At 29.3% G+C, this 64,461-nt stretch overlaps 3 protein-coding genes across 5 annotated transcripts; all 3 read right to left on the bottom strand.

Moving 5' to 3' along the window:
- Positions 1 to 42,620: 42,620 nt before the first annotated feature.
- On the bottom strand, positions 42,621 to 47,627 carry LOC123220216 (protein FAR1-RELATED SEQUENCE 5-like). The gene is made up of 3 exons (XM_044642289.1): positions 47,442 to 47,627; positions 45,629 to 46,065; positions 42,621 to 43,016 (listed from the first exon to the last, which is right to left on the bottom strand). Coding segments are annotated over exons 1-3 (636 nt in total). The 5' UTR covers positions 47,443 to 47,627; the 3' UTR covers positions 42,621 to 42,818.
- A 2,013-nt stretch (positions 47,628 to 49,640) lies between these two features.
- Positions 49,641 to 53,014, bottom strand: LOC123220259 (protein FAR1-RELATED SEQUENCE 5-like). Its single transcript, XM_044642357.1, has 3 exons — positions 52,526 to 53,014; positions 50,611 to 50,848; positions 49,641 to 49,997 (listed from the first exon to the last, which is right to left on the bottom strand). Exons 1-2 carry the CDS (start codon positions 52,931 to 52,933, stop codon positions 50,663 to 50,665), a joined length of 594 nt encoding a protein of 197 aa, XP_044498292.1. The 5' UTR covers positions 52,934 to 53,014; the 3' UTR covers positions 49,641 to 49,997; positions 50,611 to 50,662.
- A 7,480-nt stretch (positions 53,015 to 60,494) lies between these two features.
- LOC123220274 (protein FAR1-RELATED SEQUENCE 5-like) lies at positions 60,495 to 63,311 on the bottom strand. Of its 3 annotated transcripts, none has more exons than XM_044642381.1 (3): positions 63,161 to 63,311; positions 62,007 to 62,431; positions 60,495 to 60,921 (listed from the first exon to the last, which is right to left on the bottom strand). In XM_044642381.1, coding segments are annotated over exons 1-3 (630 nt in total). In that variant the 5' UTR covers positions 63,162 to 63,311; the 3' UTR covers positions 60,495 to 60,717. The 3 variants fall into 3 exon arrangements, with proteins under 3 accessions (XP_044498316.1, XP_044498318.1, XP_044498317.1); XM_044642383.1 differs by having other exon boundaries at positions 63,141 to 63,283; XM_044642382.1 differs by having other exon boundaries at positions 63,207 to 63,262.
- Positions 63,312 to 64,461: the final 1,150 nt, after the last annotated feature.

Genomic DNA, 64,461 nt, shown 5'->3' with positions numbered 1-64,461 from the left:
TGAGATGTATGTTGGCTGATTTTGGTTTAAGTAAAGGGTTTTGGGCTGAGGCTGTTTCAACAACCTGTTATTTAATAAATAGATCACCATCTTCTGCTATTAAGTTTAAAATACCTATGGAAATATGGTCTAGTAAACCACCTAGACTGAATCACTTGAAACCATTTGTTTGCCTTGCTTATATACATATAAACCAAGGAAAACTCAACCCTATAACACTAAAGGTTGTTTTTTTAGGAGATCTTATAGGTTCAAAAGGCTATAAAACTTGGTTGATTGATGAATTTAAATGCATTGCTAGTAGAGATGTTGTGTTCAATGAATCTTTGTTTTATGAAGATTTTTTGATTCTAGTCATAAATTGTCTAAATAGGTCCACATTGAGGTGAAACATTCTAACTTGCATGAAAACAACGTTGAAAGGTCAAGTGATGAACTTGGTTTGGGCTAAGATCAAATTCATACTCCAAAGTATGAAGATAGGGGTTTGAACCAACAATCCATAAAGTCAGGGTTACTTTGATTTAGATGATGATAAAACTGAATCATCTGAATATCAATTGGCTAGAGATAGAGTTAAAAGGTGCATTAGGTTGCCTTCTAGGTATGCACAAGCTGATTCAATTGCATATGCATTACATATAGCGGATGTAATAGAATTAAATGAACCTTTGAATTATAAACAAGCCTGTAAGAGTAAAAACAAAGTTGAATGGATTAATGCCATGCAAAATGAAATGAACTCTTTACATAAGAATGAAACCTAAACTTTAGTGAAAAGACCTGTTAATCAAAAAGTAATAGGATGTAAGTGGGTTTTATAGAGTTAAGCATGTTGTACCTGGTGGTGAACCAACGAGATTTAAAGCAAGGGTTATGACTAAAGGTTTTTCCCAATTAGAAGGAATAGACTATCATGAAATATTTTCACCAGTTGTAAAACATGTTTCTATTAGATTAATGCTCTCTGTTGTAGTTCTATATAATCTTGAACTAGAGTAGCTTGATGTCACTATTGCATTTCTCCATTGTAATTTGGAAGAAACAATATATATGGAGTAGCTTGAGGGGTTTATTAAGCCAGGTATTGAAGATATGATATGTTTACTAAAAAAATCTTTCTATAGCTTAAAGCAATCTCCTAGACAATGGTATAAGAGATTTGATGATTATTTGTTATCTCTTGGCTTTATAGGATGTAGTTTTAATCACTGTGTGTACTTTCTAAAATTTGATATTAGAAATTATGTGTATCTATTAATCTATGTGGATGACATGCTTATTATTTCAAAAGAAAAGAATGAGTTAATTAACTTAAAACAACTATTGAAAATTGAGTTTGAAATGAAAGACTTAAGGCCTGCCAAAAGAATTCCTAGAATTGATATAAAAAGGGATAGAGATAAGGGTAATTTGTCTTTATCACAATCTGGTTACATAAAGAAAGTTTTGGATTTATATGGTATGCTGAATGTTAAGCCTGTTAATACACCTATGGGTGCACATTTCAAATTAAAGTCTACCTCACATGATATATCTGATGTTGAAACTGAATATATGCAAAATATTCCTTATGCTAATGTTGTGAGGAGCTTAATGTATGCAATGATAAGATCCATGCCTAATATTGCCTATGCAATCAGTTTGGTAAGCAAATTTAAGGGAAAACCAATAAAGGATCATTAGAATGCCACAAAATGGTTATTTAGATATTTAAAAGGGTCATGTAATCTTGGTTTAAATTTATGTATTAATGGTCTTGACAATTTTCTTGTGAAAGGTTATTGTGATTCAGATTATGCAGCAGTTTCAGACAAGAGGAGATCACTAACATGATACATTTTCATATTTGAAGGCAATGTAGTAAGCTAGAGAAATTGCTTACAACATATTGTGATACTTTTTACAATAGAGGTAGAATATATGACTCTTACTGAGGTTGTGAAGGAAGCATTATGGCTCAAAGGAATAACAAAAGAACTTGTGTTATGTGATAATGTTCCAATGGTATTTTGTGACTCTCAGAGTGCAATACACTTGTCAAAGAATAGTGTTTTCCATGAGAGGATAAAACACATAGATGTAAGACTTCATTTTATCAGGGATATACTGAGTAAAGGTGAAGTGATCTTGGAGAAGATTGCAATTGGACAAAATCCAACTAATGTCCTAACTAAACCTGTATCTATCAACAAGTTTGAGTAAGCCTTGAATTTGTTGAATGTCAGTTGTGTCTAGATATAGGATGCAAAAGTGTTTCTTGCTAGTTCAATTCACTGGTCAGTTTTCAACAAGATGAAGTTTGTTATTTTGTGTCTTAAACTGATAAGGGTATTGTGGTAATTAACTATGTAAGGGTTGTGATGTCTTTAGTTTAGAATGTAGGGAATTTAAGTAAACCTATGGGTCAACAACCTTATTAGAAAGATTTAAAGGGGAATTAAAATAAATTACATCTCCCTTTAGTTTTAGACGCATTACATTCTCTTTGGAGGCTTCTTAAGGTTTTTTGATTTGCTTTGATTGCGTCAGTTCTGAGTTTCCCAATCCAATGAGAAGGTCATGTCTTCCTTTGCTCTTTTTTATTTCGGTTATTGTTGTAATTTTGCATTGTTAATCTTATGAACTTTTGTTGTATTATTGAAACTGAATTCTTATTAGTGGATTGGACTATAGGAAACACCTCTACCTTAGATGTAGGATTTTGTTTACGAAATCTGAACCAAGTATTTGATTGTGTTACTTACTTCTATTAATATTTTAATAATCGACAAATCTTGGGCAAATATTATAACATGTGTCAACTTGTTTTCTAGCTCTTTTAGCTCCGCCTTTACTCTAACAAGTTTCCTAGCAAAGTCCCACACGAAATCATTTAGTATTCCCTTTTATTCTCCTTATCCTACTTTCTATTGTTACGAGGTAATTTTTTCCGAATAAAGTTAAGAAAAATATGCTTCCATGTGATGTAATCAAATCCTACACCTTTGCATTTTGTCATTTCTTTTCATCTATTTTTCTCCTCGTTACCCATTCTTATATCAATTGTTGAATTGATTGGTCACTGAAAGTTACTAATTCATTGTTTTCAAGAAAATTATAATTAACAGTTTGTTTTAACTTTTTTTAGTACGAACTGAAAATATTTTATTTATAATTTTTTAAAGGCCAAAAGAATTGTTCTCACCCAAGGTTTGATGTAACCCCAAAATTCTATCCTTTAACTTTCAAAAATTTAAACACTCATTCATAAGTTAATTTCTATTAAAAATATCAGTTAGGATTAGGGGTAAAATCACTATTTAATAAAAAATTTTATAAATTAAAGTTTTATTATTTTTTCTCCCTAGGTTTAAAAATCTATCATTTTCCCCTCCACCTAAGGTTTGAAAAATAAACATTTTCCTTTAGAGTTTGTTATTGCTTCTCCGATGGCCAACCACCATATCGACACTCTTCCTTATCCTGGATGATGACGAATCATCAACCAATCAAAGGTAGGCTGACGATTCCTCTACTCGAAGATGAAATAGATATGTGCATTGCATAGATCTGTTTCTTCCAATCGATATGTGCGTTGATCGATGCATGATTGGAAGAAGAAATAAAGTCTTCTTTTGGCCGATTTGTGCATCGATCGAAAGAAACAAATCTGTGCGACGCATAGATCTATTTCTTCTTCAAGTCAACAAATCGTCGACCATCATCCAGGAGAGGGGAAAGAGCTGGTATGGTGGTTGGTCGGCGTTGGTTATTGGAGGAGGAGTAGTAAGACAAAACAACAAACCCTAGGGAGAAATGTTTATTTTTCAAATCTTAGGTAGGAGGAAAATGATAGATGTTTGACCCTAAGGAGAAAATGTAATAAAACTTTAATCTTATAAAATTTTTTGTTAAATAATGATTTTACCCTTAACCCTAATTGATATTTTAAACAAAAATTAACTCATGTGTGTGTGTTTGGGTTTTTGATAGTGGGAGGGTGAATCTTTGGGATTACATCAAACCTTAGGTGGAAACAAGTCTTTTAGCCTTTTTCAAAATTTAATAATATTTTAATAATGTGGCTTGAAATTATACTCGTTAACATAGATATTTATAACCCACCAAGATCTCAAATTATACTTTTTCTTCAAATTTATTTCCACAAAACACATCTAAATAAAACAATATCCAACTAAACTATGTTGTTTTGTTTTTTGTAGGAAGAAATTTTTAAGTTGAAAATTTCAGTTTTCTTTATTATTTAGTTTGGTAAAAAATTTATTTGGATGAGTATTATCTTCAACTACGTTTTTCACGAAATGTTAGTGATCTTGTAAGAAAATTTTTTAGGCCGTATTTGCAATCCTTAGTTTATCATATACTGAAAAGGAAGGATGCCTAATTAACTGTTTCCAACCTGAGGTATGATAAAATTAATAATTAAAAAGAGAAATTGTTATTTAAATTTGAAAAAAGAGAAATCATTTTTCCATCTATTTATCGAAATTAATTGTTAGTTTTAATAATTAAAAATATTTAAGTTATTGTTAATTGAACTTTTATTTTGTTCTCAAGGTTTGAAAAATTACAACATCTCTGCTAAACTGAACTGCAAACAATATTACCAAACATATATATCATATTTTAAAACTTAAAAAGGGCAAATGAATATTCCCTTATCTTGTTTCAAATAATATTATATTCACCCCATATATATTAAAAACTATTTATAATATCAATAGTTTGTGATATGACTTTTATACCTATAATTTGTTGCAATTTGTTCAATTCCTAAAGAGTTTAACTGTGATTTTTAAAACTATTAAGAGACATATTAAAAGTTTAAAAATTTTAAAAATACCCTTAAACTTTTTTTGAATTTCTTAAACTAATGATTTCCCCCTAAACATATAATTATACATATTCACATCTCAATCTATATTAGTGCTATTAAATATTTTATTATTTTTAATTTAAATGAATATAAATTAGTTATACAGAAAATTATTTAATAAAATTTCAAGAGTAAAATGTTATTTAACTTAATAACTTCTTTTGTCTTTCCAATAATTTTATAAAAATTTTTTTACAAATTTAATTGACTAGTGGAAAAAACAGTTTCTTTTATTTTTAATATAAAGGTGAAAATATATCATTTCATCAACTCTTGGGTGGGAAATAGTCATTTGACTTTTTAAAAAAACTAACAATTTCGTCTCAAATTTAATATACAGGTGTTGAAAGATTATTTTACTATATTTAGCGTCGATATCAAAGACATAGATACCTTAATTCAACTTTTCATATCATATATTTTACTAGATTTAACATCTTTATTGATATTAAAGACATAACAACCCTAATTTAACTTTTCATATCATATCATACAAATAAACACAGACACCCACATACAATATTGTTAGTTTAGGGTTTCTTATTCTATTGACTCTTTGTGGGAGTTTTTTCATTGTTCTCTGACAATATTGCTTCATTATCCCTAATTCATGATTATTGATTCTCACGGCATTTCACATACTTGAAAGGAATAACATGCATATCAATTACATTTCTAAGTTTTAGCTCTTCCCAAATCTTGACATATAAATCCTACTCATGAAAAAAGTCGAAATGTTGAGTCAACAAAATTAAATAATTTGAATCAATCGATACTCTGTGGTGCTTAATACTAAAAAAAAATTAATTTCTTCCAATATCCCACTAAACTAACATGACATATTATAAATTTCGGATTTTGTCTTATTATAATTTTCACTTTTACAATGCAATAATATATTTCTTTATAGGATTATAAGAAATGTAACAAAATTCTTGTTTTACATAAAATTGGTATGTATAAATACTTAAAACGTGCATGGTGCAATGAGTTTTAGCTTCAATGACATTTTACATTATATTAGTGATAGTAAGAAAAATATTTTGGCCATATTTGCATTCCTTGGATTGTCATAAACTAATAATGAAAGTTACATTTTTTAAGTTGTAACGAATTCCTTCTCAAACTGGTGCTGAAAGATTAGTTAATTTGACTTAAACATTAATATGAATAAATCTCTTTAATCATGTTTGAATTGGAATTTATTATATAATGTACATGCTTGTAACTCCACCTCTTTGTCCTATATATGAAGAATCACATGAAGGTAAGGGATAAGAAGAAAAAAGTACATATAGCTTCTAACATTGTAACCTTGTTATCTCCCTAATCAATCACTAACACAATAGTGAATGCAAACACTTAAATTATCGATCGAACCATGAAAAAAATGATTATTTGAATATTCAACAATTCTGTTGATGAATATATATTAATTCAAACAACTAATTAAAAGAAATATTACCCATTACTGGTAGAATGGAACAATTAATTAAAATATAAAATTTTAAGTGTAGAGTTAGAAGGCTCTGATATGATTCCACACTTCCGTAAATGGATTTACATATTAATATCTTATGATACTCCCATATTGAAGTGATAACTCTTAACCATGGATTGTTAGACTAGTTTCACCAAGGTGTATCAACTTGATAATTAAACTCCACTAAGTGGGGTTCCTCGTCACCCACAACTGCCCGAATATGTATTATAATCTTAGCTTAGTTTTTCTACTATGTATTATATATATTGTATGCTTTTTTAATTTTTGAATATATTTATTCTTTTAAACAAGTTTCATACCTTCATAGGCAACTAATTTTTTATTATTAGATGAGGTAAAATAAAAACTCTCCGGTCCTTCAATATTATCATATTACCCTATAAGACATCAACATATGATATATTATTAGAAAAAGCACAAGTATACAAGCCAGTAAAAATAAATTTCTATGTTGTAAGTTGTAAAAGAAAAAAGGAAAAACTGTAGGCATTAACTAAAAAGTATAAAATGGGGGATAACTTTGTAACCATATATGAATTATATTTTATATATATTTTTTGAAGGCTGACATGCTATTATATGATTGAGTGAATTTGAATTATAAATAAAATAATATTAAATAACATAATAATACATTAACAGTTGTAACCGTGATTGCAATTATATTTCATTAATGATAACCAATTTAACAGTAATACTTTGTCACTCAACCATATATAATTCTTCCTTAGTAAGTAATTGTGTCATTCTTCAATAACATCAAAGTCTTTGATCTGTCTTCTTTCGTAGCCAAAGGGTTTAGGGTTTCATGCTTTCTTCACTCTCAGAGAAGTTCCTTTCACCTCTCTTGCAATATTGCTTCGTTTCTGTTTATCCATGATCACATGCATATCATTTAAATATGCAAATGCGGTTATAGGAGCAAGGCTGGTCAAACCGTCTAAAGATACATAAACAACTTGAAAAGAAGTTAAAGACTCATTTTGGATCCCACTTAAATGAAACAGAGGATTTTGTTAGCAACAGAAGTAGTGGGATATTAAAAAAATTTAATTTCTTCCAATATCCCAATAAACTAACCTGCCATATGATAGATTTTGGCTTTTGTCCAAAAAATCAATGAATTAAAAATTGGCTAAATGAATATTTCCCACCAAAGGTTTGATTAAATGAAAAATTTCACCTATTAAGTTTCAAAAAATCAAATTTCTACTCATCATTTATTTCTGTTAGTGGATCTGTTTGCTTTTTTAAAATTAAATGACTTTATTGTCATTTTATTGAAATTACAAAAATGTTATTATGTCAAATTACTATTATATTCTTATTAGTTTTTATATTTTAAACTCCTAAAAATATTAAAACTCTAATTAACTTTAAAATGTTGTATTTCGATCAATTCTTTAAGCGTGTAGCTATTATTTTTTAAACTATTAAGCAGCACATTAAATTTATTAAATTTTCAAAAGCACCCCTAAAAATTTTAAATTTTCAAAAACCCTAACATTTAATTAACGCTTCTAATATTTGCAAAGTTAGAATTTGTCCCCTCAAACTTTTGAAAAGGGAAAATAAAAAAATAAGGGGAAAACAAAACTTAGAAAAATCAATGCAAAATGACTTTCTTATCTTTTCACTTAATGAAATTCACTAATGGAGATGAATGACAGGTGGGAATTTGGCTTTCTAAAACTTAAAGGGTGAGAATTGTCATTTTAACAAATATTGAGTGAGAAATAGCCTTTTGGCCTTTAGAATTTAACATTTGCAATGCAAGGGTTTTGTTAGAGGATTATAAGAAATTGTAATGAAATTCTTGCATTACATAAAATAGGAATGTATGAATAGTTGAAACATGCAAAATGCATTTGAGTCTTAGCTTCAATTACATTTTACATGAAATATTAGTGATAGTAAGAAAAATATTTTGGTCGTATATGCATTCCTTAGTTTATCATACACTAATAAGGATACTTTTTTTTAAGAAAATAACAAATTCATCCTCAAACTTAATATATATAGCTGTTGAAACATTATTTTATTTGATTTAGAATCTTTGATATCAAATGTTGGTATGAAAGTTTGCACTAATGAAAAGTACACTAAATTTGGGTGGACTTGTTTGAAGAATGTGAAAGGAAGAATATAAATAGTTGATTTTACATGGTTCAGTCATAAAATTCAATAGTCTATATTTATGATAATGCTATTATCTGAGTAACATGGGATTACAGAGAAATCAAATTGAAACAATGTGAAGGTACTACATTGTGCTTAGATAATTGAGTATGCTAGCAAGTCAAGTGTCATCCCCTTTCCTTTTGTTGGAAATTCATATTAGTGAGAGTTAGGGTTACATATGTATCTGTCTAATGTAGTGCAATGGTTACGAGAATAATTGTATTTCAATTGTGATTGAGGAAATTGAGGAGGATAATTCACTAAAAATAGGAAATAATTATTTAATGTCTAATTGATTACGATAGTCATGGAGGATTTGGTACTTATTTATTGTTTTGTGGCTTCCAATAAATAAATGTTTTGCTTGATGCTTGTTCTACGGGTTGTAAACTAGTGCACTGTTTATTCTTTTTTGTTGATCGCTAGCTGCTACTAAGAGTGCGATTATTGTTTAAAGGTAAAGCTTGAGCTCAAGTTCATAGAGCTATTGAGTTCTCAGCTTGAGCTCCAACTCTGGGCACGATCAACTGACTCAAGCTTAGCTAAAATTTAAACTCCTAAATTTTTACACAATAATTTGAATTTCATAATTTATATATTTATCAATTATCTCTCATACTTACAGTCAGAGAGTTAGATTTTAAGTGGTAAATTAATATTTTATTTGAGATGAGTTATGAGTTTGCGAATTCAACAAGCCTACCACCAGTAAGCTTGATGAGTCAAACTTAAATGATTTGAGCTCAAGCTTAGCTCGATATTAATCAAGTTGAGTATAGCTCAACACAAACCGAGCAACTAGCTATTCACGAGTGGGTTGGCTTGATTCTAGGTATATCAAAAGCCAAATAATGGTGAAGAGCAGAGAGTGAATGCACCTTCTAATGGAAAAGAGTATTGTACATGCTTTCATAGTTTTTTTTTTTTTTTTTTTATACTTGTTGCTTCAGCTTCCTTCTTGTTTGATGTTGCTTTAAGAGGTAGGTGAAGTTTTAAATGATGGTGATAAAAAATTAAAAAAAAAACTATGTATAAACACTTTTGAGTATATAATTATATATACAGATAATGTGTTATCAAATGATTAAATAATTTTGAATTAATAATAAAATAACACTTAATCATATGATAACACATCATCTATAGCATGACAATAACACAGAGGTAAGTCTTTGACTTTTATAGGAATTGTAATTAAATATGTTAAAATTTAGGCCAAAGGACTATTTCCCACCCAAGTTTTAATACAAAGATAAACACACACTTGTGGGGTTTTAAAAACTCAAATATCTACCCATGAACTAACTTTTGTTAAAGGTAAGAGTAAAATCATCATTTTATTACTAAGCCCTAAAACCCTAAAAATTTATATCATTTCCCCTTTTGATTTGAAAAGTTAACAATTTTCTCCCATGATTAAGTTTTGAAAGAAAATCACTTTTCCCCCTTAAGGTTTCAAAATCGTCCTTCCATTTTTGGGCTACTAGCTCTGATCGAACCATCTTCTTTCTCTGCCTTCGACGATGAATGACAACACCTTACCGACATAATTTGTCGGAGATGAAGGAAGTCAGGACAATGAAAGCTTCATTTAGACGAAGAAGTCTTTGTCATCCAAAAGATGAATAATTTGATTCGTCTTGATGATGAGGTCTTCCTCGTCGTTTAGATTCAGAAGAAAATTAAGGATTGGAAGAAATTGAGGTTTTTATGCCAAAAAATTCTTAAGAGTGAGTTTAATAGAGAAAGAATAGTTGGTGTGAGAGATAGGAAGAGAAGGATTGGCCATGGAAGAAATTTCAGTTGTAATTTGATAAGATAAGGATTCAGTAGAGGAAGAAGAAGAAGGATAGGAATTTTGGCTTTTTTAGGGCTTTAATACGATATGAAAATTGGTATAATTTGTTATGATATTCTATTGAATTTGATTTACATATTTATGTAGATTACTATGTTAGAAATTTCCTGATGTGGGCTAACATTAATTATGGTTTTGGTTTAATAAAACCAAGTAATTGAATAGTCCAATGCCAATTTAAAGGTGGATTTAAGTGATCAATAAAGATAAGTCCAATACACTTAAAGGTTATGATCTCGGTGGGCAGCACAAGTGTGGGCCTTAAGGTTTATTGAACCTTAATGGGGGGTCAATTAACCTACTAGAAATTGGCTAGGTCCATATTCCAAAACCTAATGCAAAATAAATGCAGTATAGCTTACCCATTTAAAGTAGTCATTCAGAGAGGTTTCTAGAGTAGAAGACCAAGTCATATAGAGATATGATCTCAACAGATAATTTCAGATGATTTCAATAGGTTTTTTAATTTCAAATTATATGGAGATCCAGGTATTTTTAAAACTCTAAAGTTTAATCCAGTATTTTATAATCTATGTGTAGATCTTGGGATTGTAATTGAATGATTTATTTTATTCTGTTCTATGAAATAAATCTAACATGTGGTATCAGAGCAATACATATTAGATTATAAAATCTGAAATCCATTAATTCTAAATTAAGGTTTGAGTTTTTAGAATTGAAATTAAATTTTTTTTTTGTGTGCCTTTATAATTCTAGTTCTAAATTAGGGTGTTTTAAATGAAAATTAAGGTTTAATTTTTTAAATTAGAGATTGATTCAATTTCAATATAGATCAAACCCAAGGAATTTCAGTATAGATCAAACTCAATTTGAAACTAGGGATTCAAACCAATTAAATTAGATTACAAAAAAAAACCCTAAATCTAGTATTTTGAGAATTGAATTTCATTTAATTAAAAAAAAAACCATGAACAGTAGCTGGAACATATGCTTGTACATATTTTAATTGTTGTCACAAATTTCGGTGAAATTAGAGGCGTTAGAGCCACCATCGATGTGAGCCATGTTCTAGCACTACCTCCTCATCGATAGAAACCTTTATCGGCAAACAAAATCGATAAATTCAGACACACGATTCTCTTCTTTCAAGTTGTTCTGACGCGATTTCGAGGCAAAGACATCGATCCAAATGATGATGACACTATCTTTAGATATGTATTATGTTGGAATCAATAATTGTCAAAGAAATTTTTGGAATCATCATTGGAGAGATTGAATTTGACAATTTAGGGTTTATAGAAAACGCGGGTCATTGCCGGGTTAGAAAAACCCATGAATCTGACCCACTAGAGTAAACAGATATTGTCAACCAGATCAAAGTCAAATCGAGCCATAAAAGATCCAATCAATAGTCCACTCGAGTATGGTTTGACCCGTATCCCTACCCATTTAGCTACCTAACTCGACCTAGAGTGTGAGAGCACGTGTGATAGATGAGGCATGGTGTGTGGAATGCGCGTGCCTAAAGAATTGTATAAGTTAGGTGCATGCAAGCGTGTGATAAAGCTTGATTGCGCGTGAACGTGAGTGAGGGTGTCCTTGAGGAGCGTGAGGAGAGTGCTATTAGATTAAGACATGTGCAAGTGCATGTCCATTGTATCTAGCTTGTGAGAGTGCGTGAAACATATCTGGAGGTGCGTGACTCTAGTGGAAGCGTGTGAAAATCTTCTGAAGCCTGTAAAGTTGTTCTAGTGACCTATGAGGCATGTGGAGTGCTTTCGGATGGGCATGAGGTGCGTGAATGTTCTCTAAAGGCGTGTTCGGTGCATTGGCAATTCCTAAAGGTACATACAAGTTTATGATTTGCGCAAGTAACATGTAAGGTCTTTTGAATGCATGTCAGTGCATATAAATGACAAATTGATATTGCGTGGTCTCATGTAATTGTGCGTAATTTGTTCCTAACATGTATAAAGAATGATTTGGACATGTTTGTGTGTGTCAAAGTCCTTTGATAGGATGTAATAAAGTTTTAAAGTTTTTTTTTTGGATACGCAAAACACATGAAAGGTTTTATAGGGTGCATGTGAGTGTGTGAAAGTTAGTTAAGCACATTAGTGTGTGTAAAACCCTAAGGTAATGTGTGAAACCCAATAAGAACATGTGATCATAAATGATTTAAAAGTTTAAGGGTGCATGTTACAACATATGAAAGGCAAACAACAACCCTTGACTAGCAACTAAAAAAAAAAAACAAATAGCAGCACATGAATGGCTTGTGGTGGCATGTAAAGACATATTAGACACCTTATAAGTCTCCACTTGAGATGAATTGAATTTTTAAGTTAACTATTGTGGCATAAAGTACTCTCTTAAGGTAAAAATTATTGTTCAATGGGATAGATGCAATAATTTAAGGAAGATTGTCAAAGACAATAAAGCATTATGTCTAATGAAATCTTACTTAGGGTAATAATATTTAGTATCATTATAATATTTTGTGAGTTTTCATGATAATAGTTACTAAAGTGATAAATTATTGAGGCTTACAAAATTTTCCCTTCGGTAATGATACATTTTTTGGTTTTTAAAGCATAATGTTAATTTTGGAAATGTATTGGTCATGAAGAACTCAATATACCCAAAGGTGATTGGGCTTATTCAATTGACATGTGCTTTCCTATTAAACAGAGGAGGAATAATGGTCTAGAAAGTCTTATCTGTCCAAAGGTGATATTTCTTTCGAAAACCACATGTTCTAAAAGTCCTTTTATGACTTTAACCTTGTATTTGAGATCTTAATAGCATGTCATTTTTTTGCCCAAAGGTGATTTAATGATGATGCACCAAAAATCCCTATGAGATATGGCTTATACAGTTTTAAAGTTACTTTAATTATTGCCCAATATGAATTTGTTGCAATACTTAATTAAGATTGTTAGAGATAACTCAGTGTTATATCTCATAAAATCTTAATTTTGGTAGTATTATTTAGTCTCAGTAGAAGTTATTGTAAATTGTCAAAATGTTTAATCGACAAAACGATGCATTCATTGAAGCTTGCAAAATTTCTATATTTAGTGAAAGAGACATTCTTCAATTAACACATACAATTTCCTGCCCAAAGGTGGTTATTGTGTGTTAAAATTGATGATTGCATAAGGTATTTATGGAATTACATTGGTCGTGAAAATTTCAATTCACCCAAAGGTGGTTGCGATTTTCAATTGACATATGTTTATTTTCTAATGTGAAACAAAGCAGTAACCTAGGAGATTTATCTATCCAAAGGTGATAGATTTCCAAAAGACATTTATTCTTCTTATTTGTAACCTTATGCTCGAGGATCCTAATTGCATGTCGTATTCTCTGCCTAAAGGTGCTTATATGATATGCGCTTGGAACCTTCGTGGATAATAGCTTATAAGGTTTTCAAGCTATTTATTGCCAACAATATTGTTTATTTATTGCATCCATCTTTGTTAGACTTCATCATTGTGAACAATAATAATAAAGTCACAATTGAGATCCTAATTGACTCTAACTTTAAAGAGTTAGAGATAAAAATTGATTTTGCATTGCTAATTAAGGATATGTCTTTGGCCTGATGAGTTTATGAACCATCTAAGCTCAAGAAGAAAACTCGATTGAATAAAAGGATTTATAGGTTGAGTGGGAGAAATCCATCAAGTTAAAGTTGTTTGTCATAAGGAATCTCTTATTGATTATCTCGCTGGAGGTTTATCTTGAGGAATACTAAAATATCTCACAATATTTGAGATACTCTTTAATTAGTAAGACTCTGAGAAGGTATGATGGTCCCAAAAGAGTTAATGATTGATGGTTATGAGTTAGTTTTCAAAAGGTACCACAAAACTCGTTTTGACTTCAATCAAATTAAGATTAGTTATGGTTTAGAATCAGATATGAAATACTATTAATATGATTCATAAATGTTCTCGAATAAGGAAAGCTTAAAGTGAAGAAGCCTTAATGGTAGACTTGATTATTCAATTGCTACTGAATTGTAAAGGAAAGAGTAATGATAAATAGTAATAGTTTTAATTCCCCAAATAAGGTTACGGTTTTGGATGAAAAGTTAGTCAATAGATAAAAGCCAAGTAAGTGGGAGCCCACCTTTAAGTTGAAAACTATGTGAATATTAAGGTTAGTAACATGGGCATAAAGAAAATTTTACCAAATTTCTAAGTTCTGCGACTCTAAAATGACATAGCTATAAAACACAATTATAGTTTTAAAGCCATGATGAGAAGCAATAGTGATTGAGTATCCTTGGGGTAAAATAGACAAGAAACATAGTATGTTTTAAAAGAATTTCTGGTAAATCTATTTCAAAAATTTTCTTTGAATCCTTTAGGCCTAAAGAAAACCTAGTTTGAAGTGTTGGCTAAGTTAAAAATGGTTTGCTTAAAGTAGCCTTTATGATCTTATTGAAAAGAGATTAAAACTGATATTAGTTGTTACTACGTCATCATTCACTTAAGGTATTTTAAAAGATAGGATATTTATCACCCAAATCAAGATACTAAAGTGATTAACTCCAATATAGAAAAGTTTTTGGGCTTTGAGCTTTTTATAAGTGATACTCTTATTTTTTAAAGAAAGTGGAATGAATAAGTTTAATTCTTAAAATTTCTGAAGGTATGAAGGCGCTATGGCTATGAAATCTAAGATCACCTTAAAAGACGTTTTCCTAAATAATTGATAGCTAATCTTATAATAGATAAGTCAAATACAGTTGATGAAGGTATAGAAATTCCGATAAGATTGTCTATTATAAAAGGACAATTTGTCATTATCAAGAATTATTATACGTATCTTAATAACGGAGACCCTATGACATTGAAAGCTCATTTGAATTAGAGTTATAAAAGGTGAATGTCAAAGTTGTATTTCTAAATGAAAACCTTGGTAAAAGAGGTTGTATGATACAATCAGGTTTATCAAAAGCATAAAGGATGAAACCTTTAATATGGGTAGAAATAGATTTCTTGACAATGGTGTTTTAATAAAATACAGTTTTATAGCCTCATAAAAAATAAATTGAACCAATATAGAAATATGAAGATCAGTGGGAGCAAATTTATTTTTGGTATGGTTCAATGTTTGAAGCTTGATGAATATACAAGTAACTTTTGCATTTATGATTCTCAATTTACATCTCCTAAATCCAAGGTTGATTATTAGGTTGTGATTTAAGAGGTAATGAGATGTTTGCAAAAGATTAAATTTTGATGGTTATAAAGATGATCTAAAGTATATTTTAGGATATATTATTATACTCGCTGAATAGGACAAATTTAGAAAAGTACTAAGTAGTCGTGTGCAACAGTCTTACCATAAACATTCAATTTGTAGCTTACCAAGTGTGTGGTTAAAGGATTATTTGAATAAACTACTTAGTACTGACTCTATAGCAGTGTAATTAGATAAAAAATCACTAGTAGATTGAAACATACAAAATAAAATACATTATAGTTAGAAACCTCATAAAGAGAAAAATACATTAAACTAAAATATAAAATACAAAGTTGATAAAGTTTAAGCTCCTAACCAAAAGAATAAGACCTATAACTCATAAAGTCATGTTGAAATATAAGAGTGTTTAAGGTCTTTTGACAGTTACGGTTAGTTGGAGTTTTCATAATCATTGTTTTTATTGATATGTTTTGTTACTTATTATTTATTTATTGATCATGATCATATTGACATATTTATTTATTTATGAATGTATGCACATATATATGGTTAAGATACAATATGTGTCTCAAGATAAAGTTTCTCTTGAGTATGACAATTGTATGTGTATGTTTCATGAGTCTCGAGCAAGGCTGAAACATACAGACTTCGTTGAAAATAAAGAGATTTCTCTTGTTTCTTTTAAAACACAAGGGTAAAGAGAAATCATAAAGAGGATTGACAGAAATATAACACATGTTTGTGATCACATTATTGGATGCTATTTTTGCCACACTCCTAGATTTGATCCGTGTTGATTTGATTATTAGTAATTACGATCAAGGATAATCTTATGTTGATAAAGGACATAAGTAATATCTTGGTTCATTATTGATGATCATATTAATTGGATTGTTTATTAAGTGTAATTTATCTTTGGACTATTTTGTTTTTAAAATAGTGGCCACTTAAAGTTTAAAAAAAAAATTGTTAATTACCCAAGAGTCAAAATTATTTTTTTTCTTAAAATAAAATAAAAATAATTAATGTTGCCTAAGTGGGAGAATGTTAGAAATTTCTTGATGTGGGCTAACATTAATTATGGTTTTGGTTTAATAAAACTGGGTAATTAAATAGTCTAATGTCAGTTTAAAGGTAGGTTTAAGTTAAAAATAAAGATAAACCCAATACACTTAAAGGTTATGATCTAGGTGGACAGCATAAGTGTGGGTCTTAAGGTTTATTGAACCTTGATGGGGGGGTCAATTAACCTTCTATAAATTGGCTAGGTTCCTGCTCCAAAACCTAATGCAAAATAAATGCAGTATAGTTTACCCATTCAAAGCTGTTATTCAGAGAGGTTTCTAGAGTAGAAGACCAAGTCATATAGAAATATGATCTCGACAGATAATTTTAGGTGATTTTAATAGGTTTTTTAAATTCAAATTGTATGGAGATCCAGATATTTCTAAAACCCTAAAGTTTAATCTAGTATTTTATAATCTATACGTAGATCTTGAGATTATAATTGAATGATTTATTTTATTCTGTTCTATGAAATAAATCTAACATACTATTCATAGTTAACTATCCCAAGGTAATTACAGAAAAGAAAATATTAAATAATAATTACATATTGATTATACAATAATTAACATAGTCAACTATCCTAGAGAAATTATAGGAAATAAAATATCATAAAATAATTATAGATGGATTGTCTATAATTAGCATAATCAACTACAATTAATAAGAATATCTAAAATCATGGAAGTTGCTCTATGCACTAACAAAGATTATGTGTGATTATGTGGTTGATTGATTGGTTTTGAACTAAAAATAAAATAATACTTAATCACTTGATGACATATTATCTAGATATCCAATTGAATACTCAAAACTAATTGCATATAATATTGTTCATTATGAAAATATAAGTATTTTTTGCATATTATGTGTATATGTATATATTACATACCCCTTTTATTTAGGCTCCAATATTTATAACTGAAAAATAAATGCTATAACATTATTGAATATCTCTAATTTATGAAAATTATAATTCTAAATTCTCATATACTATATTATAATATTTTTAAGTTTTCTAAATCTTGAATGAGTTTGAAGTAATTTTTTATCATTAATTTATTGGTAATTCAACTGAATATTCTTGATATGTATTGAATTTTTTTTTTTTTAAATAGGAGTATACAAATTGATTTTATCTTATTTTTATCTATCATATTGGCATATCCTTCTACAACAAAGCTTTTTTATGTCTAAAAATATATATGCCCTATTTTTAAAGCTTTTCTGTATCTACAAATATATCCCTAAATTATGTTTAGATACATCTAACAATTAATAATTAATGAATAAATACCGAGTGATATTATTTGTACTTATAATGAATATCAAATATACATAAAATTGGTATGTATAAATAGTTAAAACATGCATAGTGCAATGAGTTTTAGCTTCAATGACATTTTACATTATATTAGTGATAGTAAGAAAAATATTTTGGCCATATTTGCATTCCTTGGATTGTCATAAACTAATAATGAAAGTTACATTTTTTAAGTTGTAATTCTCAAACTGGTGCTGAAAGATTAGTTAATTTGACTTAAACATTAATATGAATAAATCTCTTTAATCATGTTTGAATTGGAATTTATTATATAATGTACATGCTTGTAACTCCACCTCTCTGTCCTATATATGAAGAATCACATGAAGGTAAGGGATAAGAAGAAAAAAGTACATATAGCTTCTAACATTGTAACCTTGTTATCTCCCTAATCAATCAATAACACAATAGTGAATGCAAACACTTAAATTATCGATCGAACCATGAGAAAAAGGATTATTTGGATATTCAACAATTCCGTTGATGAATATATATTAATTCAAACAACTAATTAAAAGAAATATTACCCACTATGGGTAGAATAGAACAATTAGTTAAAATTTAGAATTTTAAGTGTAGAGTTAGAAAACTCTGATATGATTCTACACTTTTGTAAATGGACTTAAATATTAATATCTTATGTTACCTCCATATTGAAGTGATAACTTTTAACCATGGATTGTTAGACTAGTTTCACCAAGGTTTATCAACTTGATAATTAAACTCCACTAAGTGGGGTTCCTCGTCACCCACAACTGCCCAAATATGTATTATAATTTAGCTTAGTTTTTCTACTATGTATTATATATATTATATGCTTTTTAAATTTTTGAATATATTTATTCTTTTAAACAAGTTTCATACCTTCATAGGCAACTAATTTTTTATTATTAGATGAGATAAAATAAAAACTCTCCGGTCCTTCAATATTATCATATTACCCTATAAGACATCAACATATGATATATTATTAGAAAAAGCACAAGTATACAAGCCAGTAAAAATAAAATCTATGTTGTAAGTTGTAAAAGAAAAAAGGGAAAACTGTAGGCATTAACTAAAAAGTATAAAATGGGGGATAACTTTGTAACTATATATGAATTATATATATATATATTTTTTTGAATACTGACATATGATTGAGTAAATTTGAATTATAAATAAAATAATACTAAATAACATAATAATACATTAACAGTTGTAACCGTGATCTCAATTATATTTCATTAATGATAATCAATTTAAAAGTAATACTTTGTCACTCAACCATATATAATTCTTCCTTAGTAAGTCATTGTGTCATTCTTCCATAACATCAAAGTCTTTGATCTGTCTTCTTTCGTAGCCAAAGGGTTTAGGGTTTCCTGCTTTATTCACTCTCAGAGAAGTTCCTTTCACCTCTCTTGCAATATTGCTTCGTTTTTGTTTATCCATTATCACATGCATATCATTTAAATATGCAAATGCGGTTATAGGAGCAAGGCTGGTCAAACCGTCTAAAGATACATAAACAACTTGAAAAGAAGTTAAACACTCATTTTGGATCCCACTTAAATGAAACAGAGGATTTTGTTAGTAATAGAAGTAGTGGGATATTAAAAAATTTTAATTTCTTCCAATATCCCAATAAACTAACCTGCCATTTGATAGATTTTGGCTTTTGTCCAATAAATCTATGAATTAAAAATTCGCTAAATGAATATTTCCCACCCAAGGTTTGATTAAATGAAAAATTTTCACCTATTAAGTTTCAAAAAATCAAATTTCTACTCATCATTTATTTCTGTTAGCGGAACTGTTTGGTTTTTTAAAATTAAATGACTTTATTGTCATTTTATTGAAATTACAAAAATGTTATTATGTCAAATTACTATTATATTCTTATTAGTTTAAAATTTTATATTTTAAACTCCTAAAAATGTTAAAAGGCTAATTAACTTTAAAATGTTGTATTTTGATCAATTCTTTAAGCGTGTAGCTATTATTTTTTAAATTATTAAGCGGCACATTAAATTTATTAAATTTTCAAAAACACCCCTAAAAATTTTCAAATTTTCAAAAACCCTAACATTTAATTAACGCTTCTAATATTTGCAAAATTAGAATTTGTCCCCTCAAACTTTTGAAAAGGGAAAATAAAAAAATAAGGGGAAAACAAAACTTAGAAAAATCAATGCAAAATGACTTTCTTATCTTTTCACTTAATGAAATTCACTAACGGAGATGAATGACTTTGGCTTTCTAAAACTTAAAGGGTGAGAATTGTCATTTTAACAAATATTGAGTGAGAAATAGCCTTTTGGCCTTTAGAATTTAACATTTGCAATGCAAGGGTTTCGTTAGAGGATTATAAGAAAATGTAATGAAATTCTTGCACTACATAAAATAGGAATGTATGAATAGTTGAAACATGCAAAATGCATTTAAGTCTTAGCTTCAATTACATTTTGCATGAAATATTAGTGATAGTAAGAAAACTATTTTGGTCGTATATGCATTCCTTAGTTTATCATACACTAATAAGGATACTTTTGTTAAGAAAATAACAAATTCATCCTCAAACTTAATATATACAGCTGTTGAAACATTATTTTATTTGATTTAGAATCTTTGATATCAAATGTTGGTATGAAAGTTTGCACTAATGAAAAGTACACTAAATTTGGGTGGACTTGTTTGAAGAATGTGAAAGGAAGAATATAAATAGTTGATTTTATGTGGTTCAGTCATAAAATTCAATAGTCTATATTTATGATAATGCTATTATCTGAGTAACATGGGATTACAGAGAAATCAAATTGAAACAATGTGAAAGTACTACATTGTGCTTAGATAATTGAGTGTGCTATAAAGTCAAGTGTCATCCCCTTTCCTTTTGTTGGAAATTCATATTAGTGAGAGTTAGGGTTACATATGTATCTGTCTAATGTAGTGCAATGGTTACGAGAATAATTGTATTTTAATTGTGATTGAGGAAATTGAGGAGGATAATTCACTAAAAATAGGAAATAATTATTTAATGTCTGATGGACTACGATAGTCATGGAGGATTTGGTACTTATTTATTGTTTTGTGGCTTCCAATAAATAAATGTTTTGCTTGATGCTTGTTTTATGGGTTGTAAACTAATGCACTGTTTATTCTTATTTGTTGATTGCTAACTGCTACTAAGAGTGCGATTATTGTTTAAAAGTAAAACTTGAGCTCAAGTTCACATAGCTATTGAGTTCTCAGCTTGAGCTCCAACTCTAGGCACGATCAACTGACTCAAGCTTAGCTAAAATTTAAACTTCTAAATTTTTACACAATAATTTGAATTTCATAATTTATATATTTATCAATTATCTCTCATACTTAAAGTCAGAGAGTTAGATTTTAAGTGGTATATTAATATTTTATTTGAGATGAGTTATGAGTTTGGGAATTCAATAAGCCTACCTCCAGTAAGCTTGATGAGTCAAACTTAAATGATTTGAGCTCAAGCTTAGCTCGATATTAATCAAGTTGAGTATAGCTCAACACAAACCGAGCAACTAGCTACTCACGAGTGGGTTGGCTTGATTCTAGGTATATCAAAAGCCAAATAATGGTGAAGAGCGGAGAGTGAATGCACTTTCTAATGGAAAAAAGTATTGTACATGCTTTCATAGTTTTTTTTTTTTTACACTTGTTGCTTCAGCTTCCTTCTTGTTTGATGTTGCTTTAAGAGGTAGGTGAAGTTTTAAATGATGGTAATAAAAAATTTAAAAAAAAAAAACTATGTATAAACACTGTTGAGTATATAATTATATATACAGATAATGTGTTATCAAATGATTAAATAATTTTGAATTAATAATAAAATAATACTTAATCATATGATAACACATCATCTATAGCATGACAATAACACAGAGGTAAGTCTTTGAATTTTATAGGAATTGTAATTAAATATGTTAAAAATTAGGCCAAAGGACTATTTCCCACCCAAGTTTTAATACAAAGATAAACACACACTTGTGGGGTTTTAAAAACTCAAACATCTACCCATGAACAAACTTTTGTTAAAGGTAAGAGTAAAATCATCATTTTATTACTAAGCCCTAAAACCCTAAAAATTTATATCATTTCCCCTTTTGATTTGAAAAGTTAACAATTTTCTCCCATGATTAAGTTTTGAAAAAAAATCACTTTTCCCCCTTAAGGTTTCAAAATCGTCCTTCCATTTTTGGGCTACTAGTTCTGATCGAACCATCTTCTTTCTCTGCCTTCGACAATGAATGACAACACTTTACCGACATAATTTGTCAGAGATGAAGGAAGTCAAGACAACGAAAGCTTCATTTAGACAAAGAAGTCTTTGTCATCCAAAAGATGAATCATTTGATTCGTCTTGATGATGAGGTCTTCCTCGTCGTTTAGATTCAGACGAAAATTAAGGATTGGAAGAAATTGAGGTTTTTATGCCAAAAAAATTCTTAAAAGTGAGTTTAATAGAGAAAGAATAGTTGGTGTGAGAGATAGGAAGAGAAGGATTGGCCATGGAAGAAATTTCAGTTGTAATTTGATAAGATAAGGATTCAGTAGAGGAAGAAGAAGAAGGAGAGGAATTTTGGCTTTTTTAGGGCTTTAATATGATATGAAAATTGGTATAATTTTTTATGATATTCTATTGAATTTGATTTACATATTTATGTAGATTACTATGTTAGAAATTTCCTGATGTGGGCTAACATTAATTATGGTTTTGGATTAATAAAATCGGGTAATTGAATAGTACAATGCCAATTTAAAAGTGGGCTTAAGTAATCAATAAAGATAAATCCAATACACTTAAAGGTTATAATCTGGGTGGACAGTACAAGTGTGGGTCTTAAGGTTTATTGAACCTTGATGGGGGGTCAATTAACTTACTATAAATTGGCTAGGTCCATATTCCAAAACCTACTGCAAAATAAATGCAGTATAACTTAACTATTCAAAGCAATCATTCAGAGAGGTTTCTGGAGTAGAAGACTAAGTCACATAGAAATATAATCTCAACAGATAATTTCAGATGATTTCAATAGGTTTTTTAATTTCAAATTATATGGAGATCCAGGTATTTCTAAAACCCTAAAGTTTAATCCATTATTTTATAATCTATGCGTAGATCTTAAGATTGTAATTGAATGATTTATTTTATTCTGTTTTATGAAATAAATCTAACATGTGATATCAGAGCAATACATATTAGATTATAAAATCTGAAATCTATTAATTCTAAATTAAGGTTTGAGTTTTTAGAATTGAAATTAAATTTTTTTTTGTGTGCCTTTATAATTCTAGATCTAAATTAGGGTGTTTTAAAATGAAAATTAAGGCTTAATTTTTTTAAATTAGAGATTGATTCAATTTCAATATAGATCAAACCCAAGGAATTTCAGTATAGATCAAACTCAATTTGAAACTAGGGATTCAAACCAATTAAATTAGATTACAAAAAAAAAAAAAAACCCTAAATCTAGTATTTTGAGAATTGAATTTCATTTAATTAAAAAAAAACCATGAACAGTAGCTGGAACATATGCTTGTACATATTTTAATTGTCGTCACAAATTCCAGTGAAATTAGAGGCGTTAGAGCCACCACCGACGTGAACCATGTTCTAGCACTACCTCCTCGTCAATAGAAACCTCTATCGGCAAACAAAATCGAGAAATTCAGACACATGATTCTCTTCTTTCAAGTTATTCTGATGTGATTTCGAGGCAAAGACATCGATCCAGATAACGATGACACTGTCTTTAGATATGTATTCTGTTGGAATTAGTAATTATCAAAGAAATTTTTGGAATCATTGTCAGAGAGATTGAATTTGACGATTTAGGGTTTATAGAAAATGCAGGTTATTGACGGGTTAGAAAAACCCATGAATCCGACCCGCTAGAGTAAACAGATATTGTCAACCCGATCAAAGTCAAATCTGGCCATAAAAGATCCAATCAATCGTCCACCCGAGTATGGTTTGACCCGTATCCCAACCCATTTAGCTACCTGACTCGACCTGGATTGTGAGAGCATGCATGATAGATGAGGCATGGTAAGTGGAACGTGCGTGCCCAAAGAATTGTATAAGTTAGGTGCGTGCAAGCGCGTGATAAAGCTTGATTGTGCGTGAACGCGTGTGAGGGTGTCCTTGAGGAGCGTGAAGAGAGTGCTATTGGATTAAGACACGTGCAAGTGCATGTCTATTGTATCTAGCTTGTGAGAGTGCGTGAAACATATCTGGAGGTGCATGACTCTGGTGGAAGTGTGTGAAAATCTTCTGAAGCCTATAAAGTTGTTCTACTAACCTATGAGGCATGTGGAGTGCTTTCAGATGGGCATGAGGTGCATGAATGTTCTCTAAAGGCGTGTTCGGTGCATTGGCAATTCCTAAAGGTACATACAAGTTTATAATTTGTGCAAGTAACATCTTTTGAATGCATGTCAATGCATATAAATGACAAATTGATATTGCGTGGTCTCATGTAATTGTGTCATTTGGACATGTTTGTGTGTCAAAGTCCTTTGATAGGATGTAATAAAGTTTTAAAGTTTTTTTTTGGATACGCAATACATATGAAAGGTTTTATAAGGTGCATGTGAGTGTGTGAAAGTTAGTTAAACACATTAGTGTGTGTAAAACCCTAAGGTAACGTGTGAAACCCAATAAGAACGTGTGATCATAAATGATTTAAAAGTTTAAGGGTGCATGTTACAATATATGAAAGGCAAACAACAACCCTTGACTAGCATTAAAAAAAAAAAAAACAAATAGCAGCACATGAATAGCTTGTGGTGGCATGCAAAGACATATTAGACACCTTATAAGTCTCCACTTGAGATGAATTGAATTTTTAAGTTAACTATTGTGGCATAAAGTACTCTCTTAAGGTAAAAATTATTGTTCAATAGGATAGATGCAATAATTTAAGGAAGATTGTCAAAGACAATAAAACATTATGTCTAATGAAATCTTACTTAGGGCAATAATATTTAGTATCATTAGAATATTTTGTGAGTTTTCATGATAGTAGTTACTAAAGTGATAAATTATTGAGACTTACAAAATTTTCCCGTCGGTAATGATACATTTTTTGGTTTTTAAAACATAATGTTAATTTTGGAAATGCATTGGTCATGAAGAACTTAATACACCCAAAGGTGATTGGGCTTATTCAATTGACATGTGCTTTCCTATTAAACGGAGGAGGAACAATGGTCTAGAAAGTCTTATCTGTCCAAAGGTGATATTTCTTTTGAAAACCAAATATTCTGAAAGTCCTCTTATGACCTTAACCTTGTATTTGGGATCTTAATAGCATGTCATTTTTTTGCCCAAAGGTGATTTAATGATGATGCACCAAAAATCCCTATGAGATATGGCTTATACAGTTTTAAAGTTACTTTAATTATTGCCCAATGTGAATTTGTTGCAATACTTAATTAAGATTGTTAGAGATAACTCAGTATTGTATCTCATGAAATCTTAATTTTAGTAGTATCATTTAGTCTCAGTAGAAGTTATTGTAAATTGTCAAAATATTTAATTGATAAAACAATGCATTCATTGAAGCTTGCAAAATTTCTATATTTAGTGAAAGAGACATTCTTCAATTAACACATACAATTTCCTACCCAAAGGTGGTTATTGTGTATTAAAATTGATGGTTGCATAAGGTCTTTGTGGAATTACATTGGTCATGAAAATGTCAATTCACCCAAAGGTGGTTGCGATTTTCAATTGACATATGTTTATTTTCTGATGTGAAAGAGAGTAGTAACCTAGGAGATTTATCTATCCAAAGGTGATAGATTTTCAAAAGTCATTTGTTCTTCTTATTTGTAACCTTATGCTCGAGGGTCCTAATTGCATGTCGTATTCTTTGCTTAAAGGTGCTTATATGATGATGCACTTGGAACCTTCGTGGATAATAGCTTATAAGGTTTTCAAGCTATTTATTGCCAACAATATTGTTTATTTATTGCATCCATCTTTGTTAGACTTCATCATTGTGAACAATAATGATAAAGTCATAATTGAGGTCCTGATTGACTCTAACTTTAAAGAGTTAGAGATAAAAATTGATTTTGCATTGCTAATTAAGGATATGTCTTTGGCCTGGTGAGTTGATGAACCATCTAAGCTCAAGAAGAAAACTCGATTGAATAAAAGGATTTATAGGTTGAGTGGGAGAAATCCATCAAGTTAAAGTTGCTTGTCATAAAGAATCTCTTGTTGATTATCTCGTCGGAGGTTTATCTTGAGGAATACTAAAATATCTCACAATATTAGAGATACTCTTTAATTAGTAAGACTTTGAGAATATATGATGGTCCCAAAAGAGTCAATGATTAATGGGTGCGAGTTAGTTTTCAAAAGGCACCATAAAACTCGTTTTGACTTCAATCAAATTAAGATTAGTTATGGTTTAGAATCAGATATGAAGTACTATTAATATGATTCATAAATGTTCTCAAATAAAGAAAGCTTAAAGTGAAGGAGCCTTAATGGTAGACTTGATTGTTCAATTGCTACTGAATTGTAAAGGAAAGAGTAATAATAAATAGTAATAGTTTTAATTCCCCAAATAAGGTTACGGTTTTAGATGAAAAGTTAGTCAATAGATAAAAGCCAAGTAAGTGGGAGCCCACCTTTAAGTTGTAAACTATGTGAATATTAAGGTTAGTAACATGAGCATAAAGAAAATTTTACCAAATTTCTAAGTTCTGTGACTCTAAAATGACATAGCTATAAAACTCAATTGTAGTTTTAAAGCCATGATGAGAAACAATAGTGATTGAGTATCCTTGGGGTAAAATAGACAAGAAACATAGTATGTTTTAAAAGAATTTCTGGTAAAGCTATTTCAAAAATTTTCTTTGAATCCTTTGGCCTAGAGAAAATCTAGTTTCAAGTGTTGGCTAAGTTAAAAATGGTTTGCTTAAAGTAGCCTTTATGATCTTATTGAAAAGAGATTAAAACTTATATTAGTTGTTACTACGTCATCATTCACTTAAGGTATTTTAAAAGATAGGATATTTATCACCCAAATCAAGATACTAAAGTGATTAACTCCAATATAGAAAAGTTTTTGGGCTTTGAGCTTTCTATAAGTGATACTCTTCTTTTTTAAAGAAAGTGGAATGAATAAGTTTAATTCTTAAAATTTCTGAAGGTATGAAGGTGCTATGGCTATGAAATCTGAGATCACCTTAAAAGACGTTTTCCTAAATAATTGATAGCTAATCTTATAATAGATAAGTCAAATATAGTTGATAAAGGTATAAAAATTCTGATAGGATTGTCTATTATAAAAGGACAATTTGTCATCATCAAGAATTATTATACGTATCTTAATAACGGAGACCCTATGACATTGAAAGCTCATTTGAATTAGAGTTATAAAAGGTGAATGTCAAAGTTGTCTTTCTAAATGAATACCTTGGTAAAAAAGGTTGTATGGTACAATCAAGTTTATCAAAAGCATAAAGGATGAAACCTTTAATATGGGTAGAAATAGACTTCTTGACAATGGTGTTTTAATAAAATACAGTTTTATAGCCTCATAAAGAATAAATTGAACCAATATAGGAATATGAAGATCAGTGGGAGCAAATTTATTTTTGGTATGGTTCAATATTTGAAGCTTGATGAATATACAAGTAACTTTTGCATTTACAATTCCCAATTTACATCTGCTAAATCCAAGGTTGATTATTGGGTTGTGATTTAAGAGGTAATGAGATGTTTGCAAAAGATTAAATTTTGGTGGTTATAAAGATGATCTAAAGTATATTTTAGGATAGATTATTATACTCGCTGAATGAGACATATTTGGAAAAGTACTAAGTAGTCGTGTGCAACAGTCTTAACCATAAACATTCAATTTGCAGCTTACCAAGTGTGTGGTTAAAGGATTATTTAGATAAACTACTTAGTACTGACTCTATAGTAGTGTAATTAGATAAAAGATCACTAGTAGATTGAAACATACAAAATAAAATACATTATAGTTAGGAACCTCATAAAGAAATAAGACATTAAACTAAAATATAAAATACAAAGTTATAAAGTTTAAGCTCCTAACCAAAAGAATAAGACCTATAACTCATAAAGTCATGTTGAAATATAAGAGTGTTTAAGGTCTTTTGACAGTTACGGTTAGTTGGAGTTTTCCTTATCGTTGTTTTTATTGATATGTTTTGTTACTTATTATTTATTTATTGATCATGAGCATATTAACATATTTATTTATTTATGAATGTATGTGCATATATATGGTTAAGATACAATATGTGTCTCAAGATAAAGTTTCTCTTGAGTATGACAATTTTATGTGTATGTTTTATGAGTCTCAAGCAAGGTTGAAACATACAGACTTCGTTGGAAATAAAAAGATTTCTCTTGTTTCTTTTAAAACATAAGGGTAAAGAGAAATCATAAAGAAGACTGACAGAAATATAACACATGTTTGTGATCACATTGTTGGATGCTATTTCTGCCACACTCCTAGATTTGATCCATGTTGATTTGATTATTAGTAATTGTGATCAAGGATAATCTTATGTTGATAAAGGATATAAGTAATATCTTGGTTCATTATTGATGTTCATATTAACTGGATTGTTTATTAAAGTGTAATTTATCTTTGGACTAGTTTGTTTTTAAAAAAAAAATGTTACTTACCCAAGAGTCAAAATTGTTTTTTTTCTTAAAATAAAATAAAAATAATTAATGTTGCCTAAGTGAGAGAATGTCAGAAATTTCTTGATGTGGACTAACATTAATTATGGTTTTAGTTTAATAAAACTGGGTAATTGAATAGTCTAATGTCAGTTTAAAGGTGGGTTTAAGTTATCAATAAAGATAAATTCAATACACTTAAAAGTTATGATCTAGGTGGACAACATAAGTATGGGTCTTAAGGTTTATTGAATTTTGATGGGGGGTCAATTAACCTACTATAAATTGGCTAGGTCTCTGCTCCAAAACCTAATGCAAAATAAATGCAGTATAACTTACCTATTCAAAGCTATCATTCAGAGAGGTTTCTGAAGTAGAAGACCAAGTCACATAGAAATATGATCTCAACAGATAATTTTAGGTGATTTTAATAGGTTTTTTAATTTCAAATTGTATGGAGATCCAGGTATTTCTAAAACCCTAAAGTTTAATCTAGTATTTTATAATCTATGCATAGATCTTTGGATTATAATTGAATGATTTATTTTATTCTGTTCTATGAAATAAATCTAATATACTATTCATAGTTAACTATCCCAAGGTAATTACAGAAAAGAAAATATTAAATAATAATTACATATTGATCATACAATAATTAACATAGTCAACTATCCTAGAGAAATTATAGGAAATAAAATATCATAAAATAATTATAGATGGATTGTCTATAATTAGCATAATCAACTACAATTAATAAGAATATCTAAAATCATGGAAGTTTCTCTATGCACTAACAAAGATTATGTGTGATTATGTGATTGATTGATTGGTTTTGAACTAAAAATAAAATAACACTTAATCACTTGATGACATATTATCTAGATATCCAATTAAATACTCAAAACTAAGTGCATATAATATTGCTCATTATGAAAATATAAGTATTTTTTGCATATCATGTGTATATGTATATATTGCATACCCCTTTTATTTAGCCTCCAATATTTATAACTGAAAAATAAATGCTATAACACTGATTGAACATCTCTAATTTATGAAAATTATAATTCTAAATTCTCATATACTATATTATAATATTTTTAAGTTTTCTAAATCTTGAATGAGATTGAAGTAATTTATTTTCATTAATTTATTGGTAATTCAACTGAATATTCTCGATATGTTTTGAATTTTTTTTTTTTTAAATAGGAGTATGCAAATTGATTTTATCTTATTTTTATCTATCATATTGGCATATCCTTCTACAACAAAGCTTTTTTATGTCTAAAAATATATATGCCCTATTTTTAAAGCTTTTTTTTATCTACAAATATATCTCTAAATTATGTTTAGATACATCTAACAATTAATAATTAATGAATAAATACCGAGTGATATTATTTGTACTTATAATGAATATCAATAGACATAAAATTGGTATGTATAAATAGTTAAAACATGCATAGTGCAATGAGTTTTAGCTTCAATGACATTTTACATTATATTAGTGATAGTAAGAAAAATATTTTGGCCATATTTGCATTCCTTGGATTGTCAAAAACTAATAATGAAAGTTACATTTTTTAAATTCTAACGGATTCCTTCTCAAACTGGTGCTGAAAGATTAGTTAATTTGACTTAAACATTAATATGAATAAATCTCTTTAATCATGTTTGAATTGGAATTTATTATATAATGTACATGCTTGTAACTCCACCTCTCTGTCCTATATATGAAGAATCACATGAAGGTAAGGGATAAGAAGAAAAAAGTACATATAGCTTCTAACATTGTAACCTTGTTATCTCCCTTATCAATCAATAACACAATAGTGAATGCAAACACTTAAATTATCGATTGAACCAGGAAAAAAAGGATTATTTGAATATTTAACAATTTCGTTGATGAATATATATTAATTCAAACAACTAATTAAAAGAAATATTACCTACTATGGGTAGAATAGAACAATTAGTTAAAATGTAGAATTTTAAGTGCAAAGTTAGAAGGTTCTGATTCCACACTTCCGTAAATGGACTTATATATTAATATCTTATGATACTCCCATATTGAAGTGATAACTCTTAACCATGGATTGTTAGACTAGTTTCACCAAGGATTATCAACTTGATAATTAAACTCCACTAAGTGGGGTTCCTCGTCACCCACAACTGCCCAAATATGTATTATAATTTAGCTTAGTTTTTCTAATATGTATTATATATATTATATGCTTTTTTAATTTTTGAATATATTTATTCTTTTAAACAAGTTTCATACCTTCATAGGCAACTAATTTTTTATTATTAGATGAGGTAAAATAAAAACTCTCCGGTCCTTCAATATTATCATATTACCCTATAAGACATCAACATATGATATATTATTAGAAAAAGCACAAGTATACAAGCTAGTTAAAATAAAATCTATGTTGTAAGTTGTAAAAGAAAAAAGGAAAAACTGTTGGCATTAACTAAAAAGTATAAAATGGGGGATAACTTTGTAACTATATATGAATTATATTTTATATATATTTTTTGAAGGTTGACATGCTATTTTATGATTGAGTGAATTTGAATTATAAATAAAATAATATTAAATAATATAATAATACATTAACAGTTGTAACCGTGATCTCAATTATATTTCATTAATGATAATCAATTTAAAAGTAATACTTTGTCACTCAACCATATATAATTCTTCCTTAGTAAGTCATTGTGTAATTCTTCAATAACATCAAAGTCTTTGATCTGTCTTCTTTGGTAGCCAAAGAGTTTAGGGTTTCATGCTCTATTCACTCTCAGTGAAGTTCTTTGGCCCTATCCTGCAATATTGCTCCGTTTTTGTTTATCCATGATCGCACGCATATCATTTAAATATGCAAATGCGGTTATAGGAGCAAGGCTGGTCAAACCGTCTAAAGATATATAAACTACTTGAAAAGAAGTTACAGACTCATTTTGGATCCCACTTGAATGAAACAGAGGATTTTGTTAGTAATAGAAGTACATCTGGTTAACATCTTGGAAATATTCTGCCATAGTGGGATATTAACAAATTTAATTTCTTCCAATATCCCAATAAACTAACCTGCTATATGATAGATTTTGGCTTTTGTCTAATAAATCTATGAATTAAAAATTGGTTAAATGAATATTTCCCACCCAAGGTTTGATTAAATGAAAAAAATCGAATTTCTACTGTTAGTGGATCTGCTTGGTTTTTTAAAATTAAATGACTTTATTGTCCTTTTATTGAAATTACAAAAATGTTATTATGTCAAATTACTATTATATTCTTATTAGTTTAAAATTTTATCTTTTAAACTCCTAAAAATATTAAAACAACTTTAAAATATTGTATTTTGATAAATTCTTTAAACGTGTAGCTCTCATTTTTTAAACTATTAAGGGGCACATTAAATTTTTAAAATTTTCAAAAGCACCCCAAAAAATTTTCAAATTTCCAAAAACCCTAACATTTAATTAACGCTTCTAATATTTGCAAAATTAGAATTTGTCCCCTCAAACTTTTGAAAAGGGAAAATAAAATATAAGGGGAAAAGAAAAATAAAACGAATAAGGAGGAAAAGAAAAATAAAAAAATAAGGGGAAAACAAAACTTAGAAAAATCAATGCAAAATGACTTTCTTATCTTTTCACTTAGTGAAATTCACTAACGGAAATGAATGACTTTGGTTTTCTAAAACTTAAAGGGAAACATTGAGTGAGAAATAGCCTTTTGGCCTTTAGAATTTAACATTTGCAATGCACTGGTTTCGTTAGAGGATTATAAGAAAATGTAATGAAGTTCTTGCACTACATAAAATAGGAATGTATGAATAGATGAAACATGCAAAATGCATTTGAGTCTTAGCTTCAATTACATTTTACATGAAATATTAGTGATAGTAAGAAAATTATTTTGGTCGTATATGCATTCCTTAGTTTATCATACACTAATAAGGATACCCTTTTTTAAGAAAATAACAATTTCATCCTCAAACTTAATATATATAGTTGTTGAAACATTATTTTATTTGATTTAGAATCTTTGATATCAAATGTTGGTATGAAAGTTTGCACTAATGAAAAGTACACTAAATTTGGTTGGACTTGTTTGAAGAATATGAAAGGAAGAATATAAATAGTTGATTTTACGTGGTTCAGTCATAAAATTCAATAGTCTATGTTTATGATAATGCTATTATCTGAGTAACGTGGGATTATAGAGAAATCAAATTGAAACAATGTGAAGGTACTACATTGTGCTTAGATAATTGAGTATGCTAGCAAGTCAAGTGTCATCCCCTTTCCTTTTGTTGGAAATTATATTTGTGAGAGTTAGGGTTACATATGTATCTGTCTAATGTAATGCAATGGTTACGAGAATAATTGTATTTCAATTGTGATTGAGGAAATTGAGGAGGATAATTAACTAAAAATAGGAAATAATTATTTAATATCTGATGGATTACGATAGTCATGGAGGATTTGATACTTATTTATTGTTTTGTGGCTTCCAATAAATAAATGTTTTGCTTGATGCTTGTTCTACGGGTTGTAAACTAGTGCACTGTTTATTCTTATTTGTTGATCGCTAGCTGCTACTAAGAATGCGATTATTGTTTAAAGGTAAAGCTTGAGCTCAAGTTCACAGGGCAATTGAGTTCTCAGCTTGAGCTCCAACTTTGGGCACGATCAACTGACTCAAGCTTAGCTAAAATTTAAACTCCTAAATTTTTACACAATAATTTAAATTTCATAATTTATATATTTATCAATTATTTCTGATACTTAAAATCAGAGAATTAGATTTTAAGTGGTATATTTTATTTGAGATGAGTTATGAGTTTGCGAATTCAACAAGCCTACCACTAGTAAGCTTGATGAGTCAAACTTAAATGATTTGAGCTCAAGCTTAGCTCGACATTAATCGAGTTGAGTATAGCTCAACACAAACCGAGCAACTAGCTACTCACAAGTGGGTTGGCTTGATTCTAGGTATATCAAAAGCCAAATAATGGTGAAGAGCGGAGAGTGAATGCACTTTCTAATGGAAAAGAGTATTGTATATGCTTTCATAGTTTTTTTTTTTTTTTTAATACTTATTGCTTCAGCTTCCTTCTTGTTTGATGTTGCTTTAAGAGGTAGGTGAAGTTTTTAATGATGGTGGTAAAAAATTAAAAAAAAAAAACTATGTATAAACACTTTTGAATATATAATTATATATACAGATAATGTGTTATCAAGTGATTAAATAATTTTGAATTAATAATAAAATAATACTTAATCATATGATGACACATAATCTATAGCATGATAATAACACGGAGGTAAGTCTTTGAATTTTATAGGAATTCTAATTAAATATGTTAAAATTTAGGCCAAAGAACTATTTTCCACCCAAGTTTTAATACAAAGATAAACACACACTTGCGGGATTTCAAAAACTCAAATACCTACCCATGAGTTAACTTCATTTAAAGGTAAGGGTAAAATCATCATTTTATTACTAAGCTTAAAACCTTAAAAATTTATATCATTTTCCCTTTTAATTTGAAAAACTAACAATTTTTCCCCATGATTAAGTTTTGAAAAAAATCACTTTTCCCCCTTAGGGTTTCAAAATCCTCCTTCCATTTTTGGGCTACTAGCTCCGACCGAACCATCTTCTTTCTTCGCCTTCGACGATGGATGACAACATCTTACCGATATAATTTGTCGGAGATGAAGGCAGTCGAGACAATGAAAGCTTCATTTAATGAAGAAGTCTTTGTCATCCAGAAGATGAATCATTTGATTTGTCTTGATGACGAGGTCTTCCTCGTCATTTATATTCAGATGAAAATTAAGGATTGGAAGAAATTGAGGTTTTTATGCCAAAAAATTCTTAGGAGTAGTTTAATAGAGAAAGAATAGTTGGTGTGAGAGATAGGAAGAGAAGGATTGGCCATGGAAGAAATTTCAGTTGTAATTTGATAAGATAAAGATTCAGTAGAGGAAGAAGAAGAAGGAGAGGAATTTTGGCTTAGTTAGGGCTTTAATACCATATGTAAATTGGTATAATTTGTTATGATATTCTATTGAATTTGATTTACATAATTATGTAAATTAGTATTCATAGTTAACTATCCCAAGGTAATTACAGAAAAAAAAATTACATATTGACTGTACAATAATTAGCATAATCAACTATACTCAATAAGAATATCTAAAATCATGGAAGTTGTTTTATGTACTAACAAAGATTATATGTGATTATGTGATTGATTGATTTTGAATTAAAAATAAAATAACACTAAATTATTTGATGACATATTATCAGAATATCCTATTGAATACTCAAAACTAATTATATATAACATTGCTCATTATGAAAAAACAAGTATTTTTTGCATATCATGTGTGTATGTATATATTATGTACCCCTTTTATTTAGGCTCCAACATTTATAACTAAAAAATAAATGTTATAATATTGATTGAATATCTTTAATTTATGAAAATTATAATTCTAGATTCTCATATACTATATTATCATATTTTTAAGTTTTCTAAATCTTGAATGAGTTTGAAGTAATTTTTTATCATTAATTTATTGTTAATTCAACTGAATATTCTTGATATGTATTGAGTTTTTTTAAATAGGAGTGTGCAAATTGATTTTATTTTATTTTTATGTAATATGGGCCCTATTTTTAAAGCTCTTTTGCATCTACAAGTATGTCTCTAAATTATGTTTCGATGCATCTAATAATTAATAATTAATGAATAAATACTTAATGATGCTATTGAGTATTAATTTATATACTAATAATGATATGTCATTGTATGATTGAATATTACTTAATTTTTTATTTAAATTACTCAATCATATGATAATACGTAATTATTTGTACTCAAATTGATAATTATTATATGTGTATATAGTTTTATTATAACAATAAAATGCAAGGAGTCAAAGTAGATTACTAATGAAATCTAGATGGTTCAAGGTAAAATATCAAGAATTTTATTGACATGTTGCATGTATCATATAAGTAAAGTTTCCATATCAAGAAGGATCAATTAACTCTTCTTGACCTCTTGACCCTGTCGATGTACATTAATAACATTATTTATCAACTAATTCCAATGTATGATGTTCTATAAGGTAACATTTATGTAATTACATTGAAATGAGCTATGAACCGTGATTCATTGTTTGTCTCAGTACAAATAATATCATTATTAATATCATTAATTATTTATTTAACAAAAACCCAATTTGGCGAAACCCTAAAAAGATTAGTCGAATAACCCACTACTAAGGTGTCACTGTTAATCATTGTTGCAAAATAACAAAGAATATAATACCATTCATGTTTGCATCCTTTTTAATCCTCCTTGTTATTGTATGATTGGAAAACCATAAACTTTTATATAAAAATTTTTGTTATGGAAATTGGGCATTAAAATTTTAATTTCTCCCAATGTCCAAATCCCTCAATAACTTATTGGATATTGGAAAGAAATTATCTAACATAGACTGGCTTTATATATCCCTGATATAAAATTTGGTTTCCTCCAATATATCAATATATATGTAAAAATATTTATGAATGTATCAACGTATACTTACTTTTAAGTACTTAACTAAATATTTAAATAATTGAATATAATTGAATATATATTTGAATACCTAATTAGATATTCAAAATTAAATACATGTAATATTACTTAAATATTTATATATCACGAGAATAGTCATTCATATTATGAATTCTAGCATTGTGGATTCTTCCCCATTAATTGAATTTATTATAAGATTTCACATTTTCAAAAAGTCATAAAATCACTATGTTCAAGTGATTAGAGTATGCATAAGGCATATAGATTGTGAGAAAAATATTTTCACAATATTGCATGTGGATTTACCTATTCTTTATGACAGAATTTTCATCTTGAACATTGAATATTATGATTTTTATTTAACAGTTTTATCATGTATAATTGTGTTAGGTCAAATGACTATTTCCCACCCAAGGTTTTACAGAAATGGCAATTCCTTTTTAAAAAGTTCAAAAAAAAAAAGCCATTTTCCAACTCATTCATAAATTTGTTAAATTTTTTATAAAATTGTTAAAAAGATAAAAACCCTCGAGCTAAATAACACTTTACCGTGAAATTTTATGCTATATTTTTGTTCAATTAATTTAAATTAATTTCATTTAAAAATAATAAAAAATACTAGTACAAATTAGATATGGATATTAATGACATATAATTATATGTCTAGAGGTAAAATATAATTTTTAAAAATATTTACGGTATATTTGGAGATTCTTTTAAACTATTTACGATATGGATGTTAATGGCATATAATTCTTTTAAAAATAAAATTTTTAAATAGGATAGGGAAGAAATTTATTAGCCTCCAGAAAATTAAAAAAATGACATTTACACCCCATTATACTTTCATAATTTAGTCCAATAGGTGTGTTATTATAATATTTTTAACTTTGGAGAAAAATTAAAATTAATTACACCTTATTAGAATATTTGGTTAAAGTAACATAAATACTTAATTATTATCGAAGCTAAGAGCTAATTTTGATAGATAAGTGAGATATGTTTTTTCCACCTTCAATCGTGAAAATCTATTAATTTATCAAACCTTAGGTGGGAAATAGTCATTTGGCCATTATATCATAAAACCATATGGTCAATATTTTTAAACCTTGGACTAGACCTTGGCCATTAGTTCATTATATTATTATACCATAGCCCTTTGGCCATTATATCATTATACCATATCATTCTTTCCCCTTGCATTATTCTAATTTTCCTTTTCAAAAGTTTAGCGGGCAAACGACAATTTTTTAACATATTAAGGGTATTAATAAAAAATTTAAATAGATTTTTTGAAATTCAAAATATGTTTAGGTTGTTTTTAAAATTTTAATTTGTCATTAATAGTTTCAATAATGTCAATTACATACCAAAAAACTGATCAAAATAAAATATATTAAATTTGATTAGAATTTTGATTTTTTTTTTTTAGAGTTTAAATAATAAAACTTTAAATTAGTGAGAATATATTAATAATTTCGTATTTACATTAAATTTTAATGATAATTTTATAATTTCAATAAAATATTAAAATAATCAATTTAAAAAAAAATTAAATAGATTCACCAATATATATAAATAACAATAAAAATTTGTTTTTTTTAAATTTAAAAGATGAAAATTTATCGTTTCATTAAACTTGAGTGGGAATGATAATGTGGTCTTAATTTAAAAATATTTGTATACTTCACCCTTCCCACACTATGAATTTGTCAAATAGGTGTTGTGACAACAACAAAAACGAGATTAATAAATATATTTTGTTCATTAATATCTCAAAAATATTTCACCGTAGTTAGGATAGTCAAACCAAGTTTCGTGTGAACTTCCAACAAGTCCAACTAAGTTTCATGTGAGCTTCCAACAATTCATTCATCCAATCATAGATCAAAGTTATACATTTCAATTATATCCATAAATTCTAGTTTCTCCCAAAATTTGGGATATTCATATTTTTAATAAAAATAAAATAAAAGTAATTATTCAACAATAATAAAAAATTTTAATTAATTGATAGTTTGTGCAAACCCACATTAAAAATGAATATAATGGGATATTAAAAATTTGAATTTCTTCCAATATCCCAATATACTAACCTTTTATATGATAAATTTTAACTTTCGTTTCAATTATTTTAAAATTGGTCAAATGGTTATTTCCCACCCAAGGTTTGATGAAATGACAAATTTCCACCTATTAAGATATAAAAAACCAAATTCTCACTCGTTATCTATTTCTATTAATGCATCTGTTAAGTTTTTTGAAATGACTATTTTGTTTTTTAATTGAAATTATAAAACTATAATTAGCATTTAATCTGAATATTAAATTACTAATACATCATTATTAATTTAAAAAATTATTATTTAGACTCCTAAAATTATCAAAACTCTAATCAACTTTAAAATGTTATGTTTTCATCAATTTTTTTTTATAAAGATGTAATTGTCATTTTTTAAACTATTGAGAGATATATTTAAATTTTAAATTTCATAAATACTACTAAAATTTTGTCAAATTTCTAAAAACCCTAAAGTTGTATTAATACAATTAATATTTTCAAAAATTACCACCCCAAACCTTTTGAAAATAAAAAAATATGAGGAAAAGAAAAATAAAAAGAGTAAAGGGAAAAAGAAAAATAAAAAGAATAAGGAAAAAAAGAAAATACAAATTAAAAAAAAATCAATCCAAAATAACTTTTATACATTTTTACTTAACAAAATTTAATAACAAAAATGGATGATAAGTAAAAATTTGACTATTTGAAATTTAAAGAATGAAAATTTATTATTTCAACAAACCTTAGGTGGGAAATAGTGCTTTGGCCTTTAAAATTTCATATTTGCAATGCAATAATGGGATTCGTTAGAAGATTATAGGAAAATGTAATGAAATTTTTGCATAACATAAAATTGCTATGCATAAATAGTTGAAACATGCATACTGCATTTGAGTCTTAGCTCAAATTGCATTTTACAAGAAATATTAGTGATATTAAGAAAAATATTTTGACCGTATTTGCATTCCTTATATTAAAAGAAGTTAAGATTACATATGTAATTATCTAAGATAGTTCGATAGATTGGTCTCAATATTATAGGAGAGTTACAAGAATAGTTGTACTTCAATTGTGGTTAACAAAAGGTGGGTTACAAGATATAGCTGAGTTCGAGTTTGAATTCGAGCTCATGAAAGCTAAGCTCAAACTCAGTTCAAATTCAGCTTGACTTATTTTTTGTTATTAAAATGATATTGTTTTAATACATATTGGTCAAAACGATATCGTTTTATATCAAAATTTTTAATTGAAAAATTTGACGAATAGCTTGAGCTCGAGCTCGACTGAGCTCAGTTAGGACTGACTTGTTTGAGTCGAGCTCGAGTTTGAGTTCGAATAGGCTCGATTCGAATCTAACCCTAATTATATCATCAAACCATATGGTCAATATTTTTAAACCTGGATTAGACCTTTTGGCCATTAATTCATTATATTATTATACCATAGCCGTTTGGCCATTATATCATTATACCATATCATTCTTTTCCCTTTGATTTTTCTAATTTTCCTTTTCAAAAGTTTAGAGGGCAAACAACAATTTTTTAACATATTAGGGGTATTAATAAAAAATTTAAATAGATTTTTTGAAATTCAGAATATGTTTATGTTGTTTTTAAAATTTTAATTTGTCATTAATAGTTTCAATAATGTCAATTACATACCAAAAAACTGATCAAAATAAAATATATTAAATTTGATTAGAATTTTGATTTTTTTTTTTAGAGTTTAAATAATAAAACTTTAAATTAGTGAGAATGTATTAATAATTTTGTATTTATATTAAATTTTAACGATAATTTTAATAAAATAGTAATATAATCAATTTTAAAAAAATTAAATAAATTCACTAATATATATAAATAACAATAAAAATTTGATTTCTTTTAATTTAAAAGATGAAAATTTATCGTTTAATTAAACCTGAGTGGGAATAATCATGTGGCCTTAATTTAAAAATATTTGTGTAATTCACCCTTCCCACACTATGAATTTGTCAAATAGGTGTTATGGCAACAACAAAAATGAGATAAATAAATATATTTTGTTCATTAATATCTCGAAAATATTTCACCGTAGTTAGGAGATAGTCAAACCAAGTTTCATGTGAGCTTCCAACAATTCATTCATCTAATCATAGATCAAAGTTATACATTTCAATTATATCCATAAATTCTAGTTTCTCCCAAAATTTGGGATATTCATATTTTTAATAAAAATAAAATAAAAATAATTATTCAACAATAATAAAAAATTTTAATTAATTGATAGTTTGTGCAAACCCACATTAAAAATGAATATAATGGGATATTAAAAAATTTGAATTTCTTCCAATATCCCAATAAACTAACCTGTTATATGATAAATTTTAGCTTTCGTTTCAATTATTTTAAAATTGGTCAAATGATTATTTCCCACCCAAGGTTTGATGAAATGACAAACTTCCACCTATTAAGATATAAAAAATCAAATTCTCACTCGCCATCTATTTCTATTAATGCATCTATTAAGTTTTTTGAAATGACTAGTTTGTTTTTTTATTGAAATTATAAAACCATAATTAGCATTTAATTTAAATATTAAATTACTAATACATCCTTATTAATTTAAAAAATTATTATTTAGATTCCTAAAAATATCAAAACTCTAACTAACTTTAAAATGTTATGTTTTGATCAATTTTATGGAGATATAATTATCATTTTTTAAACTATTGAGAGATACATTTAAATTTTAAAATTTCATAAATACTACTAAAATTTTGTCAAATTTCTAAAAACCCTAAAATTTTATTAATACAATTAATATTTTCAGAAATTACCACCCCAACACTTTTGAAAAGAGAAAATAAAAAAATATGAGGAAAAGAAAAATAAAAACAGTAAAGGGAAAAAGAAAAATAAAAAGAATAAGGGAAAAAAGAAAATACAAATTAAAAAAATCAATCCAAAATAACTTTTATACATTTTTACTTAACAAAATTTAATAACAAAAGTGGATGACAAGTAAAAATTTGACTATTTGAAATTTAAAGATTGAAAATTGATTCTTTCAACAATCCTTAGGTGGGAAATAGTCCTTTGGCCTTTAAAATTTCATACTTGCAATTTCATAATAATGAAAATATATAGTTGATTTTCATGTGACTCGGTTAGAAAATTCAATAGTTTATGCTCACGATACTACTATTATCTAAGTAATGCTAGATTACGAAGAAATCAAATTGAAACAACTGAGTACTTAGTTAATTGAGTGTGCTATCAAGTCAACCATCGTCCCCTTTCCCTTTGTTGGGAATTTATATTAAAAGAAGTTAAGATTACATATGCAATTATCTAAGGGAGTTTGATAGGTTGGTCTCAATATGGTATGAGAGTTACAAGAATAGTTGTACTTCAATTGTGATTAACGAAAGGTGAATGACTCACTAACAATATGAAACATTTAATGCTGATTTGGTTTTTGTTTCTTGTTTCGTGGCTTTTCGACAAAAAAAATATTCTACTCGATGCTTGTCTTGTAGGTTGCAAGATAGAGCATTGCGTGTTTACTGATCACTATCTGCTACTAAAAATTTGATTATTGTTTAAAGATATAACTTGAGTTTGAGTTCATTAAACTGTTGAGTTCTTAACTCAAGCTCAAACTTGAGACATGACAAATTAACTTAAACTTAGTTAAAAGATCATATCTAAACCTTTTAATTTTTAAATAATCATTTAAATTTTATAACTTATAGATTTATAAATTACCTCTCATACTCAAAGTTTAAGGGTAAGATTTCACATGTAAATTAAAGATTAAAAACTTCTAAAGATATATTAAAGTTTTACTCAAGATGAGTCGAAAATTTGCAAACTACCAAGCCAACCACCAGTAAGTTTGAGCTAGGTTTTAAGAGTCAAACTCAAACGATTTCAACTTGAGTTTGACTCAACATTATTTGAGTTGAGCACTACTTGATGCAAGTCAAGCCGCTAGCTACTCATGAGTGGGTTTGAGTCTCAACAGTGAATGTTTTACCATGACTAGGAGTTGGATTTGAGTCTCACTCCCATCAATCTCCTAATATTTATGATGGTTTAACTGCCCGCGTCTCAACTGATGATCCAATCGAACAAACCAAAATCAGACCTACCTAGATCAGGCTGGGCATCAGGTCTTGATCAAATCATTGAACGAACTGATTCAATCCGAGTTTCAAAATCATGGTTGCAACTTGTAATACGCATAAAATTGAGTCCACATCAAAGAACAACTATCTTATCAAGAATCATACTCAGATATTTCAAATTATTCTGTCATATTTTATACACTATACAAAATATACATGCATAAATTGGTTCTCTCGAGTATTCAAAATCAGCAATGAGAATTATAGGGTTAAATAAATTTAGTTAACCCCTTCACCTATTTACAAGAGTATAAAGCTTTATAAATATTCACTAGAAATGCCCGAGGTTAACTATGGAGGTTAGGTTCAGTAGATTCAACCTCTTTTATGTCATGAACAGCCCCTTCAATTGTTTTCGATAGGCACTCGGTATGCTCCTTGATATATGTCATGAAAATTTGCAACTGCTCCCGACATGCAGCTAACTGCTGATTTGCACGATGCAATTCAGAGGATAGCTCTCGGATTCTCCTGTCTTTCTCATCCTACATCATAATACATTGAAAATTTAGATATCTGAATACTCAAATTTGAAGGGCAGATCTAGGGAAATGGCAACATATTTGCATTCATTTTAGCAAGACAAGGACAACATGTAAGCCAACAGAGACATATATATGGAAAGGAACATTTCTTGACAAGTAAATCTAAAATATAAATGAACTTACATAAGCTTTACACAAGGCCAAAAAAAAAAAAAAAACTAGTCCTTTTCCGAAATCATTGTAATGGTAGCTAGACACTTAGAAGGATAAATGTCAAAATATCAATATAATTGAAAGATGCATCAGCACAAAGTCTCAAAATGGATTTAAACAATACACAGGTTAAATCTTTCTGTAACAACTTCAGTAAAAGTATGAAGACTACACCACAACGATCAGTCACTTCAGATACCAAAAACTGCTGGAAGTGTTTTATGGACATAATAACTTCTCAAATTTTAATATAAATTTCATGAAGGTTCCAACTTAAAGTTAACTCCATCGGTAGAGAAAAAATGGTTCATCCGGCTTAAGTCTAAGAGTAACATTCAAACATCTTAACAGAAGCTCATAAGCTGCAATTACATATATTTTTGTACACCTTAATGAGTACAATTATTTTTTGATATTATTCAAATTTAAAAGAATCACATTGGTAAAGATATGCTTTTGCCGTCACTAGGAAATTCATAATAAAAATTTAGCACAATTTGGTCATGTTGAATATTATTCATCAGCACATAAACCAGTTTGATTCAAGAAATCTTAAAGCATAAGCTACTGCAATTCACAAGGTTACATAATTTCACCAGTTCTTGTGGACATTGGGAAACTGTGGATATGGCAAACACTGAAGCATAGCATATTTTTTTCAATTCATATGCTAGTAGGTTCTCAGAACAAGGTGCATAAACAAAATGGGGTTCTACCAGGGTAATCTACCCTCTCTAGTGGTGCAATGGTAATTATCTACATCACACTCAAGTAGCATTCCAGCAAGATGTTGATGGGAGGATGCTTTGTCAACCATGGAGATGATTCTGCCAGTTAAGCTAGAGCACTTTATAGAATCAATGAGGTCATCTTGAGAAATATACTCAATACAAGCCAGCTATGGTGACCATTGGAAGGCCATCAGATTTAGGTTGACCACTGGCATAATTCAAATTATGCAAAATGCAGATAGTTTCTAGCAGATAACAGCTTCACATCTGATTAATAAAACAAAATGATCAAACCTAAGAAACAATACACTGGCTTTTAGTAGATCCAAAATCATGACCATAGGCAATTTTTGCATGTTTACAACACAATTTATGATTATTCTAGATGGCTTCCTAAAAGCTGTCATCAATTAATCTTCAGGAGTTAACCTATCTGTAATTGATCATGAGAAAAATTCCTTGGGCAGGAAGCTTGAAATATCCCATGTTGAGTTGCTCAATCAAATAAATAAATAATATAACTCAAGAACAGATAATACAATCCAAGTTGGTTCAACTTCTATCTCTGCAGATTACTAACCAGTCTATCACAATTATGGTTTGTATGGTTTCTTTCACAGAGAAAAAATAAGAAAAAGTAAAAAAGTACCCACAACCTTGCTATGGGTAGAATATTAACTCAGAAGACCTTACCGAGATAATTTGCTGCTACAAACAATTCATCAATTTTATTCAGTTTTTTATGTTCCTCACTCTTCTTTTTTATGTTTAAAATCATCTCTATAAGCACTTCTTTCCCATTAACTGAATTACCAGAACCTGAAGTAATTTCTAAAGGGGATACGGAGGATTAAGTTTTGATCACCTCTAGTAGAAATGAGCTCCTCAACCATTGGATGATCCTCTTCCACTAAAATATGTTAAATTCAGCTTATAAACATGACATTGCCATGCTAAAATCTTGTTTCTCTCTTCATATGAATATTCCAATTCTTATATACTCAGACTTTTGCTAGACCCAACCGAAATGGTCTACTACTATATATCCTTTTGAAAAATCTCTTGCCTATTTGAGATTGGATGCTTTTGCAATGGTGGAACTAGACCCAACCAAAATGGTATACCACTCTATATCCTTTTGAAAAATCTCTAGCGTATTCGAGTTGGATGCTTTGCAATGGTGGAACTAGTACAGGCTAGCCATGGCTACAAAAAACAATTAAAAACCCTTGTGATTTACGATATATATGTTTGACATGATTTTTTTAACTTTTAGCCTGGGTAGACGCAGAGCAAACACTAAATTCCCCTGGTGATTTACTTCCAATAATCTCTAGCCATGAGTCTGGTTATTTTCTTTCTTGAACAGTCTCAGAGGTAAAGAAAACACAAAATTCCTTTAAAAAAAAAATTTACTGTCTAAAAAGCAAACGAGCTCACAATCATCACTCAGGGTTCTTGACCACTCATGCTTTTAATTTTCAGAAAATATTAAGCCAATAAGAAGAAAGAAAGGGAACCCAAAGAAAAAATATTTGTAGAGCTTTTAGGGAGTAGAGAGTAACCATCTAAATTTCAGGATGTGCAAATACTGTAAACAACAGAACCAACTGCAGAGATTAATAGATAAATAAAATTAATGCTGTAACCAATGTGGCAGCCACTTACAAGAGATGGCCGACCCTTTTCGGGAGAAACTACTAAGGGATGATTATGTTCCCTCACAAATTTGGTCACAGTCCACCGCCCTGGCTTCTCTCTCTTCACCAATATCATTGCCTTGCAACCTTCACGTATGCTTTCTCTCTTCCGTATGCGAACTTGCCCTGACTTTTGACGGTTGACATTAAATCCCTCCTTATTACATGCAAGTCGGCGAGAAATGATTGACCCATCACGCTCAGACTTACGTGATGAAACAATTCGTGTAAAAAATCCTACCCGTCTAGCATACTCATCATAGAATACTTTGGCAGCTTCCTCTGACTCAAACATCATACCCTCGTATGGTTCCTGGTTTGTGTCAACTTCACAAACACCAGACTCACCTCCTGTGGGACTTTCCGTTATGACGGTTTTGTCTTCTACAGCAGTTTCCTTATCCACTGAAAAGCAACAACATGTGTTTACACTTAACATCACCATAGAACAAACTAAAAGGGACTAAACACCTAAAGCAGCAACATCCTAAGATGAAGCATAAAATTACAAATACCAATGGTACAACATTGTTGCAAGTACGCATGCTTAAAACACCACAAAGTACACCATGTCATATAAATGTTAAATTGCTGCAAGAAACCAATAGCAGTTCTTACTTAAATTTCTTAACAAAAAGCTTGAAGTTTACAATGTAAAGCCACAACAAGAATTCAACTCTTCCACCAAGTTAATAAAATGCAGAATGTAACGATTTTGTGAATATAAACTATCAGTATTTAAAACACAGTTATCTGTTCTAATAACTTAAAAGTCATTGCTAGTAACAAAATGCAACTTGAATGCCGAAATGAATGGCTAAAATACTATTGAAAGAGTAGTCGAACTAATACAACACCATGTTCTCAAATTAGTAAAGAATTTCCCAATCAAACATCAAAATTTTCTCTTATCATCTTTAGACTTCAAAAGTTCAATAATTTTGATTTAATTTTCAAAAAAACGATTCACCACTTTCACAACACCTCATACGAAAGCACCAACCTTGCCTAAATTTAAACATTAACAAACTAGAAATTGTTAGAGAATTTCTTGGTATGGGCTTCATTAATAATAAAACTAAGTAAATGAATAGACCAATGAAAGTTTGTGGATAAGTTTAACCTAATCATTTAGGACTGCACAAGACACTTCAAAGGTTTTATTATCTCACCGGACAACATCAATCTGGGCTATTGGCTAGGTTTCTTTTCCAAAACCTAATATTGTATTTTACAAAATAGGATAACTTTTCCCATTGAAAGTCATTATTTAGAAAGGTTAAAGGAGAGAAAGATCAGTCACCGCATTCAAATGAATTTCATGAACTCCACAGATTCAGAAAACATGACGTATAACCCTAAATTTATTACCAAAATTTATCTAGTTCAGTATATTATAATTTGTGTGATGATTCTAGGGATTTATTTTGTTCATGTATATATCTCTTACAGAAATAACTTACAATTTCCATTTCTTCTTCTAAAGCCGACTAATAACAAATAATAAATACATACAACCCATAGGCATGATATTCTGATTGGTTGCCCAAAAAACAGAGGAAGCAAACAGAAAAATGAAACCTGGGTTAAACCAAGGCAACTGGGCTTAAACAAAAGACTTAAACTAACTTGATCAAACAAAAAATTCTCATTTTATTCACTCTCTAACTCTTATATTCCACTATTTTCTCGAGAAACAAACTGCCCGCCTACTTTCAAAGAGTATAGCAATCATAACAACAAAAAAATATAAATAAGAATGAAAACGATGAAGGGCTTACTTTGATTTTATTTAAAGCTCCGATCTTCGTGTAGCTGGAAAGAAGAAAGAAAAAAGGGGAGGAGGTGCGGGTGGCAGTTAGTTACCAGTGAGAATTGGGATTTTCTTTGGCGGCTTCCAGCTGAGCGCTCCCTTTTAGCAGCTTCGGCTCTTTCCTAAGGAAATAGGATTGAGACTAAAAAATCACAGCCCATGTTAGTTTGAATTCAAAAAAGTAATTTAAAATTTGATCAAATATAAACAACTTAATTTCAAATTAGTTTAAAATTAATGAATAAAACTCAAATTTAATTAAAAATAATTTAATTTTAAATTTGATTCGAATAAATTTAAATTTAATTTGATTCAGATTATTTTAAATTAAATTTAAATGGACTCAAACTCAATCAATGTTTTTAAAACCGGATAAGTGATTGAATCGATTATCTCATTAGTTCATGATTCGATCAGTTTAATCGAAAAATTAACCGATTCAATTTATTATCAAATTATAATGAATAGATTTTGCTTAAAAATTTGTAAAAAATAAAATCAATCAAGATACTCACACTTATAGAAATTAAAACTTATTATTTTAAGGAGTAATAATTATTTATTTGATTTCAATAAAATAATTAAAATAAAAAAAGTTTCAATCTCATGATACAGAAAAAAATAATTTTGTAAATTATTGCCTATAGAAGACATTTCAATAGATATGAAATATTTTTTTCTTCTTTTATTTTATTTTTGAATTTATTTTTCCTTACAAACCTTTAAAAATACATTCAATCTACAAAAAAAAAAATCAAATTATTCAAAAATAACTAAAATTTCAAAAAATATTCAAAATTTTGACAAAACCTAGTCAAATCCTTATTTGACAGGTTCAACTAATTTATTTTTGATCGAGTCAATAGAAAAACCTTTTTTTATACTAACTAAACAAGATTTAGAGTCAATTTTTAATTCAACTGGTTAAACTAATTCATTCAATCTAATTTTAAAATCATTAAATTCATATTTACCCTCGCACCACCCTTTAGAAGACCCATTTGTGCCAAATACAAGCTTTACTTGTATTAAGAAATAATAAATAGACCTACCATAAATAAATGTATATTTTTTTTATATTTTATTAGTAGAGTTTTTCTTTTTTAATTGTTATTAATAATAGATACTTTTTTGGGTTGTCTATTAAAAAAATCTTTTAATGGTAAAAAAAAATTATTTTGAATTCTCATTTTTAATATAAGTGTACTTCAAAAAATTTCGACTATTTTTTATTTCAAATAATTTTCTAAAATAATATAAAAACATTTTTGTATTTATAAAAATAAATATGAGTTCTCATTTTCAATATTTACCATTGCCATATCAATAATAAGTTACCTACAAACAATTGAATACTAATAGGTATAAACATAGTTTCATGTTATCATTTTATAAAATAATTTAAATTAAAAATAAAATAAATAATTAAATAACATAATTATCTAATAACCCATCAATTTATTTGTAACTGTTTGTATTTATAGTTCGTTTGTATGTTATTACTTGATATATTAATTTGAGTAATATTACACAACAAACAAGGGTAGTAACAAGTTTAAACAAATTGATATACAATAAAATTATTTGTAACTTTAAATACACAAATGAATATATATTTAAAGTGTGTCATTATATAATTAAATAATTTTGAATTAAAGATAAAATATCATCTAATTACGTGATAATACGTATAAATATGTAACTATTTATATATTTAAAATAGATACGTATAATATTACTTATTGATATATCATCACCGGTTGCACATTAAGTATTACTGTATCCGTTGTGACATTGAATCCAAGAATAAAAGTTATGATTAGGTTTGGTATGTTGTTCGGCTCAAACGAGCTATTGTTGCTTACGGAGCTCACCTTGCCGATGATTATTTTTTTCCTTCTTCTCCAATTTTCTAGATTCGACTCAATTTCAAGGTGACCCTTATTTGGGTTTAGCTCGAATCCACAACTAGACCTGCAGATTTAAGCCTTGAATAAATATGCAAATATTCTTGTATTAACTTGTTTTAACAAAACAATAAAACAATGTATATTAATGCATTCAATTTTGAGTATTTAATTGGATACTCAGATGATATTATTATTGTATGATTGAATAATTTTGAATTAAAGATAAAATAATATTCAATGAAAAATAACACATTATCTAAGCACCTAATTAAATACGCATAACATTGCTCATAACAAAAGGATTACATGTAAAATCTACATCCCTTGCAGAGAAACAGAGACCAGCAGGAATCAAAGGAACAAAAATAACAAATACAAAATGCACACAGGAACCATCTTTCCTCAAATTTACAATCAAACTTAAATTCCTCCTCTGTTGTTCCTACAGAAACCAGTTTGTATCTACAATACAACTCAATGTTGTGCAGATTTTCAGAATAATTTCCCTCACGGCAACTTCATTGATTCGTTTATCGGTAGTCATACAAACTATCTAGCTCTCTGCCAGTGCTTGCTTCTATGGACAAAGATAAACTTCTGGTTCATTATAAGGCCTAAAGCAAGAAAAAGATCACTGTTAGGTTAGAATAAAATCTGTAAAGGAATGTTATTTTCATGAAATAAGATTGACTTTTATAGAGGCATTAGATTTGTTTGAGACAAATCTTTTGAATAAGTTGGATTCAGTATGATTGCGAGAAACAATAACAGAACTGAAACCATTAGAAATGTCATGTTCTTTTCTGTCATTATGAAAAACACAACTGAAATTAATCTTCAAATTCTTCAAAAGAAACCCCCTAAAATTGAGTCGTAAAAAACCATTACCTAAAACCAATTTGTTGTAAAAGATAAGAGACATATTTATATGTCCAGAAGAACTTTCAATGGTCATAATTCTGAAGAAGTCCATCGACATCAATAAAATATTAAAGGAATAGCCCTCATCATCTAGTTTCGGTAAAAATAGAGAGGTCAGCCATTGCATGCATTTTTAAGATAGTGTATTCTATCACTACTTCCTTGAATCTATGTAAAAGCTGATAAATTCAATTGACTATAAGGGTATGTTTATAGGATTTTAATTCAGGCAGAACATATCCCATTTATAAAAAAAAATACCACCAAAGAAAAAGCTGGACAGTTGAAATGAATTAAGAAGCATACCTAAGAATTTAAGTAGAGATGATATATTTGGAAGCCATTTCCAGTATAAAAGTTACTGCTTTTCAGTTTCAAGCTTCTTTAAGTTGTCAAAAACTAACTGAACTTTTGCCGATAGATGTCCATTATGGTCTTCAACATCTTTCATGAATGTAATTAACTGTTCTCTATAAGCTTGGCTTAATCTTTTCTTTATCCGCAGTTCTGCAGTCAGTTCCTGAATTTTCTTATCCTTCTCATCCTAGGAAAATTAAATACAAAAACAAATTATTTAATAAAGCATAACAGCTGGAGAAAATGTTGGTAAAATAAGAAATTAGCTTATGATAAACCACATAACAACAAAACCATAAAAGAAAGAAATTAAAGCCCAAGTAAATTGGTAGGTCCAGTTTCCAGCCAGGTTCAAAGATGAGAATGATGCATATGCTAAAATTTCTATAGTCTTTTAAGTATTGGGATTCCAAAATAAACCTGTGCTAAGGTTCATATAAGAGCTGTTTCTACCAAATAAATAAATGGTTTAGGGGTTTTGCCCCTTTACTATCTCCATTTCCTTTCTTTCTTACTCTTGTAGATATTGGTCAAAAGCTTATGCCTTTCATTTTTTAAAATCTTATATCTCTTCGGTTTTCCTGCTTTACATGTAGATCTCTTAAAGATCATATGAATTTGGATTTGACTACAAGTCTCAAGCATTTGTATCCTCTTTTCGTCTTCATTTATCTCTTATTTCTCCCCTGACCAGCAACATTTAGACCTTAGCCCCAGCGAAACCACCCCATCATTTTGCCACAGGACAAAATGCTTTACGAATGCCTCTTTCTAAACAATACTACTTTTCTGATCCCCTATTCTGCACAGTATGAGTCCCTATTTAATTAATTTGATCAGTCCTAGAAAGTGCCAAGCTTTTGAAAATATATATCAAAGCCAAAGATTCCTGGTGGTCAACACCAAAACCCATGCCAATTCTTAGAATCTAATTCCAAAAGAATAAAATACTGAAATGAATACTTGTTCACCTAATCTAGTCTCTAAACAATCCCTCCCCATCCAAACTAAGTTGTGAAACCATATATTTTCCAAATAGAAGAACAAATCTTTTGATGCCATCCACTAAGTATACCATTTGACAAATCTTCCATTCCCATTTAAATTTTTGACATCCCATGTTACCATGAATGCTATTGCCCGTTCAACATCACAAGTCATGCTTATGTTAAACATTTTCCCCTGATATCAATACTCTCAATCATGCAGTCAACTTTACCTAGACGGAACTGAAGTATATATTATCCAATCAAACAATTACATGCCTCTTTTCCTATAAACCATAGAATCCTTCCACTTCCTCTACATGTTCATCAAGTTCTATAATATACAGAGCCCTACTTTGACACCCTACAATTATAATTTTTCTTCTAATAATAAAGCATGAAAGGAACTTCTTATATTAAATGGTAAAACAGGTATTTTCTTAAATAGGTTTGAGTATTGATCCAAAGCCACCCTCCCCAAAATTCAGGTACAGTCCTAAAATAAGGTATACTGTAATATTCAAAAACTGTTCTCTGAGTTACAAAATTACCAAAACAAAGAAAATGAAAAGCAGTAGCTGTTCAAATTTTACAATTAGTTTTCCGAATTGTAACCAGAAAACTTTCTTCAAAATCTTCTCAACCAAACACATTTTCATAAATTTGTTTAAATTCCTCATCTAACAAACAAACAATTACATTTAAATTTTATCTGAAACAAATTTACATCCTTCCACAGTTCCTGTATGTTCATCAAGCTCTAAGCTGAACAATATTAACCTCAACTAAACTAAAGGGTCACCTCCCAAAACCCCACCATTACAATTAATATTGATAATTATAATAATAAAAGATAAAATATTTTGAAAAAGTCTCACGAGTTTTCTCCTACACTTTGACAAGTGAGGCACCACCAAAGGATGATTATGCTCTTTCACAAACTTCCTCACAACCCATTTTCCTTGCTTCTCCTTCTTCAACAAAACCATAGCCAAACAGCTCTCTCTGAGCCCTTTGCTCCCGTTCCCACAAGCTCCTCTACACCCAAGTCCCCGAGATATGACAGACCCATCTCGCTCCAACTTTCTCGAGGGAAAAACCCGGGTCAAGAACCCGACCCGCCTGGCGTAGTCGCCGTAGAATGACTTGGCTTCTTGTTCTGATTCGAAGGACATGCCCTCGTGCGGCTCTCGCTCGTTTGTCTTAAGCTGGGTCTGTTCGGCGCTGGGCTCCCCCGCTGCAGCACCAGCTTGTTGGAGTATCCCTCCAACGCTGGAATTATCCATTTGAAAGGGCGAGAAAAGGGTGAGTGGAATGAAAGTTGAAAGTTTTGGTTTTGAGGGTTCTTCAGTGAAGGAGATGACGAGTTCGGAACTTAAATTAAATATTTAACCAAAAAAAAAAGGGAAATTAAAATAAATGCCCTTTTTTATTGGGGTAATAAGAAATTTATCCCAATTTTTGGGATTAAAGAAAATTCCCTTAAATTAAAATATTTAAACGAAAATATCCAAAATATCTCCTTAAATACCAAAACTACCCTTCTAAATGAAATTATTATTTTATTTAAGGGTAATAAACAAATTTACCCCTAATATTGGGGTTTAAACAAAAATACCTCTAATCTAAAGTATTTAAACAAAAATGTCTCAAAATAATACCAAAACTATCATTTCTCTATTTCTATATAAACCACATATCTTCCTTCATTTTTAACATATCTAAAAGAGATTTCTGAAGAGAGAAAATAAGTTCGTGTTCAGGATTTCGGGCGTGAAGAGAAAAAGTTCGTCATTTCGAGGTATTTATCCCTGTTATTATTTCAATCGTTATTATTTTATTAATAATACAATTATATGTGATATTTTATATAATAAATTATAGTTGTGTATAATATATAAAATAACAAAAATTAGATAGGTTATGTTGTAAATATTATAGTAGTATAGTATAACATGATATTACTTCAGTCGTTATTATTTTATTAATAATGCAATTATATGTGATATTTTATATAATAAATTATAGTTGTGTGTAATAAGTAAAATAATAAAAATTAGTAGGCTATGTTTAATAATATTATTCTGTCAAATTGAATTATGGAATAAGTATAATTGTGTAATAGACATCTGTAAATAGTATTTTTAGTCGTATTATTTATGTTGATTATATATTTTATTAGGGCAATATACAAATTTATCCCAAATTTTGGGGTTTAAGCATAAATCCCCTTATATTAAAGTATTTAAACGAAAATGTCCCAAATATCTTCTTAAATACCAAAAATACCCTTTTAAATTAAATAATTATTTTTTAAAGGGTAATACCAAAACATAATATATTTAAGTAGTCACAATATATAATTGAATTATGGAATAGGTGTAATTGTGCAATCGACATCTGTAAATAGTATTTTCAGTCGTATTATTTATGTTGATTATATATTTTATTGTAGGATTAATCTAAATGGATGGATATGCTTCAATTAGATATGAGAGAAATTGGATAGAAAAGGGTGACAATGTTATAAAATATGTTGTAGGTACTAGGAAATTGATTAAAATTCCAGAACACACATCATTCGAAGAATTAATCCAAATAGTGAGCGATAAGTGTAATATAGATCGAAAGATATTTAACATTTAGTTAAACATGAAACTGAAGCATCTCGATGATGGTATTCCGGTAGAAATTTCGAATGATAAAGATGTTGAGGTTCTTAACGGTCTATCTAATCTCTTCAAAGAATGTGTTTCAGTTTTTGTTATAACTACAGTTAATGATGATAGTTATGAGACTCAACAAGCAGATGAAGATTTACAAAGTGGTAAACTGAGTAGTTATCCAGAAAATCAAGCAATTGATGTAGAAGAGATTCAAAATATCGAGATCAATTTGAAACAAGAATTTATAGAGGAAGATTTTGCATATTTAAATGAAGTTAATATTGATGCATTGTATCGCACAGAAGAATTTCTTAATGGGTACGAAGCAACTTTTCCAGATTGGAGTGAATTTGAAGGAAAGGTTGTACATAATATTCCAATGGAAGAATCAGAAGTTGAAGAGAAGACCGATGTTAGTAACGATATTGGAGGTACAAGTAGTTTTCCAAAAACTACTCCTACTGGTGGAAATGTTCGTACTGATGCATTTCATTGGTTACCACATTTTTCTGATCAACCATCTACATCCAGAAGCTGAAAAGTATCGATCGATAGTAATCCTCCAAAAGTTGGTACATTATTTCCAAGTAAACAATATGTCATTGATGCGATATATCAAGATGCGCTTCGGAGGGGATATCAATTTTTTGTGGACAAATCAGACACGATTAGATGGGTGGTTAAATGTCGTAATGAATAATGTAAATGAAGTGCATGGGCAATTAGGGTGAAAGAAAGTGATAGTTTTGAATTACGTCGTATGGATAGCCATCACACATGTTGTAGAAATCAGATATTACCTCACCGTAGACAAGCAGGTGCTTGAGCTTTGAGTCAAATTTTGAGGACTAAATTCATATTAGTTGATCGTGTTTATCGACCAAAAGAGATCATTGCTGATATCGCAGACCAATATAAAATTGATATATCATACGCACAAGCATGGTGGGCAAGAGATTGGGCGCTTTAATCATTGAGAGGGACACCAGAAGAGTCGTTTATGTTGCTGTCAGAGTATTGCCTCAATTTAGAACGTTGTAATCCGGGAACAGTGACATATACACTAACAGAAGAGCAGGATCGATTTAAGTACTTTTACATGACATTCGGTTGTAGTATCCATACATTCCAGCATCATATTCAACCGGTTATTTGCATTTATACTGCTTTCTTAAAAGGTAGATATTTGGGTCAATTATTTATTGTTGTTGCATTGGATGGGAATAATCAGATATATCCTCTTGCTTTTGGGATTGGTCCCAGGGAAGATCATGACACATGGTGTTGGTTTTTAACAAAGTTGAAGGATTGTATTAGTGAGGTACCTCATTTAGCCATCATTTCAGATCGACATGTCAACATATTTTCTGCAATGGTTGAAGTATTCCCTAGTGTGCATCACGATTATTGTTGTCACCACCTCCATTGTAATCATCTCGGAATGTCCTTTGTATGCCATCTCAACATCCGGGAGGCTCTTACAATCAGCGACATATCTACCCATCAATATAACGAGTCCAACGTCTCATATATCCAAAACTGTAATATCAATATAAATCGGTTATTGTATATATTTACAATTATATTAAACTAATTTTATTTTAAACATAAATTTTTTGTTTGAATTAATAAATACCATAATTACCTGAAACACTAGTGAAAATCCCATGATGCTATACTATTTAAGCTGGTTTTCTTTTTTCTTTTTTGGGCCGAAATCTATAGAAATTCGGGAGATATTATCGCATATAGAGCGATATGTTATCTACCACACTCGTACTCCCCATGGTTATGCATTAAACCCATCAAGATGATCAGCTAATTATAATATCTTCTGAGAAATTGTTTTCCTCAAATCACTCTCTAATAACCCCATATGAAGATAAAACAATAGTGCTAACTTCACTGCATCAGTGTCATCTTCCCCCCATAGTCTCTGCTGGAAAACACGACTCAGATCAGCATATGTAACTGATTTACACTTATGAAAATATGTCTAGAAGATCTGATCTGTGGCTTGCGATGGAATATAAAGGTCGATAGCTACCAGATGACTTAATCGAAGGTCTGTCATAATAGCAAACTCATACACACTAAATCTGACATTCACATCATTAACTCGAAACCATAACTTCTCTCCCGAGGTCACCTTATTTATCGCTCGAAGGATGAATGAATGTATTAGAACCTCACTAAATCAACTATCCTTTAAGTTCAGGAAGTGTCCAAAATAAGTACGTCAAACATTTGTAATTGCCTCTCTGTTAATAATTTTTTGATCACGACTCCCACATCTCTATATCCACATATAGTAACTTGAGCCTTGAAGTGTTTTTCAAGAGAAAATCGCAGTTCATCTCAGCTTTCATCCCTTTTTCTCTTTTGTCCAGCTCCCTGTATGAAAATTAAATTACAATTATATTAAATTTATATAAATTTTAGGGAATAAATTATTCAATTCTATATATAGAGGCCTTATTTGAAAAAACAGATATCAAATTCGAATTCTACATGTCAAAAAACCTTAAGATGGATAAATTTCAATTTGACCCCATATGAAAAATATCAAAAAAACCCTAAAATTTAATAAATCGCTTCTGCCTCCCTGATTCCAACCACAGGAAATACATGTTGGATAACTCTGGAAAATCATAATTTCCCCCTACCACTTGACAAAGTTTTCCAATTTATATTATGCCCCACCACATGATGAAAACGCGTAGTTTCACCCCAATCACACGATTACGTGTAGTCCAAGAAGTTTGAAAAGTGCAAAAAAACAACCCCGTTTTCAACAATTCTCACCACACGAATTCGTGTGGTCATTGCACCATTCGCGTGGTGACCGCCAAATTCGTGTGGCCACATTTCACCTTCCAAACTTCGTTTTTCAAACTCCATTTTAACAACAATCAACTCTACACCTAATATAACACAAAAGCCCCAAGAATATTTATCCAAATCACAAAGAAATCAAACATTTTCGTCAATCATACCAAATCGGAACCCTAACGCTAAACTGGATAATTTCACATTAAATCGCTCAAATCATCAACCAAAATGCATAAAGAGATGACAAGAGTTGTTTTACTAACCTTTTTGTCCATCTTCGTTGCCAAAAACGTCACAAAAATCGTCGGAGAAAATCGATGTTGCCGACTGCGCCAAAACACGAATTCGAAAATTCTGTTTTTGTGTGTTTGGCTGAATGTGTGTGGTTAATGTCTATTTCGTCTCTTCCTAATTTTGGGGCATTTTTGTTCAACAGTGAAATCCAGGGGTAATTTCGTTTTACAGCCTTAATTTTGGGGTAATTTTATTAATTTCCCAAAAAAACCCCTTAAAATAAGTAATTAAAAAACAATATTTATAAAATTATAAAATCAACAATAAAAAATTATAAAGAAAGTCGAAATTTTTAAATAAATTTTGGGTGAAAAAAATTATTTTAGCTACAAACCCAAACTTTGATGAAACGCCATTATGCACCATTTAAGTTTGAAAAGTTCACTATCTACCCATATCATCGAGATGATAATTTTGATCCGAATTTAGGACTCTGACCTTAACAGAGAAGAGAGTCTCCAATAAAAATAAAGAAGGGGAAAAAGCCAAAGATGAAGATGAAAAATATTCTTATAATCGACAATGGGCATACATGTCCTATCCCCTGTTTATATTAATATTTTTACTCAAAATGCTAATATATCCTTACAGTTTTAAATTATTTATGTTTTTTTATATTTATTTATATTTTAGTTGTATGTATTAAGGTGGTTAATATATGTTATTTGTGACATTTAAAATAAGTTATTCTTAATTTTAGTTAATTTTATTGTTAAATATATTTATGTTGTATTTAGAGGATATAAAGAGAAAATTTTGTTCCCATAAGAAGGAACGAGAAATCCCTGTCATCTCTGTAATGGAAACGGGTTGAGGACCAAGATTGAAATCCCCTACAGGGACAAGGAATTGGATATTTAGCCTTGCCTCTCCTCGTTGTCACCACTACATATTGTTATCCACTCTTACTAATAAAATTGTTAGGTAAAAATAAAAAATGATGAAAATATCGATGGTTTTATTGACACATCAAGACACTTTAAGGAATGTATTTCAGTTTTATTACAACTACCCTTATCGAAGTACAAAAGACAGCAAAAAGTAGTGGCAATGATAATGGTGATATGAGATAGGAATGTGATGACAAAAACTTTAAAGATTTTTGTAATAATGTATTATTGTTGACGAAGACTTTAAAGATTTTCGCAAGGTGAAAATTCACCTCCCAAACTTCGTTTTTTGAATTTGATTTCATCAACAGTCAACTCTACATCTATTTTAAGACTAAAACCCTAAGAATTGATCCAAAACACCATCAAATCAAACCATTTTATCAAATATTTCAATTTGCAACCCTAAGCCAAAACTGCATTCAATCGTCTAAATCTTTGTACTAAAATATATAAGACATGATAAAGATTGATTTATTAACCTTTTCAACTATTTTGGTGATCGAAAAACGAGCAAAGATCATTGGAGAAAGTTTCAGTTGTTAGGTTTACAAATGTCATGTAGTTGGGTTTTGGTTTCCAAGTTTTAGTTCATGTTACTAAAAGGGCAATTTTGTCATTGTGAGGAAATTGGGTATACTGGTTTAGTCTTGATAAACTCAAGTAAATAGCTCTGGGAACTTGATTTGTGGATATTTAATTTAATTTCCTTTTAAATGACCACTTCAACTCATGTAAAACCTCCATGAAAACACCACACCTTTACTCCATCACCTTCTCTGACACTTAACTCCATGGTAAGCTCGCACTCCACCGTCTAGATATACACAATGAATTCTCCCTTTTTGCCTTGTCATTCATCATCAATCACCCTCCGACCATGGAAAACTCTTATTATGTGATTTCAAATGCAAAGAAAATAGATCCTTTGCCAAACAGGGCCTTAACCAAACCTTGATCTCCTTTTTGACATCATCATTGTCATTATCGATTTTCTCTAAACATTGAAATCGTCAAGAAGATGGTTATGGTTTCAACATCGTTGGTGAAGGTAAAGAAAATGGAACTAGCGAAGGAGGTGACCATTGGTGAACATGTGTGTGACCTATAGAAGGTGTGTGGGATTGACAAGGTTCAAATGTAATTATAGATCGTTGCTTTATGAGAGCTATAAGTACCTAGAACACCAGGAATGCTTGTTTAATTTCAGGGAGATGGGCAAATAGCAAACACTAAGGCCAATCCAGTTGTTAAGGTAGTGAAACTTCAAAAGACATGAGATATTTGTTGTGTCTTTTTCACGACGCCGTTTTATGGATTGGCGGCAGATATGGCTAGTAAAGGCCTGATGGCAGTACCGATGGTGGCGGTGCTAGTGTTGGTTGGACCATATGAGTTCTAAACAGGGACCATCTAGAAACTTCTGGTTATGTTTTGGATTTATTTAAGTTGATCAAATTCAGAGGGGACTCTCAGAGATTTTAACCTAATTCTCTTAAACTTTTCTAAAACCACTGAAAAGGGAATTTTAAGATTTTTGTTATTTAATAATTCCTCAAGAGGTCAATTCATTGACCTGTGAAGAACAGTTTAACCACATAACAAACACAAAATCATCCATAGACACTGGGAGCTTGTTCAAATTAAGCACATCGTAAGTTCAACTCTTAGGTCTCAGTTTATGCCAATAATTTTCCCAAACAGATTCGGCTCAGTAACCTACCGACAAAACAAAATTCAGAATCCGAAAACCTACTGACAACACAGAACTTACAATGAGAATATATCTGTTTGGCAAATTAAATCTCCTGTTGCTTCCTTTCTGATCAACCTTTTTAGCATGAACATACAAACATGGGCATTCCAGATAACTTCACCAAGTGAAAAAGCAAACACAGAACCGAAATTTGCACAAAATAAAACCTTTGTATAACATAAAGAACTATTTAAGTATAAGATGGAATTTATATATATAAACTTCATTGTAAGCACTACACGTATTCCACTTCGGATAAAAATCAATTGGATCTAAAATTAATAAGAAACGAATACCATTACAGAATATGTTACTCTTTTGGGTTGTTGACAGGCATCTTGCCGGTTACTATGGAATTTTGCATGAGGTAGCAGCACTTTCAGCCCATAGAAATGAAAGAAGAAAGAAGTAAACTAAAGCATGATTTTATGACAATTGCTAGTATAAATCATCAAGTTGCCAACTGTATTGTACATTGAGTAAGATCATCTAAAGTAACCAACTAAAAAGCTAAATTGCTACAAGACATCAACTAGTATAAACAAATATAAACCTGAGAAGTCTAGAAGAAGAGAAGAGTACAGAAAATTGCACAACCAATTTAAGAATAGTGCTGAATACTCACTTTAATGCTATCTATGGTGAAAAAGCTCCTTCTCTATAGATTCAAATTCTTTTAGATTGTTGACTACATTCTCAACTTTCTTTGATAGCTGATTGCTATGCTCTTCAACAATTTTCATAAATGCACTCAGCTGTTCTTGATATGCTGTACATAGCCGCTTCTTATTTCGTAGCTCTGCAGTTAATTCCTGAATTCTCTTATCCTTTTCATCCTACAAAAATGAAAACACAACAAACAGTTAACTTGCATTTAACACTTCAAAAAAAAAAAAAAAATCTCAATTAGTGGTTAGAGTAAAAGCAGCCGTGCATAGGCATCATTCTGCATACCAATTAATGACTAGAGTTCATTCATTAAAAGAAAAAACAAAATATGTAACTATATACATGCATATATAGACTTATACTGTTATACACACCAATGCAGTCTCTGCAGATAGTCTGATACACCAGTATGCATGACAATGTTTGTATGGATGCATATCCAAATAGACTAGGAAATGCTGAACTATTGAGATAAAAAAGGGGAAAAAAAAAACATATGGTAAAATGGAAGCTTGTGAAATGCGGTGAAAGTTCCAATTCCATAAAGCTAAAAAACAAGAAGCAAAGCTTAACCAGCAGTTTCATATATAATAATGACAGAACAAAGCCTGTCAAAAAGAACTTCAAACATAGCAAATCTAAATACTAGATACAAGCAACTTCTGTGTCCCAATTTTAAACATTATTGTTATAATGTCAGCAATCTTTTTCTTTTGGATAAGACATAGATGCTAGTGCATTATAATCCAAATAAAGTGCTTCTCACTAAGACTAGTTTTATGCTAGCACTATGGTTACAACCAGCTTTCTTATTTGATTTATATTTCAGAAATGGATTTTCAATCTTGGGACTATATAATTAATTTTATATGATCAACATGAAGCCTTCAAGTTATTGATAAACTATACAATGAAATGCTTCTTAACCACATTAACGTCACAAATTTGAATTTTCTCTTCTGCTTCCATGGCTTCTAATTTCATAGTATAAAATTACTACAACTAAAGAATATAGTCTTGTTCTGTTGGTGAAGCAATAGACAGGGATGTTCTTAGGAAATCACAAACCCGTAAATATGGAAAGGCTGACCAAATAATTTGCAGTTATGGAATTTGCAGCCCTAAATCTATACCTAATATATGGACCAGTCTTCTGTTTTCCTCAATCAAGTAAACAAATTCTTCACGTTCCAGTATTAGACATCACTTTTTGCAAAATAATCTAGTTAAATACAAGAACAAAAAAACTCACCATTGTCTGACGAGCTTCTCGTGGGGCCACCACAAGTGGATGATTATGTTCCTTTACAAATTTAGTTATCACCCACTTCCCAGACTTATCTAACTTTACATGAATCATGGCTTTACAACCTTCCCTTGTGCTTGCTCTTGGTTTTCGTACAGGGCCAAATTTCCCTCTAATGCTAACACAATAACCCTCTTTATTACATCCAAGTCTACGAGCAAGAATTCGACCATCTCTTTCTGAACGACGACAAGACATCACCCGCATCACAAATCCTAATTTCCGTGCATACTCATCATAAAATATCTTGGCTGCATCTTCAGATTCAAACTCCATTCCCTCACATGGCTCCACAATTGAATCTCCTGCATACGCATCCATCTCCCTTCCTGTAGAACTCTCTAATGCTTCGGCTCCCTCATCTGAATCCACTGCCAGACAACACAATCAGCAGTTACTTTTCTTCACAACATATCATGTTTAATTAAAATAACATATTCACAAGATCGAATGTGTTTATCGTTCACCGAAAGAACAGAAATGCTATTAAATAATGCTACGAGCTAGAAGCCATAAGAAGGGTACACCACTTCAAGTTCAGAATTTGGTAAACTTGGATAAAAATATTCAAATTTCAGAACTTAAAATTATGAAAATTGGAAAAAAGAAAAGGTTTGTAAGCAACTAAACAACCAGAATACACAACACACACACACACACACACATCAATGCAAAAAATGAAAAAAAAAAAAAACCCTCATTCGGGCAACTTAATCCAAATCGCCATAAATCTAAAAGAACCAAAAGGAATAACATTAAAGCAAAACATAGCAAACTTAATCCACAACATGGAATGAAAGACATTAACTTAAAACATAAATCAATGAAATTTCGAAAGACTAAGCATTTCACAAGCAATTATTGGCCACAAGACGACACTATTTTTAACAACAATACAAAACGAAAACACTCATTCTAAAACAAACCCACTAAAATTCAAGCTCTCTTGACTCTATCAGCATGGGTTTTTTCATCAAAAAAGGGACCAACCAAATTGGGCATAAATGAACGACCCAAGTAAAAAAACAACAGAGGACTTAAAGAAAGGACTTTAAATTTTGAAGGGCAATTGTAAATTGCCTCAAAGAGCTGTGACTAACTGAATTCGAGAAGCAGAAAGAAGAGAAACGTAGATCTTCTTCGCACTTGAGCGAGGAGAACGAGAGAGAGATTGGCTCTAAAAATAATTTCTGTGTAAGTTTAAAAAACGTTTGAAGAAATAAATGTTATTCCAAATTTGGTTGGTAAAGATACCGTCTCAGTACCGTTACCGGGCCATTAGCTTCACATGTCAGAAAGCCGCCGCGAGTATATTTGAGTAATAAAAAGGGCAGAGCCCTTAGTCCCATCTATAGCGTGTAGTTTTCTTTAAGTGTTGTTTTTACTTTTTTTAATCTTAAATATTTATTTATGTATAGTTAAAATTAATAAATTTTTAATTTTTAATTTTTTAAATTTAAAAAAAAAATAAATTTTTTAAAAATAAATTTTAAAAAATAATAATTTTTCTCAAAATTTTATAATTATTTATCAATATCTCTTTTCTCTTCCTTCAATAATTATTTTTTCACTATCTCTATGTAATTAAGAGTCTTAAACCCAACAAAAAAAATAATATTTTATCCAAAAAAGATAAATAATTTTATGTTTTTAACTAAATTAAAAGTGTTTTGTAACATTAACCAACGTCATCTATACTTTCAAATAAAAAAAGGCTTGCGGTCGGAGTAATTTTTAAAGGACTTCCACATACATATATATATGTATATATATATATATATATGGGTCAGAGTCAGGTGGGATCAGAGAAGAATTTTTAATATATATAGATAAATATTAATAAAAAATTTAATATTGTGGACTTCTTAATATTTTATTATAATTTTTGTTGAGCCTTTAATTATTATTATTATTATTTTATTTTAATCTTTTTATATTTCATTTTCACACTGTTCATAATTTTAAAAGCTTTTCAAAGGTTTTTAAAATGATTTTTAGGGGATATATATATATATATATATAAAACATGGTCGGGGGTAGGTGGGATCAAAGAAGAATTTTCATTTTATATAGGTAAAATATTAATAAAAATTTTAATATTATCGACTTCTTAATATTTTATTATAATTTTTGTTGACTCTTTATATATTATTATTTTAACTTTTTTATATTTCATTTTCACACTGTTTATAATTTTAAAAGCTTTTCAAGGGTTTTTAAAATGATTTTTAGAGGACTGCATATATGTATGTATATATATATATATATATGTATGTATATGTATATATGTATATATGTATATATGTATATGGATATACATAACATATCGTTATATAATTAGATAATTTTGAATTAAAGATAAAGTAACACTTAATTACATGATGAAATATTATTTGTGTAT

Source organism: Mangifera indica, chromosome 7 (assembly GCF_011075055.1).
Source record: "Mangifera indica cultivar Alphonso chromosome 7, CATAS_Mindica_2.1, whole genome shotgun sequence".
NCBI classification, from domain to species: domain Eukaryota; kingdom Viridiplantae; phylum Streptophyta; class Magnoliopsida; order Sapindales; family Anacardiaceae; genus Mangifera; species Mangifera indica.
The sequence above is the reverse complement of the archived record's forward strand: the minus strand, read 5'-3'. Positions and strand labels throughout refer to the sequence as shown.

Excerpts from the sequence above, each read along its gene's own strand:
- LOC123220216 (XM_044642289.1), bottom strand. Across the intron at positions 43,017-45,628 it reads AAAAGGGTCGGCCATCTCTT|GATGAGAAAGACAGGAGAAT; the intron begins GTAAGTGGCTGC and ends ATTATGATGTAG.
- LOC123220259 (XM_044642357.1), bottom strand. The coding sequence starts at position 52,933 with ATGGATAATTCCAGCGTTGGAGGGATACTCCAACAAGCTGGTGCTGCA. Across the intron at positions 50,849-52,525 it reads CAAAGTGTAGGAGAAAACTC|GATGAGAAGGATAAGAAAAT; the intron begins GTGAGACTTTTT and ends TAATTTTCCTAG.
- LOC123220274 (XM_044642381.1), bottom strand. Across the intron at positions 60,922-62,006 it reads GAGAAGCTCGTCAGACAATG|GATGAAAAGGATAAGAGAAT; the intron begins GTGAGTTTTTTT and ends TCATTTTTGTAG.